Below are 72089 nucleotides of genomic sequence, written 5' to 3'. Positions count from 1 at the left end.
CACCAGCTCCATGGCATACCATATCCACCAACTTTATTTCCTCTCTGCCTCCATCTGCCGGTAACAGGGTTATAATGGAGACAATAGATTAATTCCCAAAGATGGCTAATTTCTCCGCCCTTAAAAAACTACCTACTGCAAGTGAACTCAGAAGCATCTTCATACAAGCGATATACCGCCTCCATGGCCTGCCACGGGTGATTGTATCGGATCAAGACCCTCAGTATGTATCACGGTTCTGGAAACATTTTTGTAAAGCTCTTTATAATGAGGTGGCCTTGTCCTCCGGGTTTCATCCCCAGACCAATGGCCAAACGGAACGCTTAAATCAAGGGCTAGAGCAATACCTCCGCTGTTATTGCAATACAACTCAGAGTGACGGGTCCTCCTACCTACCATTGGCAGAATACTCCTACAACAACTCAATCCATAGTGCATGCAAGGCTACCCCATTCTTTTGTTAGATGCTGTTTCCATCCTCGGACCTTTCCTTCAGTTCTGCAAGACAGCCCTTCTGTTCCAGAGGCAGCCTCCTTTATTCGCCACCTCCAAGCCATACGATCTAAAGTTCATGTCCATCTACAAGAAGCTAAGGAGAAAATGAAGGACATTGCTTACATCCATCACCCCCAATCTCCATTATACCAAGTCAACGAGAAAGTCTGGCTGTCCTCGAAGTTTCTACCTTTTCAGTTATCACGTAGTAAAAGTCCTTTCGACTTCAACGTGCTTGGAGGATACATCATATTTTTCATACCTCTCAGTTGAAACCTATGTCTCGGATCCCTATACAAGGGTTTTTTCTCGTCCACCTCCTGTTTTGGTCAATGAGGTACCTGAGTAAGAGTTCCAAGCTATCTGTGACTCTCGGTTTTTTAGGGGCAGTTTGCAGTTCCTTGTCCATTGGAAAGGCTATCCCCTCAGTGATAATACTTGGGATGATGCTGACTGTCCACGCTCCTGTTCTTGTCCAATGGTTTTTTTCTGCTTTTTCCTGGCAAGCCCAGGGCTTCGGAGGGTGACCTATTGTTACGCCACGGGCTGATTAGCGATCTGCAGCGCTACCTGTTTCCCCTTTGCCAGCCGTGGTTCAATCCGTGGCGCCCCTCCCTCCTCTCCGGGGGCTCTGCCGTGCAGCAGCACAGCCTGCTGTGGCCATTTCAATGGCAGTGCGGAAAGCACTCACGACGCATGTTGGTTTTCGGGCATGCCGCATACTTGTGTGGCATCCCATCAGCTTCCTGAGGCACCTTGAGACATTACACTCACCTGGTGTGGGCGTCTGGTGATCCCCCTTCCTTTAGGCCATATTGTTTGTCCTCCTTTTCACCTTGCTCCATAGGGCAGTATCTGAGGGTGTCTTACCTTTCCAACATGGTGATCTTTCTGTAATGCATTACACTCTTTTCCCCATCCAAGATGGTAACACCTCTCCTTCCTATTTTGTCACTTCCTGTTCCTGTATGTCACTCTCTGTTCCTGTACATCACTTCCTGTTTTTTCTGTATATAAGAGATCAGAACCTTTCTGCTCTTGCGTTGCAACACTCTTTGTTCCTGCTGATGTCCTCGCTCCTGTTGGTTCCGTGGCTCCTCTTTTGGGGATTGCTTCCTTCCGTTGGCGCTTTTTATCCCCTTGCGCCTTCTGCTCCAGCTTGTCTTCCAGTCTTTTCCTGGTTCCTTTTGGGCTCCTTGTCTTCCAGTGTTTTCTGGCTCCTTGTCTTCTCCTTCATTCCTGGAGTTTCATTATCAACATCAGAGGTTTTTTCCCTACGGGGTTTTCTTCTTGGGACTCCTTCTGGAAGGCAGTGGCTGCTTAGGCTTTCCTTGTCTGCAGCACTGCTGCTACCGGACGGGGTCGGCCCTATCTCGGCCAACCCAGAACTTACAAGAACCGAAGCTGGAAACCATCCCAAAACCTCAAGACTGGTAAGAAAGACCCTAAAACCGGCAAACGAAAAATAAAAAGAGTTCCCCCCTAAGTCAACAGTAGAAGGATACTACTCATCCAATCAGAAGCAGTACAAAACAGAAATGTTTCATGGGCTGGGATAAGCCTAAGAATAGAGGGGAAAGCCTTCGCAAAAGAGAATTCAAATAGATAAGAAGCAAAGAAATCATACGCAAAGCACTTACCGAAAGCCTACTTTATCTGTTGCGTTATTGACAATACAATTTCAACATCAAAGAGCTGAAAATAAAATCTATACGTATTTAGCAGATACTATGAATACTTTGTCAGAGGATGCTGCATTATGTCCAGAGATGCTGGCTTTGGATCAGGGGCTGAAGTACGAATCCAGGCACCAGCTAAATCAATATCTTTATTTTGGCCTAAAAGCCATAAAAGAGCTCAATGTCCTGTGACTCTGGGCATATCAATTAATCTCCTGTTGTATTAAAAAATGAATCTGACCTTGTGTAATGTAACTTGGGTTCATGTAAAGTGCTTCAATGCCCTTAAAAATACAACTGAATAAAGAAATTTTAAAAAGTGTTTGGCTAAACAGTAAAAATGTTAAAACCAGGGTCATTCCACACGGCCCTTACCCCTAGATCATAATTGAGAAACCCCTTAGTTGTGCATAATGGAAAGCGGGGAGACACTGAAGCTACCACTGGTTTGAACCACTAAATACAACACAGATGTGCAGGAATAAAACTGTATATGACCAGTATTACCAATTTTTGGCTCCCTTGGAAAGACCCTGGACTATGAGCGGAGAAGATGTGAAACACGTGTTGGCTGTCTTTTCTGTTTTGCTCTGGTATAATTGTTCTAGGCTACTAGAAAAATAAACAAACGATCTTAGATTACTTTGGAACTACTTACCCATTTCGGAAATACAACAAACAAGATGGTTTAATTATCCAGCTTTGTCCTTCACCCTATTCATGTCCTTGGATAATGTAGCATTTTCCCAGCAGGGTTTCTGCCAATGACTACACCCCACACAAAGCTTAGTAATGCACATCTTTATTCTTTTGCATGTAACGGCGAACTTAAGATTCTAAAGCAGCCTTCACTGCAATGCACTGTTCATTATGTCATAGCGCTGTGGAGTTCATCAGGAGCCAAAAGGGTTTCTTCATTGTTAATTCATAAGACACAACATCTCTCCCTCTGTTAAATGAAAACTTGCCACTTTTTCAAAAGATACACAAATATATACATTTAAATTTCTTCAATTAATCTCTTTTGCACAGTCATGGTTTGACCTGTGAAGTTGAGACCGGCCACCATTATGATCCAAGATCTGATGGGATGGTAAAAAGGCAGCAGCAGTCATTGGTGGTCCTTCACCTCAGAGATCTGGTGAACTATGAATCAAATACCAAAAGTGAGAAGAGGTTCTGGTAATAGACTCCAAAGGTGCTGGGCAGTCACCATGTGTCCTTCTTTTGACACTATGTGGAAAGGTTATGCATCAAAAGGAGACAGATTTTCTTTTCCGCATCTGCCATGCGAGCACTCCGTCTCCTCTCTGGAAGACGATATTTTTTGCATGTCATCTTCAATCAGCATATGTTTGCATCTTTTGTTTCTGAACCAAGTCCCTGATATCAATGAGATTCTCATCTCTTTCTCTCTGATTGGTCCACTGGGGTATCTTGGTTGCCATTGCTCTCCCGAACATCAATGCTGCCAGACTTACTCTGGTGATCGAGTGAGATGTTGCTTGCAAAGTAGAGTTTTACGCACCGATTCTTTAGCATACTCATAAACCTCTCAAACAGTCCATTGGCCTGTGGCCACAGAAAAGTGCTGTTTTGATGCTTTATACTCAGATGCAAGATTCTCAACCCTCTCAATATTACTCCCTCTTGAGATATGGACAGTTAATATTTGACATTTCTGTATTTTTGATATTCACTCTCACTGGTAAGAGCTTGAGTGTGCTGGTTCCACGACTTACGTGTAAATATATATTTCAACTTTAGCATGTCAATGTCATGGCTTGTGACAGTAATTGTCTGGTCTAACAAATTGGCAGCTAGGGTGTTTAATTTTACTATAAAGTTGATATAAACTTCAGGTGACATGGATGGAATGCCTTGACCTTGAATGGCCACTCTGGAAAAGTAGCTAACAGGGTTCTGACCCTTTCCTGGTTGATGCACCCTGTTATATTTGTACTGTTTTAGCCTTAATCCCCAGCGTTCAATGCGAGAAGGCATCTTAGCCTTTGGATTCACAAATATTATTTATAAGCATGTTGATCCATCACCAGTGTAGAAGGCATCCATTCAGGAATACAAGGAAGTGCTCACAAGCCCACACCACAGCTAAACTTTCTTTCTCAGGTTGTTACTAAACACATACTGGTTGGGACATACTCCTGTTTGCATATGTCACAATATGCCTTGAAGCATTTGGTTACCCACGGTTCTGTGCAAGCATAGTACCTTACCCAACTGGGCTAGCGTCAACTACAACCTCTGTGTGACGTTTTCGATTAAATAAGTCATCTCATTTGCATGCTCAATTGCTTCTTTTATTTTCTTCAAACTGTTCTCACATTCATGTGACCACAGGAATAAACCATTCTTTTTCATCAACTCTCTCAATGGAGCACTTACAGTGGCAAAGTCTTGTACATATCTAATACAGTAGATTCCCATGCCAAGAAATGAATGCATCATAGAAACATCTTGTAGGGGATTAAACATTTGACAGCACTTGTACTTTAGCATGATCTGGCTCAGGGTCAGAAAAGATATGGCCAAAGACTTTTAGGTTTGTCTTATTGAACTGACATTTGTCTGCATTCAAAGACAAACCTGCTTTGGTCGGAAGTGAATGACTTCTTGTGTAAGAGCTTCATCGTGTTCTGTTTGTGTAGCTCCAAAAACCAATATGTTATTGCTGCAACTGAACACATTCTTGACTGGCTGTATGCTATGTCAAATAACATCTTGACACAGTTCTGCAGCAGATGACACAAGGTTGTAAAGTACCTGAAATCTTCTTTGAGTTCCAACCTTTATTTAAATCAAGGCGAGAGAAGATCTTTGCACCATTTAGTTGTGATATCATGTCAGCAATGTGTGGACCTGGATGTTGTTCTTGTTCACTGTCCTTTTTGGGCACTACCACAATAGAAGAAACCCATGGCATTGGACAAGTAGAACACTCAATTATATCATGCTTAAATAACTATTTAATTACTTTTTCAACAGCATCTTGTAAATGAAAAGTAATTCACTTATGTCTCTGAGCAACTTTACTTTCATGGTCTTAAGCTTTCCCAAACTATTAACAATGAAGGGAACTGCCTTACTATTTCAAGGTGAGCATTCATGTTGTAGCTCACAGGACACAGTCCCATATCTGCAGTTGTGCTGAAACTGAGTAGAGAGGCACTTGACACCCTTCCCTTGAAGCACATGGAGGAATTATTGCACCTTGTGTTTCATCACTACAAATAAGCATTGACTTTTTAAGGGTGTTGATGCAGCCCATGTATACACTTTGGTTTTCTACTGCATAAGTTGTGGCAAGCCCTTCAATTAATTTCATTTCTCCTCAGGCATAATGTTTATCGATGCACTACTGTTGATGATGAAAGGTATGGAACACTATTTACTTTCAGTGTAATTTTCGGACAATGTTTGAATGACTTTGGTGCTTTGGAGTGTTGACTGTTCATTGACTGACAGTTTTCTTCACGTGCAGCCAGTCTGACATGTGCATGCTTTTCTGAAGTAAACATCAACGTGGTACAACCATCTTCTTTACTTGCATTTGATACTGATAGAGATTAACTGTTTGACGATGATTTAGATGACAATCAACTCTGTTCAATGTCGATTTGTCACACCTCATGCCCACACTGGGCATTGTGGGTATGTGTCGAACGTTGCTTCTGGAACATTCCTGTGGCCATATTATCTTCACGCCATGACACACTTACTTTTCTGTTTGCTTTGCACACTGTCATGAAATTATTCTCTTTCCCACACCCGTAACATCTCTGCCCAATGGCAGGACAGTTGTCTTTGTATGGAAATGAAATCCACATCTAAACATAACTACTTTTAACGTTTAGCCATCATCTTTTGTCCTTCAATATTTTGCTTCAACTTGATTTTCCCCCTACAGCTGATTTATTCTGGGCACCTCCAGGCTCCATATCAGCAGGTTGTTGATTGGCATGCTTTTAAACTCTAGCAGCCATCAACACTTGTTCCAGACTCAGGGTTTCTCTCAGCATTTGTCATCTGAGAGAATCAGACAATGACCCTGAGATGTATTGCCTCTTCAAAATTAAATTAATTGAACTTACAGTGTTTGATGAGTGTGTTAAGCTCTTCTATAAATTTGTTGATGGTTTCGTCAACTTTCTGTTGCTCTTGACTGAAAACATATTTTTCATAGTCAACATTTGGCATTGGATTGAACTTGAGATTCAAGGATTTTGTAATCTGATGGTATGTGATTTCATCGTCAGTAGGTATCATTTTCTTTACTTCCTTTACACTATCACAAGATTTTTTAGGTATTTACTAATGGTTTTTGGGTTACATCTCTCTAAGTAGTCTATCGGTTGCCAATAGTTTGCTTTTTGGCTGTATCAAATGTTGATGGTGGTTTCAAGAAGGCAGCAGCATTGTAGCCATTTGTGGGAGTGACTGACACTTATGGTGGAGTTCTCTCTGACACTGTCTGCGGTCCATTATGAACCGTGTCATCTGTACAATCTCTGATGTCCTGTGATGTGCTTGTCTCTGGGTCATCATGGACAATCTGTAGAATGGTTATCTCTCTTTTCAACTGCTCACAGTGGCACAAAATGAGCTTTGACTCCACTTGCATTCAGCATTGATTATGTACTTCGACAATGGCACGTGTGGCAAACATAAGCAGTTTGTTTGGACTATGGCACACTCTCTGAGAGAGCACCGCCAATCTTCAGGTTACTTAACCCCTATCTCGTCACCATTTGTACCCTCTTCCCAGCCCAGATAGCCACCAATGACTATGCCGCACAGGAAGCTTAGTAATACACGTCTTCATTCTTCTGCATACAAAAGCAAATACAACTTTCTAAAGCAACCTTCACTACAATACACTCTATTCATTATGTCATAGCTCAGTGGAGCATCAGTTCATTCATTGTTAATTCACCAGAAACTACAGATAAGAACAGCAATTGAGCTGCTGAGATAAAGGCGTTCATTTCCTCCTGGAGTACGTGTTTCCAGTGGTAGAAGGAAGAATAGTAAATCTGCAAGGTCTGACATTGCCAGTATTGTGATCTTGTGCAATGTCTTCTTGTGGATGCTCCTTAGATGGGCACAAGATGTCCTGTGCATCTTCCATTGTGTGTATTGCATACGACTTGGAGTCAATCTGGAACCAGCGAGCAAATGTGAAGTATCTGAGGTATCGGAGTTGTCTACGCAGATTGGTTGTCACTGGTACAAGTGCACAACTCTTGTTCAAGGTGGACTAGGAGAAGTCCTGAAAGAGATCAATGTTCTGGCCCTGGTAGGTGGGCTGGTTAAGTTTCCTGGCCTCTCATATTACGCTGTGATGTCTCTGGCGATCATCTAGGGGCCCCTACCCTGTGAGTATGGATGATCAGTATGTCAATAATGAGCCCTCTTTGAGAACAAAGCAGAAGAGTTTCTTGTAAAACTGGATCACGGCATCCACAAGGGACCGTGAATCCAACAGATCTCCTGCATATATCTGATTGGTGGCCACCACTTCAACCAGAAAGTAGTGACAGCCTTCTAAGGACTTTGGACTAAGCAGAAAACACACATAGGGGCAGGATAGGAATACCCTGACCCCCTAGGCCTGGTGGTGGTGTCCCACAGGGACACTGCCTGGGGGCCAAAAGCTTTTTAAAAAATAAATTGCCATGAAGTTGCAGAGGATCCACAAATCTGTGGCAACATTTAAAAAAAAAAACAAGCACGGTCTTCTACTTGTTTCCTGTTATATGTTAAATTTAGCCATTGTGAAACGTTAGCCTTTGTTTACATGTTGAAGGGTTGAATGGAAAAGTAAAATGTAATTTACTTGCTGCTTAGAGCCTTTGATGCCTTAAATGATAAAAGCGGAGCAAGTTTGATGTTTTATTTTAAAAAGTATTAGACTGTGCTACAGTTTGCATAATAAAATAGCTTATTTTCTCAATGAAGTCATTGTGCCACATTTTTCCTAGCAGGTAATTCTGTAGAACAAAACGCTGGACAAAAGATCAGATCTCTTCTGAAAGCACGCTCATCCTGTTCAGTAATGGGTAATTCCTTTCAACATGATCTACTACAGCAGCGATTCAGCACATGAAAAGAAAATTGCACAGCACAAAGGACTGATATGCAGGTTCTTGTAAAAAAGGCAGTGACCTTTATAGAGGATAATACAATAGCATGAACAGTATTATATTTACTGAATGTCCTGTTCATTTGGCAGTAGGGAGCTGAGGAATTTTCACTCTTCACGATTCTTGTCCCATGTTTACAATGTTCCGCCCACTGGGACCAAACAGCCTGGCTTAACAATTCTTCTTTATTTCCTAACACGCTTAAAGGTGAGTTTTATTTCGTGTAATAAAAAAATTGACTGTATGGAAATGCGATATTAGTCAGAGCAGCTTCACTTGCATGATAATAGTACTCACACTCTTCAATGATCTTGATATTGGTGGCAGTAGGCCCAAGTTTAAAGTGTATGACCTTCAAACGTTAGGGAAAGATAAGCATGCCTCATATAGTTTTCATTTTCAAGGAAAGTTAAGGGTTGGCAAGAATGGACCTGTTCTGAGCCATACTAAGCGATGCAGATAATGTCTTTATGTTCCATTCTGTCTTCGCCTGTGCGAAATTTAAGGGACACAATATTGTAATGTGGGTGATTGGTCCAAAACACACTTTACTGGCCCTGGTGATTGTGGGACATTTGGTCCATCCACTTGATACATGGCAAGCTTGTGAGGCATTATGAAATAGTGAATGCCTTTACCTTCTGTTCTTTCCGATGTGCAAAAGCATTTCACTGGAAAAACCAAAGGGACGTTACAGTTAGGGTAAGATTTTGCTCATACAAAACCAGTGAAATTCAGCAGTTATGATTAGCTGATCTTTTGTTAAGAATTCAAATGTGGAATATGATTGATTATTGGTCCAGAATGCATGATTCGAGGTATAGACTGTAGGGGCTTAAGCCGATACATGACTATATTAAGACTCAAACGGCTGCCATGATTTACCGATTATCAGCTTTATATTTAACTAAGATGGACAATATACGTTCCAACATGGCGCCGAAAATTGAATGTGAAATGATGGTCCCTCGTTGGTTTCAATGTTAAATGCATCATGTGACTAACTGTTTAGTTTTTTAAACATCTGCCGCTTTTTGGCACGCAACAAGAAAACATTAGATTAAGGCGTAAACCGAAACGTGTCATGTTGACTGATGTACGAGTTAAAGTAATCTGAAGAGGCAAAGACCCCTGTGAGTGCTTTTCTCGAAACCGCCAAGGAAAGGGAAGTGAGCGTGTATATATATATATATATATATTTTTTTTTTCAATAGTGCTCGCTTCAGCCACCAACTCCAAAAGGGTCAGAAAAGAAAACGAGGCAGACCCTTCTCGGTGCTATTTCAGTTTATTTCACACACCAGTCCTCACGACGCGTTTCGGCAGATCCCTGCCTTGATCACATGACAACACGTCAGTGAAGCACATCCCTTTTTAAAGTGCAAGTGCCCATTATTAAACATAGAAGAGGTATTGATACATATACATAACGGTAGTCTGTCTTTCTACAGTCTTTTTTTAAAACAAACATTTTTCAGTTTGTGCAATTATACGTAAAATACATTTGTGCAATATGGGTAATTCATGGTTATTTATATCCACAATAGACTTTAACATACCATAATGGCCTCCAATAATACTTGTAAAATACAGTATTCACTTTACGCTTCTGCTGCAATGATTTGTATAAATGCATATATGAGCCTGTATATTACTAAGAATAACCATGATTGCGTGATTGTATCTTTTCTCATTTATCAAAAGTATATCTAAACTTATACTCTTGTTACCTCTCTTATTTGATTCATAATGTTGTGCTTCCCTAGGAACAACCCTTAGTTTGCCTATTTAGGGGTCGATTAGGATCGCGGACGGACTTGCGTCCGTCCGCGACCCCAGAGCAGGAGGGAACCTCCGCATGGCATGCGGAGTTCCCTCCTGTGCAATTAGGATGTGACCGCCACCCTGGCGGTCACATCCTCTATTTTTAACATTGCCGCGGGTGCAGCTTCAAGCTGCACCCGCGGCAATGTTAAAAATGCACGCATTGCATTTGCATGCAGAAAGAGGCAGGCACCGCGCGGTGCCTGCCGCTTTCTCCATGTGCACCCCCCACCCCTCCTTCACCTAGGGGGCCCGCAACGGGCCCCCGCAGTGAAGTTCCGTATGCTTTTCCACGGCAGAAAACCCGCTGCGGAAAAGCATACTTTACTGGCCATCCTAATATGGTGGACGGTGTCTGGAAGACACCGTCACCATATTAGAGCTTTTCCGCCGCGGTTGTAATACGACCGTGGCGGAAAAGCTGCGGACGGAAACCAGGACCCACCAGCCATCCTAATCTGGCGGTGGGTCTTTGGTCAGTCCGCTGCGGATTTTCCGCATCCTCGGGGCCGGGGGTGGCTTCCGCCGGCCCCGAGGATGCGGAAAATCCGCAATCATAATGACCCCCATAGTGTTTTACACCAAAAAGTGCTTTGTGAGTGCTTATAAATAATAAAGTGCTAATTAGTGCAGTCATTTCATATGTGCGGTTTATATCTACATTCTTATATTTTGATGACGGTCGGCAATCTTCACACCAATTGGGACTACAGGTTAAATGGACTATCATTTTGCTGGGCTTATAAAACATGATTCCCACAATTAATTTCTATAAAATATTTCAATAAAATCTCTTAAAAATCAATTTCATGTTTAAATAGCTAAAATTTCCAATCCATTTAAGATCATAAAACTCAACATTTAATTACTCTTCGTAAAAAAATATATGGTTTCAACAGTTGACATTCCCAATGGGTTAAAATGATTATCAAATAATTGCATAAAATTACAATATTTACAGATCTACTTCATACAACGAGTTCTAGTTTTCTTTCTCATTTTGACTTGATCCTTATTATTCTCTTGTTCAGTCAACCTTCCTCAATTTGTAGACTATTGTATTGGCAGTATGGTGTATTGGTCTCTGTTTAATCCAAGTAGGTGTACAGATCTTCCCCCATATTCAACCCATTTGGTTGTTTGCTATCTAGTAGCAGTATGTAATGGGTCTCAAGGTGTCGTAGTGCCCCTTCCCTATTACCTCCCCTTCTTTGTACTGGCACATTGTCTATGAGGTAATATTTCAGATCTTTGGGTTTTCCACCATGGTATTCTTTGAAGTGGCGGGTTACTGGATAGCTAGGGTCACTGTTAGTTATTGCCCTGATATGTTGCAATACTCTCTGATATCCAGGAAGTGTTGTACTCCCTACGTACCTGAGACCACAACTACATTCTAGAACGTACACCACATATTCATTTCTGCAAGTTAGATGTTGTCTGATCATATATGGTTTGGGACTGAAGGCTGTCATATACGACGTTGTGTTTTTTCCATATGTACAGGCTTTACAGCTGATACATTTGAAAAATCCCTTTCTGGTACTGAGCCAGTCTGTGGTATTTTCACATTCAGGGCTACTCTTGACTAAGATATCTGCCATTGAAGTTGATTTTCTAAACGTTATAATGGGCTGTTCTGATAATGATTTCCCAATAATAGGGTCATCCTTGACTATGTGCCAATTGTTCTTAAGTATCTGGCGCAGGGACTTATGCTGACGATTATATGTTAATATAAGTCTTGGATTTCCCTCCATTTCTACTGTATTGGATTTGCGGGATTCCAAGTCCTTGTTACTGTTTGACAGTAAGTCCTCCCTTGGTCTAGTTCTAGATTTTTTAATTGCGCTCTTGATAGATTTGGCACTATAGCCCCTTTCAATAAATCTCAATTTGCTTGCCTGCTGATTCTTAAACAGTTTTGCATCACTACTACATATCCTACGTAGTCTAAGCATTTCCCCGTAGGGGATGCTTTGGATAAGATGAACAGGGTGAGCACTTGTTGCGTGCAAAAGTGTGTTTCCAGATGTTTCTTTCCTGTATAGTGTAGTGTTTATTGTCTGATTATCTATTTTAATCAGAACATCTAGGAACGGTATTTGTTCCTTACTTATATGAGAAGTGAAATTGAGATTAATCTCATTATCGTTCAGCTCTTCAATGAATTTCTCTGCCTCCTCCTTTGTCCTGTTCCATATGATCATCAGATCATCTATATATCGTAGCCACGATATAACTTTGTCTTTATAGGTGTTGTTATGTTGTCTCCTTAGGACCAGCTCCTCCCACCAACCCATAAACAAACAGGCATATGTGGGGGAGAAGCTGGCCCCCATTGCTACATACACCCTGCACTTGTCTGAACATTTGTTTTTTGAAGAGAAAGAAATTGTGCTCTAAGCAAAAGACTAAGAGATCCATCAGCATTTTGCTATGACCAGTATATTCAATGGGTCTCCTTGCCAAAAAGTATTCTACTGCCTTTATGCCATCAATATTTCTTATGCAAGTATATAATGACGTTACATCTAAAGTAATCAGCATGTATCCTTCTTCCCATTTGACTTTTCCTATTTTACCCAAGAAATCTCCAGTGTCTCTCACATAGGAGTCTAAACCTTGTACATGTTCTTGGAGGAAAAAATCAATATATCTTGATACATTTTCAAGGGGTCCATCACAGGCTGCAATGATGGGGCGTCCTGGTGGATGATCTTTACTCTTATGGATTTTCGGGATGAAATAGATTACCGGGGTTTTTGGAAAATCCTTCTTTAAGAATTTGAATTCCTCCAAACTTGGTAATCCTTTGCTCTTCCACGCAAGTAATTTACTCCAGAGTTCGTCTTGCATCTGCTTGTATTTGAGGGGCGTGCTGTGGTGGTAACATTGTGTATCATTTAATTGTCTCTCTGCTTCAGATAGATAGTCTTTGAGGGGCCACAGCACTATATTCCCCCCTCTCTCTGAATTCCTTATCACAATGTCTTTTTGCTTTTTTAATTTATCCATTAGAGCCCCATAGTTTCTTTCCTGAGTGGTAAGTTTCCTTTTTGTGTTTATTATTTTCATGTTTAATTTTTTTATTTGTGAAACAACCACATCACTGAAAACACCGATGGCATCTTTCGTCATTATTAGCACAAATTTAGACTTCTTCTTAAATGGGGTTTCAGGTTTTTTGTTTCCCATATTGTCTATGTCTTGGGTGTTCAAGATTGGAAATTCCCCCTGACTTACTTGACTTCCTTGAGGGGTACTACAAGTCTGAGTTCCTGGTGTGGTATTTACAATGGATTGAACATCCCTTAGCAATTCAAAGTCACCAGCTAATAAGTTAGGCATGGCCGCTGTGTCCAATGGTGGATTGTTGGACTTTGCTTTATTATTCGCTTGTTTATGGTATTTGCACAGTTTTAATTTTCTTATATATTGGTACACGTCGGCCCTAGTTTTCGTGTACTGGAAATTGGATTCCGGGCAATATGACAGGCCCAGCGATAAAAGCTGTTTTTCTGCAATTGTTAGATCAATTCCTGCCAGATTGATAATAGTATTGGCATTACAAGGGGTGGTTGTAGTTTCCATTATTTTGTCTTCTTGTTTATCCATGACCCCCTGCCTCTGCCTCCTCTCTTTGTTGCGTTGTTTGTTTGCGATCCTCCTCGCCCTTCTCCTCTTTGTGCGCCGTTTTTTGCCGATTGTACGGTGCTTGAGCGTAGAGTTTCTCGCCGGCTTTGCCTTACATATTCCAATTCCTCCGCCATGGTTAATTTGGTGATATCATCCAGGCCCTCTGAGTCTAAATTGCTTTCCACTATCCCGCTGCCATCCGACAACGATGAGATTTCAGGCTCTGATTCTTCCACATGTGCAGGTGGTTTATTGCCACTTTGTATACCCTTCTTGGCTTTCTTTGCTGCTGTCTTTCGCATTGCATCAAATTTTCTCGCAAAAGTGAAGATTTTTCCATCTTCATAATCCTGTTTATCTCGTCTAAATTTATACTGTTTTCTTGCTTTGATTTTTTCCTCTTCCTTTTCAAGTTTTTGTTCCATTTCCTCGTTGTACTTAGTTTTCTGTTCTTGTGGGTCACTCATGGCTTCTATTTCTTTCCTTAGATTCTCAATCTGAGGCACTAGTTCCTCTCTGTCGCTTTCGGCGTATTTAACTAGTAACTCCACCAGTTTTCGTGAGGAATCTAGGTTACATTGTGCCCATTCTGCCATTAATCGCGGGTTTGGGGTATCGTAACTTGGGGCAATCATTATTCGTAGCCCCCTCGGTATACGACCCACATCCAAGTATCTTCTGAGCGATTTGGACTCCCACCATTTTGCTGTCTCCCTGCGAATGAGTTTTTCCAGCTGTTTATATTTGTCCCATAATCCTGCTCCCACATTGGTGTTACTTGTGCCGGCAGTCTTATTAACATTCGCTGATTGCGGTGTCTCGTCCGAGAACACGTCAGCCGCCGCACTCTCCCTGTTCCTTAGTGTTGTCGCGGACATGGTGTTAAATGTTTTTATATTGCTGCTCGCCCACTACTGCAGTAAAACGCACAGTGCTCTGCTTTTTACACGCTTCGCGTTACCGCCAGTCTAGGCTTAGCACTCCTCCTCACCTGCCGGTTATCTTGGATTTCGTCCTTTGCCAGCGTCGTCCGGTTTTCCCGCCACCGAGGCTCCCTCGTCCCAGCTCCTCCGAACTGCACTTGGAAACCTGTGGGAGTGTCACCTTCCGTTTTGCTCAGCTGGGCGTTTTCCTTCCAATGCGGCAGAGGGCTCCGTGTTTTACTCCGTCTCCGGTTTGTTTTGCAGCTGGCACCTTCCCGAAATATATATATATATATATAAAAATTATATATATATTACCTACTGGCGGTCGCCAGTAGGTAGTTATAGTTAGGATTATTTTGAATAGGGAAATCGCAACATTCTATTGTGAATAACTTTGGCGCCGGTTGTGGAATCTGCCTGAAAATTACCTCAAATTTGCTCATCTACGCTTCGCTCCTTCCCTGAAATTCTGGGGGGGATTCATCAAGCGGGGGCTGAGATAAAAGGGGGGTCCCAAAACGTGTTTTCCCCATGTTAATTTCCATAGGGCGGTCAACCTCACTTTTAGCCCAAACGGCTGAATGGATTTCCACCAAACTTGGCCAAATTGTAGGGACTGGTAGCCCGATGTGCCTTTGCTATGTCTCAAGATATGTGCTCCAGTGAATTTTGAGTAATGTAGGTTAAAAAAAATATAAGCGCGCCCCGGTACGCGCACTGGGCGCGCTACGCGACTTGCGCGCAGAAAGCTGATTGTCTCTCGGGTGTCTGTGAACATTCCAAACAGTCCGGAGTGGCCGCCATCTTGTGTCTCGGTAGGATCGAGACACAAGAGGTGGCAAAAACAAAGGGGGAAATTACCATAAGGGGGCAGAGTAGACCCCCCCTGACCCCTTAGGTTTGATGTGGGGGCCATAAAAGGGCCCCGCGGGGCAAAAAAATATTTTTATTTTTTTCGATTTGCGCGGGGGAAGCGCCCGGTACGCGCACGGGGGAGCGTACCGGGGAGCGTACCATGGGGAAAAAAGAATGACAGATTTTATTAAAAATGTAGCATTTTTTTATAAATTGGAGGTAGTTCTAAAAAGAACTGTTTTTTTTATTCTTTTTGTTGTTTTATATTTTTTTATTGGTTTTTGGAACATTTTGTACTTTTTTTGGCTTTTTTGAACAATTTTATATTTTTTTGGGAATTTTTATGGGGACAAACAAAAAACAGGGAATTGTAAACGGCTCAACTGAAGCAAAAAAAAATCAGAAAAAAATTAGAGTTTCTTCGGGCACTTGTGGTTATCACCAGCAACGTTGATGAGGGTAATACTCTACTCACCATAAGTAATTGTTTTGCCACAATATATGCAAACGATTTTGTATCCACCAAACTTAGTTTGTATGTTGGGAACCATCTGCCTTGCTTCTGGACCCCATGGAGTGGGTTCTTGGGTTGTTTATTTGCATGTGTGAGTATGTGTGTGAGTAACTTTTGGATGACTGTCGGTGTGTAACAGGATGTATTGGTGTATCACTACATATGATGAGTGAGTATATGTATGAGTGACTATATAGAACTGTTGGTGAATGAGTGGATGTGTATATAGATGGTGGAATTACTGAATTGGTTTTTGTAACTGGTATGGGTATCTCCATTTTTTTGAAAATGTTAGTTTCTATTTTTGAATATGTGTTTCAAGGGTTACATTACACTGAAAGGAGGTCTGTCACTCTATCACAAGGAAGGTGTCATCAGTGATGTCATGAGTGATGTCACTGACCATGTCATGAGTGATGTAATATGTGACGTCATCAGCAGTGCATTGCAGGCGCGCTTGTTATAGTGAGTCCAACTAACTATAACGTTGGAATTTGAATGGTTTTATGTCAGTAAAATTTCCAGCTAACTATAACTGGTGTGAAACCTATGGTTTTTTCAGGGAATATATATATATATATATATATATATATATATATATATATATATATATATATATATATATATATATATATATATATATATATATATATATATATATATATATATATATAGTTATAGTTAGGATTGGCTACATAGGAAATTCTGAACATTCTATTGGGAATAACTTTAGCGCCGATTGAGGGATCTGCCTGTAATTTTCCCTAAAATGGTCTTGCTCCGCTCCGCTCCTTCCCTGAAAGTTTTGGGGGGATTCGTCAAGCGGGGGCCGAGAAAAAAGGGTGGTCCCAAAACGTGTTTTCTCCATGTTAATTTCCATAGGACGGTCTGACAAGTCTACAGCCTGAACCGCTGAACGGAATTACGCCAATTTTGGCAAAATAGTAGGGACTGGTACGCAGATGTGCCTTTGCTATGTTTGGTGAAAATTGCTCCAGTGGTTTTTTATGAAAATTAAGTTCAAAAACACATATATATCTGTAGGCGCGCTCCAAGCGCTCTCCGGTGCGCGTACCGGGGAGCGCACCCGGCGCGCTACGGGAGTGCGCAAGCGGAAAGCTGATTGGTTGTCGGGTGTCTCTCAACATTCTAAACAGTCCGGAGAGTCCGCCATCTTGTGTCTCGGTAGAATCGAGACACAAGAGGTGAAAAAAGAAAGGGGGATATAATTAAAAGGGGGCAGAGTAGACACCCCCTGACCCCCTAGGTTTTCTGAGGGGGGCCTAGAAGGACCATGAAGGGCTAAAAAACGTTTTTTTTTGTTGAAATTTTCGCGGGGTGAGCGCTGGCGGCGCTCCCCGGTACGCTCTCCGGTACACGGACCCTGAGTGCACCACGGGGAAAAAGAGTGTAAAAAAAATAGAGAAAAAAAAAATGTTGAGTGTTTAGAGGAAAGTGATGCATTGCTGGAGTCTGACAAAAAAATGATGCAACTCCAGCAATGCATCCTTTCAAATGGGGCCGGGCCTATGTGAAAGGGCCTGCATCAGTCTTACGCCTGCTGTGAAACAGGCGCAAGATTTGGACGCAACAGCGTCATAAAAGTGACGCAGTGATATCTCATAGATTTCACTGCGTCACCTCTACAACCCTTTCTTGCGTCAATGCGTCCCTTTTGCATACATAACACCTGACGTACGTATAATGTGGCGCAGGGGTTTACAAAGTGACGCATCTACCTAGATGCGTCACTTTGTAAATATGACTCAATAAGGTGCATTTTTAACAGCACTGGTGCGTCACAAAAAGTGACATACCGGTGCCGTAAAAGTGACGCATGGTCTCATAAATGAGGCCTTCAGTGTTCTACTTATGCGTCATATTAAATATATGAAGTATTATGTTGCAAGTACTTACAGATACGTCAGTATTTCAGACGTATCTGTAAGCGCAAAAGTGATGCATTGCTGGAGTGTGTCACAAAAATGATGCAACTCCAGCAATGCATCCTTTCACATGGGGCCAGGCCCATGTGAAAGGGCCTGCATCAGTCTTACGCCTGTTGTGAAACAGGGGCAAGATTTGGACGCAACAGCGTCATAAAAGTGACGTAGTGATATCTCATAGATTTCACTGCGTCACCTCTACGGCCCTTTCTTGTGTCAATACGTCCCTTTTGCATACATTACACCTGACTTAGGTATAATGTGGCGCAGGGGTTTACAAAGTGACGCATCTACCTAGATGTGTCACTTTGTAAATATGACTCAATAAGGTGCATTTTTTACAGCACTGGTGCATCACAAAAAGTGACGCACTGGTGGCGTAAAAGTGACGCATGGTCTCATAAATGAGGCCTTCAGTCTTCTACTCATGCGTCATATTTAATATATGACGCATTATGTCGCAAGTACTTACAGATACGTCAGTATTTCAGACGTATCTGTAAGCGCAAAAGTGATGCATTGCTAGAGTGTGTCACAAAAATGATACAACTCCAGCAATGCATCTTTTCTTACCCTTCCACACCCCCGTTCCTTTTCTACATTTTCTTTGAATATCCACATTCCCCATGTTCAATCTCTTTCTCCTTACTTTCCTTCCACACACTCACCTTCTTTCAGTCCCCCTACTTCACTTTCTTTCTCCTCTCATACCTTTCCGTTCTTTCTTACTCATTTTTCTCTCCTTTATCAATGCACTCCACTTCACTTACTCTTTTTAATTTTTTTAAGAATATAGCTCTTTGATGAGAATTGGAGGTAGTTCTGAAAATAACTATTTTTTTCTTCTTTTTTCTTTTTTAGAACAAAAACAAAAACAGGGAATGGAAACTGCTCAACAGGAGCAAAAAAAATAAAATAAATTAGGACTGGGAATGGCAGCGATGGTTCTCCAATGCTCGAACCATGAGTAGAACACTTTGCTTCCCATAGCAAAGTAGCTGATCACAGTCTCTGCATTTAAGGACGCCTTTGTTAAATGTAGGCTGTATGTTCGGAACCAGCTCTTACGATCTCCCCCTCACCGATGTTGTTGGTCCTCCGGTTGATGTAGAGGCCCCATCACTGGGAACCTCTTGTGCCAGAGCCCTAACACTTTACCGAGCAAAATTCTGGGGGTGCCTCCTCTCCACATGACGAATCATTGTGGAGTTCCCAAAAGAATATTTTTTAGTGGGGTCACCCCATGACAGGACTGTGTGACAGATCCTGCACTCCACTTTTGGAGCATTTACTTTCTTCTGGTCCTCAGGAATTGAAAAAAACTTCCAGATGAAATGTTCTTTCACCTTCGGCTGAGGAGGCTCTTAATTGATGAATTCATTGGTGTCATCTTCACTGCAGGATGGTCTGGCAGCCATGATAATCCAAGATATCCAACAAAGAACCGAGAGCAAAAAGGCAGGTCTTGCAGTCACAAAAGTGAAAGAAGAAGTGAAGGAAATGGGTGGGGATTTCATTCTTTGTAAAAAAAACTGTTAGCAACCAATGAAAAGTGTTATTTTAAGGTCACATGACTTGACGCGCTTACGCTGCGCGCACTGAAGCGCTTCCGGGGGCGCTTACGCGGCGCGAACGTAGGTGCTTCCGGGGGCGCATACGTGGCACGTCCGTAGGCGCTTCCGGGGGCGCTTCCGCGGCGCGCCTAAGTGACGTTTCGATAGTTTCACGGAAATGCAAAATTATTTTCATTTCGTAAATCAAAAATACTGCTTTTATATGTATGGTACTAAATGTTTTGCGTTATTATTTACTTTTCATTCATATTTTTTTACACGAACGCAGAAGTAGCGCTCTGGGTGCGCTCTCCGGATTCTTACCGGTACGCGCACCCAGAGCGCCCCAGGAAAAAATGATTAAAAAAAAACATTTAAAAAATATTATTTGAAAAAAAAATTAATAATTAATACTTACACAAAACAGCAAATAAAAAAAAAAAAACGTAGGTTACAAACTTGATATAGAAAAGAATTAGCTTTGAAAAAACCTTTGAAATTCACTGAAAAAACCATAGGTTTCACACCAGTTATAGTTAGCTGAACAGTTTACTCATACAAAACCATTGAAATTCCCACGTTATAGTTAGTTGGACTCACTATAACTCGCGTGCCCGCAATCCACTGCTGATGATGTCGCATATTACATCATTCATGACATGGTCAGTGACATCAATGATGACATCACTGATGACATCTCAAATGACATCACTGATGACATCACTGATGACATCATACAGTGTCTGTGTGTTTCTGTAAAGTTAAAATACAATTAAGTTATAAAGACTGATGCAAGCTCTTTCACATAAGGCTGGCCCCATGTGAAAGGATGCATTGCTGGAGTTGCGTCACTTTTGTGACACACTCCAGCAATGCATCACTTTTGCGCTTGCAGATATGTCAGAAATACTGACGTATCTGTAACTCCTTGCGACATAATGCGTCATACATTAAATATGACGCATGAGTAGAAGACTGAAGGCATCATTTATGAGGCCATCCGTCACTTTCATGCCACCGGTGAGTCCGTTTTTGTGATGCACCAGTGGTGTAAAAAATGCACCTTGTTGAGTCATATTTGCAAAGTGATGCATCTAGGTAAATGCGTCACTTTGTAAACCCCTGCGCCACATTATACCTGCGCCAGGTGTAATGTATGCAAAAGGGACGTATTGACACAAGAAAGGGTCGTAGAGGTGACGCAGTGAAATCTATGAGATTTCACTGCGTCACTTTTAGGACACTGTTGCCTCAAAATCTTGCGCCTGCCTCACAGCAGGTGTAAGACTGACGCAATCCCTTTCACATGAGGCTGGCCCCATGTGAAAGGATGCATTGCTGGAGTTGCGTATATGGACAGAGTCACACACCTCCCAGCCACCCCCACACACACTCACCCTCACATACAAATACTTGAACAACATATCAATAACCCATATAGCCACACATATAGCTACTGATCAAAACATGCAGCAGCTTACACAGCAACAGACATACTGAAGCACATATTCAGACAGTTTAGTCACTAACCAATGCATTCAGTAAGACACATTTAATCACTCACTTATACAGTCAGTAACGCACCTACTAAATCTTTCATCCAGACACTCATACATACACTCATTCTTCGATATGTAAATTATTAACTTTAACTTAATTGTATTTTAACTTTACAGAAACACACAGACCCTGGATGATGTCATCAGTGATGTCATCAGTGATGTCATTTGAGATGTCATCAGTGATGTCATCATTGATGTCACTGACCATGTCATGAATTTTGTAATATGTGACATCATCAGCAGTGGATTGCGGGCGCGCGAGTTATAGTGAGTCCAACTAACTATAACGTGGGAATTTCAATGGTTTTGTATGAGTAAACTGTTCAGCTAATTATAACTGGTGTGAAACCTATGGTTTTTTCAGTGAATATATATATATATATATATATATATATATATATATATATATATATATATATATATATATATATATATATATATATATATTCAATGAAAAAACCATAGGTTATAGACCATATATAGTTAGGGATTAGCATTTAAAAAACCTTATTTTATTTGCACAAAACCATTGAAATTCCATATATAGTTAGTTGCACTAACTATATATCGCGGACCCGCAATCCACTGCTAATGATGTCACATATTACATCATTCATGACATGGTCAGTGACATCACTGATGACATCACTGATGACATCTCAAATGACATCACTGATGACATCACTGATGACATCTCAAATGACATCACTGACTTCTCATTTGACATTACTGATTACATCACTGATGATATCATTTATGTGATAATACATCTTCAGACTCTAATATAACCTTAGATACACTCAGTGTAAACAGGCACTCACAGACTGTCACACATCCATGGAGTTACTCACACACCTAGTCAGTCATGCAAAGAATCAATCACACCTCCATTTCCTCAAATATACAGTTATACACACCTTACGTATTCAAACATATACTAACAAATATTTACTCTCTTATACAATCCTTGATACAAGTTCACAATGATTCATACAGCCACTCTCACATTCACTGGCTCTTATGTTCAGTTATTTATATATGTCAACTCTCACATGGACTGTGTTTTACATATGTACTTACTTTGACATGTAGAACTGAGATATCCATTCACTCACCAATATACTCATGCACACAGTCAACTGTCCATACAGCTGTTTCTACATGCACTTTTGAACCCATACACCTAGGGAATCAACTGCTCACACATCTATGCACAGTTATATACCTCCCAGCCACCCACACACATACTCAGTCTCCCATACAAATACTTAGGCAACCATTCAATAACCCATATAGTTACTGATATAGCTACTGATTTAAACATGCAGCAGTTTACAGAAGAACATAAATAATGATTGCCAAATTAAGACACTTTAATCACTAACCCATGCACTCAGTGAGACACATTTAATCATTCTCTCATACAGTCAGTCATGCACCTACTAAATCCTTCATCCAGACACTTATAGATCCACTCATTCTTCAATATGTAAGACATATTTTAACTTTACAGAAACATACAGTCACTGGGTGTTGTCATCAGTGATGTCATCAGTGATGTCATTTGAGATGTCATCAGTGATGTCATCAGTGATGTCACTGACCATGTCATGAATGATGTAATATGTGACATCATTAGCAGTGGATTGCGGGTCCGCGATATATAGTTAGTGCAACTAACTATATATGGAATTTCAATGGTTTTGTGCAAATAAAATAAGGTTTTTTAAATGCTAATCCCTAACTATATATGGTCTATAACCTATGGTTTTTTCATTGAATTTCAATGGTTTTTTAAATGCAAATTTCTAACTATATATGGTCTATAACCTATGGTTTTTTCTGTGAATTTCATTGGTTTTTTAAAAGCTAACATCTGTAGCTGTAAAATGTATTCTTCTTTAAATCCCAAAATATATTTAGATGTTTATTGATAATTTTTTTTTTAATTTTTTTTTTCTTCGCTTCTAGTTCGCGAACCGGGAAGCTTTCCGTTAGCTCATCTCGATGCCGCGATCTAGTCCGCGAACCGGTCAACGTTACGTTAGCGGAACTGTGACGCGTCGCGGAAGCGCGACGTATCACGTTATCGCGTAATGCGTCTAATGACGCGCCGCGTTAGCGCTCCCGGAAGTGGTCGGGACCGCGAACCGGAAGCGATCTGGGACGCGGCGCGCGCCGCGTAACGTAAGCGGAACAGGTCATGTGACTTGTTTATCAAACTTTTCATTGGTTCATTTCACTTTTGGTTTCCAAATGATGTATGACTAGGTCATGTGACCTAAAAATAACACTTTTCATTGGTTCAGAACTTTTGCTCTCCCCAATTCATGTAAACCCCTCCTTATTTCCTCACTCTGACTTTCATCTTGGTGAGAGAAAGACCATTTTGCTTGATCTGAAGAATGGCTTCTGTACTGGCTGCAGCTGGTGGAACCCCACCACCACCTCCACCTCCTCATAAGAAGAGAGGACCACCTAGCCAATTCATCACTAACAGAGAGGAGGAAGAGGAGGAAGAAGAAGAAGAGGACAGAGAAGAACAACAATTTGTCGAAGAGTTGCCCCGGGTTTCAAAACGAAAAAACAGTTTCATCTGGCAGTTTTTCTCCATCCCTCCTGGATCAAAGAAGGTTAATGCTAAGCATGCCACCTGCCTCATCTGTGATTACAGATTGTCGAGAGGCACAGATAAGAAATACAGTATGGGCAACTATACGATGCACCGACACATGAGCAGGTGGCACCCCTTAAACTACAGCAGGGCTGAGTTAAGGGATCTTCAAGACAATCCCACGTCAACTCCTGTGGCCAGATCGACCTCCACAATGTCATTGACGGGAAGAGAGGCACAAGAAACTGTGCCAAACATTCAACCCAACTTCCAGCATATGAAGTTAAGTTGTATATACTGTGGTGCTATGCTGTCATATGGCAACATGAGCGTCAACCTCATGAACATGGCGTACGAAAATCATAAATGCCCTAATGCACCCAAGAAATAATTTTTTTTTTTTGCTCCAGTTGAGCCGTTTTCAATGCCTGTTTTTTGTTGTCTCCCCTCTATAAAAAAACACAAAAAAAACATAAAACAGTTCTAAAAATACAAAAAAATCAAAAAATGTTCAAAAAAAAAAAAAAAAATAAAACAACAAAAACAAAAAAAAACAGTTCTTTTCAGAACTACCTCCCCTTTCAATCAAAATTGCTAGAATGTTTATCACTCTGGCAAGCTCTATTTCTTTTGGTTCGCTTCAAGTTCGCTGACCGGTTCGCGAACTTTAAGCGAACTAAAAAAATATTTTTTTAAAAAAAAGAAGAGTTAGTATAAGGGAAGTAAACAGAGAATAGAGAAGGAAACACAGCCATTTTGACTACTACTTCTTGTTGTACCTCCTATTTCAATAGCTTCAAAAAACTTCAACTTCTTTGTGAAGGTAAGTTATAATTTAATATATTGTGCACTATGACTTAATATAGTAGACTTTTTCTGCTAGATATACACTATCCCTCTGTAGTAGTAATGTATTTAGATAGACTTCTCTGTTATAGTTATCAATGGAGTAAGGCTTGTCTTGGTTAAATCACATACACTTTTTTATAGTCCTATTTCCACTCTCATACTATACACTGCCAAAAGATAAATTCACTGATAAAAACTGCCTATCTAAAATTAATCCCAACAGTGCCCTATCTCTACTAATATATATTTTTTTAATCCAAATTTCAGGCAAAATGGAAGGCGAGCAGCAAGTTTCTTTTGAGATGGACCTGCAAGAGAGCAGCCAGGAATTAATTGAACCAATTGACATGGAATTTATGGATGAAAGCTTGGATAATGAACTGCTGCAATGTGTCCAAGCAGTAGATGTCCTCCTTGCAAATGAGGACATTTTGCAACCTCACAGATTGCAAACAATATTTCAAGAAAATAATGACATTTCAGACACTGAAATGTTAGAAAGTTTAATAAATTATGAAAAAGAATCAAAATAAAAAAAACACTTTAAAAAAAAGAAAACAAAAAAAAACAAGAAAAACAACAAACAATTAACATACAGTATTAGAAAAGTCTTTCATTCTTTTATCCATAAAGTTCGCTGCCCAGAAAGCTATCCGGTTCGCGAACTTGGCGCTTACCACGCAAAAATATTTTTTTTTTTTTCGACCCTCCTAGGCCCTTTTAAAACCTCCACATAAAACCTAGGGGGTCAACGAGGATCTACTATGCCCCCTTATGGTAATTTCCCCCTTTGTTTTGGCCTCCTCTTGTCTCTCGATCCTACCGAGAGACAAGATGGCGGCCGCTCCGGACTGTTTAGAATGTTGACAGACACCGGAGGGCCAATCAGCTTCTCATCGCAAAGTTCCGTTACGCGAAAGGTTCGCTAACCGGATAGCTGCCCGGAGCGCTGTTACAGATATATATCTTGATTTAAACGTTAATTTCTCAAAATCCACTGAAGCACATATATTGAGACCTAGCAAAGGCACATCAGGCTAACAGTCCCTACAATTTTGCCAAGTTTCGTGAAAATCCATTCAGCCGTTCGGGCTAAAAGTGAGTCCAACCGCCCTATGGAAATTAACATGGGAAAAAGGCGTTTTGGGACCCCCCTTTTTTCTCGGCCCCCCCTCCACAAAACTCCCCCAAATTTTCAAGGGCTGCTCAGAAACAAAATGTGCCATTTTCCTGAAAATTTCAGCCAATTCCGTCCACAAACGCAAAAGTTATTAGGCATAGAATTTTCAGAAATCCCATAGGGAAAAAATCCTAACTATATATACCTACTGGCGACCGCCAGTAGGTAATATATATATATATATATATATATATATATATATATATATGGCGGGCGGAGTGAAGATTGATGCACAGACCATGCCACCTGTCTGCATGTTAGCTGTCACCATTAAAGAAATCGAGAATTCTATGTTGCTGTTGGCTGTTTCTCTATGGGGCTTACCTTTTTGTTGGATTGTTAGCAGCTGTGGCCCAACTGCGAGAAACAGCCCACCGCATGGAAGCGGGCCCGTTATGGAACTATCCAAGTTTCATCAGTACGACGGGAGTAACGTTCAAGATGCCAGCTTCTAATCACAGCAGATCAAGTAACATGCTGCTGCATTACCCCACTTGAGTTTTATTTCAATAATGAGTTTGCACAGGGAAACAGACTTACAGGAGTCCTCATAACATTACGTGCACTACCGGGACCAGAAGGCTACGTTAGTGGCCACGCCCACTGAGGCATCCAATGAAATAAAAGTGCTGTAAAGACTGTTTGGTGTTCAATCACGAACATGTGCCCTAGAAGAAGAGAACCGGTGTTCCCGAAACGCATCTGGCTGGCGGAGTGAAGATTTATGCACGGACCATGCCACCTGTCTGCATGTTAGCTGTCCCCATTAAAGAAATTGCGAATTCTACGTTGCTGTTGGCTGTTTCTCTTTGGGGCTTACCTTTTTATTGGATATATATATATATATATATATATATATATATATATATATATATATATATATATATATTACCTACTGGCGGTCGCCAGTAGGTATATATAGTTAGGATTTTTTCCCTATGGGATTTCTGAAAATTCTATGCCTAATAACTTTGGCGTTTGTGGACGGAATTGGCTGAAATTTTCAGGAAAATGGAACATTTTGTTTCTGAGCAGCCCTTGAAAATTTGGGGGGGTTTTGTGGAGGGGGGGCCGAGAAAAAAGGGGGGTCCCAAAACGCCTTTTTCCCATGTTAATTTCCATAGGGCGGTTGGACTCACTTTTAGCCCGAACGGCTGAATGGATTTTCACGAAACTTGGCAAAATTGTAGGGACTGTTAGCCCGATGTGCCTTTGCTAGGTCTCAATATATGTGCTCCAGTGGATTTTGAGAAATTAACGTTTGAATCAAGATATATATCTGTAACAGCGCTCCGGGCAGCGATCCGGTTAGCGAACCTTTCGCGTATCGGAACTTTGCGATGCGAAGCTGATTGGCCCTCCGGTGTCTGTCAACATTCTAAACAGTCCGGAGCGGCCGCCATCTTGTCTCTCGGTAGGATCGAGAGACAAGAGGAGGCCAAAACAAAGGGGGAAATTGCCATAAGGGGGCATAGTAGATCCTCGTTGACCCCCTAGGTTTTATGTGGAGGTTTTAAAAGGGCCTAGGAGGGTCCCAAAAAAAAAAATTAAAAATTTTTTTTTTGCGTGGTAAGCGCCAAGTTCGCGAACCGGAAAGCGTTCTGGGCAGCGAACTTTATGGATAAAAGAATGAAAGACTTTTCTAATACTGTATGTTAATTATTTGTTGGTTTTGTTGATTTTTTTTTAATATTTTTATTTTTTCAGCAATTTTTTATTGTTGTGATTGTGTTTCAAAATTTAGTAACATTTCTTACATTTAACTACTTTATGAATTACATATAAAAATGATTAAAGACTCAAACAATTTTTTAATATTACATATAATTTTATTTTTCGGATTGTTTTTCGAAATTTACTAGAACGTCTAGCATTTCACTGTCTGATATGTGTTCTTGTTCAGTGAACATAAGTTCAAACATTTGACCGTCATCATAATGAAGTAAATGATCCACTGATTCCACACATTGAACTAATTCATGGTCCCGTGATTGATCCATGAAATCAGAGTCATCATTGTCCTCAATTTCTTTTTCTGTGTTGGTCTCCAGAACAATTTCGAAGGAAACATTCTGCTCACCTTCCATTTTATTGCTGTAATTTGCATAAAAAATAAATATATCAGTAGAGATAGGGCACTGTTGGGTTTAAGTTCAGACAGGCATTTGTGAGTTTATACCAGAGAAGTAATCTATGGGCACTGTATGGTTTCAGGCGTGAAGTAGTACTATTAAAAAGTGCCTGTGAAGAAGCCTAAGTAAATTCATAATTATACCACAGAAACCTAAATCAGTCCATAATTATAATAAAGAAGCCTTTCTCAATGTCTAACTCTTACAGAGGGATAGTATATAACTATCTGAAAAAGTTTACCATATTTACTTATAGTGCACAATATACTTCAGTTTTAAAAATAACAACTTACCTTTAGAAACAAGTTGATGTTATTATTGATATTCTAAATGATATATACAACAACAAGTAGTAGTCAAAATGGCTGTGTTTCCTTCTCTCCCTTTATATATATACAGGTATATAACCAATCAAATGTCAGGTAATAAAAGTAGAAAATGAAAGTAACATTTTCATTGGTTGTCAATTCCAACACTTCAGATGTGTTTTGTGAAGTAATTTACCTCACGGTATTTGGAGAGGTCTACAGGCTAAATGGCTAAATGAAATTTCAATGAAATTTGTGAGAATGGAAGGGATTGTTATGTAGTATGAGCTAATGTATATTTGGTGAGAGTGTCTCTAGTCGTTTTTCTGTAAATTACTTTCCCACCTTTTTTTTGGACCGCTTTCCGGGAAGCGGCCCGGTTAGCGAACCTTAAGCGTCACGGGAATCCACCATTTTGTGTTTCGGTCGCATTAAGATACAAGATGGAGGGCAAATAATGTTTAGAATGGGTAGAAGGGGTCATGGTAGACTTATCTTGACCCCCTAGGTTTTCTGAGCATGGCTGAGGAGGCTTATATGTGCGGAAAAAAACACTTTTTTTTAAAAAATTCCGCGAGGTTAGCTTTCGGTTAGCGAACCGGGTAGCGCTCCGGGGAGCGAATTTTGTGGAAAATTAGTGAAAAAAGTTAGAGAAAAATAATAATTGTGAGTGATCAGATGTAGGGTAGCTCTGAGAAGAGCTTTTGGGTTTATGGTACATTTAGGTACTTATAAGTAGGTACCAATGCACAGTCTTAAATTCAGAATGAAAATTCTGTTGCCCTCATCTGAGAAGTGAACTCCATCTCCTCTGTAGATATCTTGCATGTAGTAACGCAAGTTATTGTTGTAAAGAGAGCCCATTCCATGGTCTCTCATGTAAGCTGAAACAGATTTGTTTACATGCTTCCTCGCTTTCTCAATTTGTGGACAAAATTGGTTGGACCACCTCCATTTCTGTCTTTGGCATATATTGGAATATACCAAGGCAGTTTTAGGAAAAAGTGCCATTAATTGCTCAAAGGTGTCCTTTAAAAGCATTTCCAGACCTACCCCTGTCAAAGTGCCCAAATCATTACCTCCACAGTGCACTATTAACAGGTCAGGTTTTGGCAAATGCATAAAGGTTTTCACCAATGGTATCAATTGGTGACATTTTAATCCTCTTTGGCCCAACCACTTAATTTCCACATCTTGTAAATTGAGGTTATGTAAATTTCTGCTCTCAGCATACCTTTGAGCCCAGTGGATGTAACTATGTCCAAGAATCCAGACCTTAAACATGGTGGGTGAAGGTTGGGCTGCAGTCAGATGAAGTGTGGTAATGAAAGGGCAGTTGAAACAGTAGGAGTTTCTAAAGAAAAAAAATTGTGGATTTACAATGCTAATGATTCATTAGCAGTGATTGGTGCATTTCCATTTCTGAAAACAGAAAGTTAGGGTGCATGGATGTGTTCCTTGAAAGATGTAATTTGAATGGTCAAGGAAGAAACATTTAATGAAAGATTGCACTGGATACGCAGGTGCACTGAGAGTTCAGAGTTCAATTGAAACATTGTTGTGTGAATTTGCAAACATGAGAGGTCTTCCAGGAGGTGGTTGCTATGGAAACAAGACAGACAGGGCAGAGGGGGGAAGGGTTTTGATTTGAAAAAAGTGAGGGAAGAGGAATGATTGGCTAATATGAGAGATATGTGAAAAGAATATCTGTATTTCTGTGCTTTCAATAGCTGCAGCCTTTGGAGTGCATCCTTTTTCTTCTGCTGAAGACAATTTGGTGTATTTCTGAGACTGTTTTCAAAACTCAAAAAATATTTGCTAAGGTGAGAAAAGATTTATTTAATTTAGATAGAGAATAGTATGATTTAAGGAGAAAATGATGAAAAAAGCTGTGTTTACAAAATGTGGTTTTGTCTCTAGTGATATACTAATAGAATTAGTTTCATAGAGGAATTGTAATTGCATATTTGGTGTAAAATTCTGGCATGCAGTAACACAAGATATTGTGATACATGGAGCCCATTTCATGGTCTGTTATGTAAGCTGAAACAGATATGTTGCATTTAAAAACGATTTAAGAAATCAATTACATTTCTGGATATGTACTGCTAGAGCTTCATAGGTTGTTTTGGGCCATATTTATAAGGTATTTGAGTGTCTAAGATGTTATGTTCGCCTTTTAAAATGTAAAGTGTTCCTCATGGGGCAAGTGTCTTGTAAATACGCTCCCACTTGTGCTTTGCAAATTTAGATTTTGATTATGGGAGTTACCTAGCCATATTAATAGTGTCCCAAAAATGGTGCTAGGGAATTGCAGAAAACACTTTCATGTGTCTCAAGGACATTTTTAGTCATTTCTTCATGAATGCAGGTATACAATTGATTTATATGCTGTGTTTAAAAACGAATTTTGAAATGAATTAAATTTCAGGATATGTACTGTTAGAGCTTCATAGGTTGTTTGGGGTCATATTTAGAAGGCATTTTAGTGTCTTTGATGTTATTTTTCCCTTTTTAAATGGAAAGCGTTCCTCATGGGGCCCTGAGCAGTTCTTAGCCATGTTATTTAATTGGAAGTGGATAACATGGCTAAGAGCATTTGCTGGAAAATGCATGAATATCGCTGACTTTTCTGTTATATTCATGCATTGCGGCAGTTTTTTTTCACATTGCTTCATGGGTTGTTTGGGTTCATATTTAGAAGGCATTTTAGTGTCTTTGATGTTATTTTTCCCTTTTTAAATGGAAAGCGTTCCTCATGGGGCCCTGAGTAGTTCTTAGCCATGTTATTTAATAGGAAGTGGATAACATGGCTAAGAGCATTTGCTGGAAAATGCATGAATATCGCTGATTTTTCTGCTATATTCATGCATTGTGGCCGTTTTTTTTCACATTGCTTCATAGGTTGTTTGGGTTCATATTTAGAAGGCATTTTAGTGTCTTTGATGTTATTTTTCCATTTTTAAATGGAAAGCGTTCCTCATGGGGCCCTGAGCAGTTCTTAGCCATGTTATTTTATTGGAAGTGGATAACATGGCTAAGAGCATTTGCTGGAAAATGCATGAATATCGCTGACTTTTCTGCTATATTCATGCATTGTGGCAGTTTTTTTTCACATTGCTTCATGGGTTGTTTGGGTTCATATTTAGAAGGCATTTTAGTGTCTTTGATGTTATTTTTCCCTTTTTAAATGGAAAGCGTTCCTCATGGGGCCCTGAGCAGTTCTTAGCCATGTTATTTAATAGGAAGTGGATAACATGGCTAAGAGCATTTGCTGGAAAATGCATGAATATCGCTGACTTTTCTGCGATATTCATGCATTGCGGCCTTTTTTTATCACATTTGCAAGCACTTCCTAGCCATGTTATCCAATGGGAGGTGGATAACATGGCTAAAAGCATTTGCTTCAAAGGTTGTTTGGGGTTATACACCATTTTTGGGAAATTATTAACATGCCTATCTAACTCCCATAATCAAAATCTAAATTTGCCAACCGCAGGTGGGAGTGTATTTACAATAAATTTGCACCATGAAGAACATAAAATAGCATACTAGATACTCAAATAACTTATAAATGTGGCCCAAAACATCTTATGAAGCACTAGTAGTGCATATTTCTAGAAATGTATTGGTTTTCATTTAATGATTTACTTCATTGGTAGGTCTTCACATGTTTTTTTACCTTGGTTTTTTTCAGTGAAAATCTTATCTGCAACCATGTGTTGGCCTCACCTCAAATAAACAAAACAGGTGATGGACTGAATGTGGATCAATGACACACATTCACCCCAGTCTAAAGATCAGGGCCTAAACAAATCTTTAGATAGGCTACATCTTATCGTCATCCTGAATTAATGATCTAAAATATTAGGGAGTGATTTATGAGTGTTGTATGCCTGTTTTGTACCATTGAGTGTCATTTTTGTGATGCAGTGCTGGTGGAAAATATTTGCTATGTTAAATAATTAGTACGGCATTAAGTTTTAGATGACTGTTATTTATTTACTGTTTGGTAATAGTGGTTAATAACATTTTATATTATATTTTTCCACAGGTTCAACTGCAGATTCTTTCATAGTTTGGTAAATGCCTTCCAGAAGTCGAATACGAAAGGCTAGAAAACGTCAAAGACAGCAGGATGATGTTTTATTGCAGCAGTCCTCTTCCCCAAATACTTGTCAAAACACCAAGAAAGGTCCGGGTAAGAGCACGAAATCATTCTTAAGAAATATTTGTAGTAAAAAAAATTTTGCTCAAAAAAATGTTTCAGTTCACAAAAAGAAAAATAATTTAAATGGAAAGGAGAGACCCATCACAAATGTTACTGGTAGAGGAAGAGATAACTCTGTGCATGATAGTAGAAGGAAACAACAGTTTAGGGACATTCGAACTCGGATGTTCCGTAATAGGATATTAGTTAATTTATTGAAAAATATTAAAAAGAAAGGCCAACAGAAAGCGGCATTTTATAGGAAGAAGAAAAATGTAGAGAAAATTATTGATCATGCTTTTGAAATTAAGCGAAAGTTGTTTATTTTGGTAATCAATAGAATTAGGAAACTAAGCAAGGTAATTTCTGATTTCAAAACAAAAAGTAGATGGAAGAGAGTAGTAAATCGTACTAACTTTTGTGAAGTTTTTTCCGGAGAATGGATGCATAGTTCAAGTTCTGAGGCATTTTTTAATGAGGAGACTTATTTTCAGGATAATGATTTGGTGCATGCAGTTGACATCAGTGGTCGAGCTTATGAAGTGAAGGATGGTTGTCCAGTTGAAAAAGAACAACTTGTGACAACAGAGACAGAAGAGGCGCTAAGTGATGAGGTTTTAGGAAGACGTCCTAAGGGTCCTGTGTACATTTGGAAGTGTAGTTCTATTTGCAGTGTGCGACAGGTTTCCATCAATTTGCTTTGTGATTTTATACGGACATTTAATAAGAAAAGTTTGAAGCAGAAAATGAAGTTGTTGCAAGATTTAGATCCTTGCAGAGTGAGACAAATGACAGGTTTCCGTGGTCATTCGCTGGCTTGTCTTTCCAGGAGAGTATGCCAGAGTGTTTTTCATCATTTCAGGATGCTAGCAGTGCATCATAATAAAGTGAGAAAATTAGTGAGAATGTTGTATTATGCTAAGAGTCCAGCAATTATGCTTAAACAGTTATGTGCTGCTCTTTTGCATGGTTCTGAAATAGATGTGAAGAATCTTTGTGAAGAAATTGAGTTTTGTTACTTTGGTAGTAAAGATGAGAATGTTCAAATTGACCCTGAAGTAGAGGGTAATGTGGAAGATAATGTACAGGTTTCCAGTACAGATAATTTTCAGAAGGAAATTGCCACGTTTCAGATGAAATCAAGTGAGAGGCCTAATTTCACTTGTGTATGTTGTCGACGCACTTATTATAAGAATCAGACTAAGGTAGTTGATTTATATGCAAAAAGTGAAAGGGAAAATAATAGTGAATGGAAGGATTTAGCCACATACTTGATGGTAGAAAATTATTTTGATTTGGGATCGGATCAACGTGTGTGTACTTATTGTTGTAATAAATTAAACCAAAACCAGATGCCTGCTAGGGCAGTTCATAATAATCTGGAATTGGTTGAGATTCCTTCTGAATTGAAGGATTTAAATACTTATGAATCTATTTTGATTCAAAGTATCCATCCCTTTCAGGCTATTGTAAGAATGGAGCCAAAGACAGGGAAGTTGCCTCCAGCAGATTTACAGAGAGGATTAAAGGGAAGAGTTGTTTATTTGCCTCTAGATTTGAAGAAAAACATTAACACAATTGGAATAGAAAAAGTGGAAGAGGAACCTCTGGTTATCTTGGTTAATGGGGTTCCGACAAAGAATAAGAAAATATGGCAAGATTTAGTGGATGTTAGGAAAGTCAAAAAGGCAACAGTGTATTTGAAGAAAAATAATAAGTACTATAAGAATGTATATGTTGCAGAAGAGGAAGTAAGTGATGAAGAGGATAGCGATTTGTGTGTAGGCCAAATTGAGAAAGTAGAGGCCTCTAAAAGTGAAGAAATATATGAACATTATAGTGTTCATCCTTTGCATTCCAAGGAAGTCATGGGGAATGCAATTGAGTTGTTTCAAATGAAACAAGCCAAAGGGAGTCCCATTAGTGTTTGGGAGGAAAGTTTGGAAGCTCGGTGTTTCCCACAGCTATTTCCCACAGGTCAAGGAGGAAGATATGATGAGCGACCTCATCAAATTCCTGCGTCTGAATACCGGACTTTACGATTGTATGCAGAAGATCCTAGGTTTCGGCAATGCATTCCCTATTTGTTTCATCTCCTGTTTGAAAGCGATCTGTCTGGACTGTCATATGCAGTGAACCACATCTTAAAAAGTGGTATACACATGCGAAACATCTCAGCAAGTGACTTTATGCATAAAGTCAATGTCCAAGACAGTATTTTGGATTCTCACTTAATTAATCTCATGGCGTGTCAGCGTGGTACTAATGAGTACTGGTACCGTCGTCATGGTGATTTAAAATGTATGCTGAGGAACTTAGGAACTCCAACATGGTTCCTCACTCTGAGCTGTGCCGAGTATGGCTGGGAAGACTTACTTGAATTTCTACGAGAGGCAAATGGAAATATTGAAAACATTGAATTCAAGACACCTGGAGAACTGTGTTCTTTGGATCCTGTGAATGTATGCAGGTACTTCAATCATAGATTTGAAGCTATGATGTCTTTCATCACAAATAAAAAGAATCCACCTCTTGGAGAGGTGTTGGATTTCTTCTGGAGAAAGGAGTACCAAGCAAGAGGTGCCCCTCATATACATATGTTGCTGTGGATCAAGGATGCACCTAAATTTGGAACAGATCCGGATGACTTAGTGATGAATTTCATCGAACAGTATTCTACGTGTGCTGTTCCAAACGCAACGGAGAAGAAAAGTCTAAGAGAACAAGTTCTACGTTTCCAAAGCCATCGTTGTGGAAAGTACTGTCGTCGTAAATTCAGAAACAAGGACAAGTTTTACACCAAATGTCGTTTCAACTTTCCACGACCGGTGATTTCTAAAGGAAGAGTGAACAGTTTGATGTCTTCGCTGCGACATAATGTGACGAGGAAATCACCCAAGAATACATACAATTTGAAAAGGAATGAAGAGTCCAAGTATATCAATGACTACAACCCAGTGATTTTGTCCATGTGGAATGCCAACATGGATATACAGTTTGTGGCTGACAACTGTATGGCTGTGGCTCGGTATGTGACATCTTACATCACCAAAAAAGAAAAGACCGAACTGAAGGATATGTGGGAGGACATTTCCCATGAAAAGAGCCTCAGCAAGAAGTTGTACAGTTTCAGTCTGAAGATGTTGTCGCATCGAGAAATCGGAGCTTACGAATGTTCTGATCGATTGTCTTCAGCAAGTCTCTATGCCAAATCCAGGAGTCTCGTTTGGGCGAGTCTTGGTCTTGCTGCAACGCGAAATCGAGTTCTAAAACCTGTTCGGGAAATTGAGTATTTGGCAGAAAAGGAACCAAACAGTACCGACATTTTGAAGACCAACATGTTGGATACATATTATCCAAATCGAAGCAGTCACCTTGAGAATGTTTGTCTATATGAGGTTCTCCAAAATTATATATTCAAGAGGAACATCAAAGAAGATATTGAGAAAGGAGTGTATGCTGTAATTGGAAGTGAGGGATGCCTGGTCAAGCAAAGAAAATGCCAATTAGTAAACCATCGAAAATTGAGTGGCGAATCTCCAGAAAAAAAGGAGTTTTTCTATTTAGCACTTTTGCAACTTTTCAAGCCTTGGCGTGCAGAAGAGGAACTGCTTGGAGATTTCCTCTGTTACGAAGACTCTTTCAATGCAGCCAAGGAGTCCATAGAATGTCCTGCTTTTTCTAGATATCAAGAAATGCTAACTTTGGAAATTGAGCAGGAAGCAACGATTGCAGCCGAGATTGCCAGAGACAGTTCTCAGGACAGTCAGAGTTCTGTTTCATTGAGTCAAGATCCACTTGGAGGACCTATTATCGAAAATGAAGCTGCCACTGCTATGAATGAAGTAGAAAGAGCCATGGCACATGCTCAGGAGGATTCAGTTAACTTACAAGACTTGGAAAAACAACTCAACGTTGAGCAGAGGAAAATATATGATGAAGTTACCAAGGAAATTGAGCACGGATTAAGTCATGAGAAGAAAGAGTGCTCATGTACATCGTTGAAGCCTGTCCGACTGTACGTGAGTGGAGAAGCGGGAACTGGAAAAAGTTTCCTCATTAAAGCAATCTCTTGTTATTTGCAGGAAAGGACTGAGTCATCGCTGTCTTGTGTTGTCACCGCTCCTACTGGACTGGCAGCACATAATATTAAAGGTATTACTTTGCATCGTCTACTGATGCTGCCGGTGGAGCATGACAACAAATTACAATACAACAAGTTATCTGGAGATGCTTGCTGTGAAGTTTCAAGAGTCTTGAGGAAAATGAAACTACTTATCATTGACGAAGTAAGCATGGTTTCCAATGTCATGCTTGCCTTTGTGCATTTGAGAATGCAAGAAGTACTTAAAACTGAATATGATGTCTTATTTGGTGGGAAACACATCATTGTTTTCGGAGATCTTCTACAGCTGACACCAGTAAAAGGTCAACCTGTGTTCAAAATACTCACGCATGAAGATACCAGGAAGTGCCTAGGGAGCATTGGCAACGTCAATATATGGTTAAACTTCAATTATGCAGAACTGCATCAAAATATGCGTCAGGCAAAGGATGAAGATTACAAGAATATTCTACAAGATATTAGAATTGGAAAAGTGACCGAGCATGGGAAAGAAGCTTTAAATGCACGATTACTGTCAAATTTATATCCCAAACAAGAGATTGTGCCTGAGAATATTTTTCAGAAAATTACTGCGAAGAAATCCGGGATATGTCTCATGCCAACTCTTGCAGAATGTGCCATCTTCAACAACAAAATGTTGAATTTAGAAAAGCAAGAGATTGTGAAACTTGAAGCTATCGACAAATTAGAGCATATGGGATCAACTATTATTTTGTCAGACAATTTGAAATCAAAATTGGATTCATTAGAGAAGACTATATCTAAGACAGCGGGTTTTGAAAAGACTCTGAATGTGTGTTTAAATTGCCGAATCATTTTGAGACGGAATTTACATGTAGAAAGAGGTCTGGTAAATGGATCAATGGGTAATGTTGTTGATTTTGAGAAATACAGAAATAGAGATGGAATAGAATTCTTAAGAATTAAATTTGATGGCATTGAGGAAGTACAGAGAATTGCTCGTTGTTCTGCTAGGTTTTTGCTTGTTAAAGACTTATATGTTCGCCGTAAACAGTTTCCTGTTTGCTTGGCATATGCGGTGACAATCCATAAATCGCAAGGTTTAAGTGTAGACTGTGCATTGGTGAATATTGGCAGTTCTGTGTTCAAGGAGGGTATGGCATATGTGGCATTGTCACGAGTTAGAACTTTATCGGGATTGTACTTAATTGACTGTGATGTCACAAATATTTGTGCGGATCTAGATTGTGTTAAGGAATACAATAGGTTAAGAAGAGAGTATGCGCCACATTTGCCTCAATATCCTTTGTTTGAGAAACGTGTGTTAGGCCGGAAACGTAGAAATAGCAGTAATAGTAGGGAGGTTGTTGCAAAAAGACTAAAAGTCAATGAACCGAAAATTGTTAGCAGAAAGAAAGTGGATTCTGTTGAAGATGTTGTCGGTTTTCAATTTGAAAACAGTTCTGGTGTCAACTGCTATGCAAATGTAGTGGTTAATGTTCTCTTTTCACTAGAGAGTTTAAAAGAACAGATTGTGTTCAATTCAGAACAAAGTTTATGCTGCTTGTTGAATTCTGTGTTAGAGAAATGTAGCACTGATCGAAGAAAAGTAGAAAGTGTGTCTGAAGTTCGTTATCTGTTAGATGAATGTTCAGGTCAAACAGACTTCTCTGAAAATAATCAGCAAGATTGTCAGGAGTTTTTAATGTATATGCTTGATATATTGCAAGATGAGGGTGTAGATGTAGATCAACTGTTTGGGCTTTCTTATCAATGGCAGCATGACTGCGAGAACTGTATGGTATCAAGTACTACTAGTGTAGACTCAGAAAGATTTATATATTTAACTTTGCCAGACAGTAAATCAGTGTCCTTTAATAAGCTAGTAAATGCAGCGGATCACAACATGGAGTGTAGCCAATGTAAATGTGATATGATGTCAACATTATTTATACGTAGATATGGCCAGTATGTCATTTTAATGATGCAACGATGTAGGCCTGATGGATCAAAATTGTCAACTTTAATAAAAAAAATTGTGGCTTCTCAACTGTCAATATCAGGGAGGACTTTTGTTACTGTAGCAATTATCTATCACGATGGTCCATCAACAACATCAGGACATTATACAGCTTACTTAAAGTCTGGAAATGGCTGGTCATTCTGTAATGATTCTGTTGTAACTTTCAAAAAAAAATTGCCGTTTGACCTTAAAAATTCTTACCTGGTGTTTTTAAAACCAAAATTTTAAGTAGAGGGAATGTAAGTCTGCAATGCTGTCTCGATTAAAAATCCAACTATATAAACCTGATGCAAGTAAGTCTGCTTCATAGTAAGCAGTATCAGTGTCATAGGAAAAGGAGAACATGAGTGACAAAGAAGAGTAAGATATTAGTAGTCCAGGATTGTGAAAATAATCTCAAATATTTTATTTTTGAAAGTTGCGAAAATAGAAAATGTCGGGATTTGATTGGAAGAATTACAAGACTTGCGAATCGCGGCAACATGATTTGGCCTAGTGGAAACATGTGATATAATGAGAGAAGTTTTTTTTCTATGTAACATATTTCACGTATCGATGGAGGTTTTCTTTCAGAAAGTGGCGGGCTGAAAATATTTAAAGCACAACAGAGTGGATGCTGTTCATAGGAGATCGTTCGACGTCATTGAAAGTAAGTTAATTTTAAGGAGTTTTGAAATCAGATTTCTTAGGTTGTATGGGTTTTTTAAACACAGTCATTTTGATTGTGTTTTTTTTTCCCCGCTGTTGCATGATGAATACCTTCAAGTCACTGATTTAAGTGAAATTTGATACATTCTGAGAACAGCAAAAATAAACCATTTAACATGTATAATTAATGTTATGCTTTTTGTACTTATGATATACATTTAGAAATGTGTGGTACATATGGGTAAGCTGAGTTCTGTAAATATCAATTTTAATGCTTAGAGTGCTGTACTTCTGAGTAGTGTTTTTTTTTTAAAAAAAAAGAGGCCTCACCTCAAAGAAAGCTCTTGAAAGCACACATCTTATTTGCATCCTAAAACAATCATTTACAATGTTAGACACAATTTCATGATGGCTTTACATCTTTTTTGCGCTGCTATTGCATCACTACTGTGAGGCATTAGCAGTGCAAGAAAAACATCATGTTCCAAAATAGGCTCCAGTTCAGCAACATCAAGATACAGTTTCTTTCGAATATATATCTTTAGGATTGTGTAGGGGACGTAGAGAAGCAGAGACTTCTGTAAATGTCAAAGTTGTTGAAAAACTGTTTGTTTTTGAACCTTTTCCCTTGTCTTTTCTAATTTTTAAAAACATGTTTTAATATTTTTTGAAATGTTTGTTCTTTGTTTTACAGATTGAAAGTATTAAAAAATATTTTAAAAAGGTAACAAGAATTATAAGGTAAATGTTTTCCACTCTTTTTACCTGCAATGCACTGCTGATGATGTCATTGACACTATCTCTCATTTACTCTCTCTAGCTGTCTTTCTTTTTACATTATTCTCTGTTTACTTCCCTTATACTAACTCTTCTTTTTTTTAAAAAAATATTTTTTTAGTTCGCTTAAGGTTCGCGAACCGGTCAGCGAACTTGAAGCGAACCAAAAGAAATAGAGCTTGCCAGAGTGATAAACATTCTAGCAATTTTGTTTGAAAGGGGAGGTAGTTCTGAAAAGAACTGTTTTTTTTTGTTTTTCTTGTTTTATATTTTTTTTTTATTTTTTGAACATTTTTTGATTTTTTTGTATTTTTAGAACTGTTTTATGTTTTTTTTGTGTTTTTTATGGAGGGGAGACAACAAAAAACAGGCTTTCAAAACGGCTCAACTGGAGCAAAAAAAAAAAATTACTTTTTGGGTGCTTTAGGGCATTTATGATTTTCAAATGCAATGTTCATCAGGTTGACACTCATGTTGCCATATGACAACATAGCACCACAGTAAATGCAAGTTAACTTCATGTGCTGGAAGTTGGGTTGGATGTTTGGCACAGTCTCTTGTGCCTCTCTTCCCGTCAAAGACAATGTGGATGTAGATCTTGCCACAGGAGTTGCCGTCGGATTGTCTTCAAGATCCCTTAATTCAGCCCGGCTGTAGTTATTGGGATGCCACCTGCTCATGTGACGATGCATTGTATAGTTCCCCATACTGTACTTCTTTTCTGTGCCTCTCGACAATCTGTAGTCACAGATGAGGCAGGTGGCATATTTTGCATTTACTTTCTTAGATCCAGGAGGGATGCTGAAAAACTGCCAGATGAAACTGGTTTTTCGTTTAGAAACCCGGGGCAACTCTTCGACAAATTGTGGTTCCTCTCTGTCCTCTTCTTCTTGCTCATCTTCCTCTTCTCTGTTAGTCAAAATTTGACTAGGTGGTCCTCTCTTCTTATGAGGAGGTGGAGGTGGTGGTGGGGGTGCACCAGCTGCAGCAAGAATGGAAGCCATTGTGGAACTTCAGATAAATGGTCTTTCTCTCACCAAGATGAAAGTCAGAGTGAGGAAATAAGGAGGGGTTTACATGATTTTTGGAAAACAAAAGTTCTGAGCCAATGAAAAGTGTTATTTTTAGGTCACATGACCTAGTCATACATCATTTGGAAACCAAAAGTGAAATGAACCAATGAGAAGTTTGATAAACAAGTCACATGACCTGTTCCGCTTACGTTACGCGGCGCGCGCCGCGTCCCAGATCGCTTCCGGTTCGCGGTCCGGAGCACTTCCGGGAGCGCTAACGCGACGCGTCATTAGACGCATTACGCGATAACGTGATACGTCGCGCTTCCGCGACGCGTCACTGTTCCGCTAACGTAACGTTGACCGGTTCGCGGACTAGATCGCGGCATCAAGATGAGCTAACGGAAAGCTTCCCGGTTCGCGAACTAGAAGCGAAGAAAAAAATATTTAAAAAAAAATTATCAATAAACATCTAAATATATTTTGGGATTTAAAGAATAATACATTTTACAGCTACAGATGTTAGCTTTTAAAAAACCAATGAAATTCACCGAAAAAACCATAGGTTATAGACCATATATAGTTAGAAATTTGCATTTAAAAAACCATTGAAATTCAATGAAAAAACCATAGGTTATAGACCATATATAGTTAGGGATTAGCATTTACAAAACCTTATTTTACTCACACAAAACCATTGAAATTCCATATATAGTTAGTTGCACTAACTATATATCGCGCACCCGCAATCCACTGCTGATGATGTCACATATTACATCATTCATGACATGGTCAGTGACATCACTGATGACATCACTGATGACATCTCAAATGACATCACTGATGACATCACTGATGACATCTCATTTGACATTACTGATCACATCACTGATGATATCATTCATGTGATAATACGATGAACCTCTTCAGACTCTAATATAACCTTAGATACAATCAGTGTAAACAGACACTCACAGACTGTCACTCATCCATGGAGTTACTCACACACCTAGTGAGTCATGCAAAGAATCAATCACACCTCCATTTCCTCAACTATACAGTTATACAAACTTTACTTATTCAAACATATACTAACACATATTTACTCTCTTATACAATCCCTGATACAAGTTCACAATGATCCATACAGCCACTCACACATTCACTGGCTCTTATGCACAGTTATTTATATATGTCAACTCTCACATGTACTGTGTTTTACATATGTACTTACTTTGACATGTAGCACTGAGATATCCATTCACTCACCAATACACTCATGCACACAGTCAACCGCCCATACAGCTGTTTCCACATGCACTTTTGAAACCATACATCTAGTGAATCAACTGCTCACACATCTATGCACAGAGTCACACACCTCCCAGCCACCCACACACACACTCAGTCTCCCATACAAATATTTGGGCAACCAATCAATAACCCATATAGTTACTCATATAGCTACTTATCAACACATGCAGCAGTTTACAGAACAACAGACATAATGATGCACAAATTAAGACAGTTTAGTCACTAACCCATGCACTCAGTGAAACACATTTAATCACTCACTCATACAGTCAGTCATGCACCTACTAAATCCTTCATCCAGACACTTATACATCCACTCATTCTTCAATATGTAAGACATATTTTAACTTTACAGAAACATACAGTCACTGGATGTTGTCATCAGTGATGTCATCAGTGATGTCACTGACCATGTCATGAATGATGTAATATGTGACATCATCAGCAGTGGATTGCGGGTGCGCGATATATAGTTAGTGCAACTAACTATATATGGAATTTCAATGGTTTTGTGTGAGTAAAATAAGGTTTTGTAAATGCTAATCCCTAACTATATATGGTCTATAACCTATGGTTTTTTCATTGAATATATATATATATACATATACTTCCCACATACATCAGAAAGCACTGACATTGTAAAACATAGACACAGTGATCAGTATTACAGATGAAAAAAGTGCAGATCTGTCTTCTTTTTTCATCAGAGGTCGAGTATTTGGAGATGTTAGAAATAAACCTGCAGGCCTTTCAGTGGCTGCACTTTAAATAAAGTTTTACTCAGCCATGTATCCTTCCTAGGAGCCATAGTGTAGTAACTATGAGTCAGGGTGTCCCCCAGTCCTCTGTCCTTCCTATAAGTGATTGAAGGTTTCTCTGGTAAACCTTAGCCAATTATAAGATCTTTTTTCACTATGTTCCAATGTTTACATATTAGTTTTCTAACTTATAGGAGGAGGAGTTGAAGGTCATAATGAATCTCGTGATATTCTTTTGCTTTTTAGTTTTTTCATTGGGATACAATAGCTGGTCTCTTTTTAAAAGTTCTGCCTTTTTGCAGCTATAATTAAAGTTCTAGACATGTATCCTCTTGCTTGGAACTTCTTTCTCGTTAGTGTCGTCTGTTTTTCCTACTCCTCTGCTTTACTGCAAATCTTTTTAAGTCTCAATGTTTCGCCATAAGGAAAACTTTTTACTAAGTTCCTAGGGTGTTGACTAGTAACGTGCAGTGTGCTATTACCTGCCTTCGTTTTACTGAGGTATGATTCTCGTCTTTTTGCACCTGTAAAAGTATATCCAAGAATGTAATTTCCTTGGAGCTCTCACTAAGGTCCCCATTAGGATGGCGGGCGGACTGCCCCCGCCGGGCTGGCGGTAGCCACCACCGGCCCGGCGGGGGCAACCCGCCTGCCATCCTCACTGAAATGAACCCCGCCACATTAGGATGGCTGGGGGGTCCGCGGCGGACAGGAAGACCGTCTGCCGCTTTTCTGCCGGTCGCAAAAGTGCGTACATATGGTGGCGGTGTCAGCAAGACACCGCCAACCATATTACAATGCCTGCGGTCCTATGCCTTTCCACGGTGGCAATGCCGGTCACGCATGGTGGGCATGTGCTAATGATGGCGGGACCCGTCATGACCACTCCCGCGATCGGAATGTCCAGCACTGCGGCGGGATTTGCGTCGCAGTGAAGAGGATAAAAATGAGTCACAGGCTTTCACTCCAAATTCATGATCAACAAATATATACAAGCTCACTACGTCATTAGTAATCATCAAATAAATGTCAATCTATGCAATATTGTCAATCTTAGTTAGGAAATCCCCGCTATACATATATATATATTCACAGAAAACACAGGGACCGTACAGTTATTTTGACGTTTTAACCACACAAAATCATAGAAATTCAGCAGTTACAGTTATACTTATAATTATACTTACGTTAAGAAACCACAACATGCGGTCTAACGTTAGTTAACGGCACAAATGATAGTTTCTTCAAATTACCATACCTTTAAGTATACCTATATCTTCTGAATTTCTTTGGTTTCTATGGTTTTGTGTGTTTTAAAACCTGAATCTAACTGTAACGTTCCTGTAACCTTTGGGTTTTTCAGTGAATGTCTATGGCTTTTTTTACACAAAGTAATATTTAATTACTATACATTTAATACAACACCTGCAGTGACGGGCCAAAGGGCACAGCTGGGGTGAGTCGCAGGGCCAAGCCTGGGGACAGGCCCTGAGGCCAACCCCACCACACACATTACACCCAGCCTGCACACAGCCTTTGGCCGAGAGTAGTGTGGGTATGGTATATGAGTGGGTGAGGTTTTTTTTAGAATGGGCTCCGGAACCCGGGGTACTTGCGGATGACCCGTGGGTGCCAGCAGTATCAACAGCTGCCCAAGGATCCTCAATTTGTGTCCCAAAAATATTTGGGGCAATATGTTGCCCAGGAGAGGTCCCTCAGGGACCCCTTCATGTGTCCTATAGAGTTGGAATACCTGTATCCTGACCCAGTATGTGTTTTGACACTTTATTTTTCCCTCCATAGGGCCAAGCGACAAACAAAATGAGTGCCTCAACTTTCCTTTCAGGTTTCGGCCAGCCAATCAGGTATATAGCTTTTCCCCAGGACCCGGGGGTACCTGCAGGTACCCACGAGTCCCCAGCAGGTGGATCCCTATAGGATCAGCATCCCTTGATAATAATACATTTCTTTCTTTAATAACTCCCAAACTACTGAACAAATGTACACCAAATTACAACAAGCATTTGCATTGCAATAGGTTTTACATTACTGAAAGTTTAAGCATTTGGTGTTGCATTATTATTTGCAATGCTAAGAGGTTAAACTTTCAGTAATGCAAGACCTATTGTATTGGAAATGCTTGTTTAAAGTTGATCTAACCTCCGGGATCCCATGACGTTCTTCAACAGCAGGCCAGTGGCCTGTTGTAAAAAGCCTACATTTTCCTTTCCAGATAACAACATGGATGGTGGTTCACTCGATGCACATGGTGAGGGTGTGGAGAAAGAAATGCTGCATTTGTGCTCGGAGGGTGGAAGGGGAGCTAAAAGGGAACTGGGACGGTGAGAGGGTGAGCGAACGGGGAGAGTGAGCGTGTGAGCGAACAGGGAGAGTGAAAGCAATAAAGCATACCATGAACACAGCTAAACCTTGACACTCCCACGTGGGCTGCCAATACAAGCAAACAAATGTGGTGGCTGTAAAGAGCTCGTGTTGTATGACAAGCCTGCCATGCTGCTTAAAACAAAATGAGAATAATGTAAAAATAGAGTTGGGTGAGCTGCACGCCTCTGTTGTATAAAATTAAGGGTGGCATGCCGCCTCCTTAAAAAAAAAATATAGAATATAAAAAAATAGAATTTGGCGAGGCGTGCGCAAGAAAGTAAAGGTCAGGCCACTGTTGTTAAATATTATGGGTTGTGTGCAGCACCACTGAGCAGTTAAACTGCAGGGTGGGTTGCAGAAGCCTACTTGAAACAGCAGTTACGAGAAAATCTTTAATAAAATAGCGCTCAGAATCTGTAAATACAACATACTGAGTAACAACACATTTAACAGGGGCAGTCCTCATGGGAGGTTACAACAGGAGAAAAGGAGATACTAAGGAGGGACTACTAAGCCTATTAACGAATAAAAAGCAACCATTTACAAAGAACAGCAATTGAAAAGATAGGCGGAAAATGGAACAAGCTTGAAGTCCATACTTGGATACTGCATGTTTCGAAGAGACAGCGAAAGCTCTGCCTAGACGAGATCTAAAAAGGTCATTTTCTGGACAAAGATCTACCATTCTGCAAACTTTGGTGTAATTCCGTTCAGCAGCTCGGTCTGTAGCCGTGTCTAGAAATTGCAAAATTCCCATAGACATTGTATGGGTAAAACGTGTTTTGTGACTCCTCTTTTTTCTTGGCCCCTGCTAGATAAATCACCCTGAATCTATCCAGGCAGCAGCTTAACTAACTTGTTTGCTGGTTTTGAAAATGTCATGAAGATTCTTCAAACAGTGTCAAAATTATTAGGAAAATAACAAATGCCTCATCCATGAGAAAAGTTGGCCCTAATTGATTTAATTTCCTCTGTTCTGCCGAAGATGTCATTCAGCCGCTGCAGGAGTGGCATGTGTTGTTGGGTGCGGCAAAGAGAACACAAGCACTCAAAATAGGTGGATAATTATTTATTCACAATTTCCAGCCCCTACTATGCCTTTCGGCTATTCAGCTTTATTCCTGCATAGGGTGGCTATGTTACCATACTCCATATATGACTGTGAACAGTGAACAACAAAGTAAAACTAGTCAGTTCAGCATTTAATAATTACACAAAACTAAGCCGCCATCTTGGACTGTTGTATAAGTTAAAAGGAAAATAATGCATATCCGACTGATGATGCAAATGTATGCATATAAGTACATCAAAGTCAAGAAAATATCCGACCAATGTTTTTTAAATTAATTTCATACTTGTAAAGTCATAAAGCATGTCAGAGTGCCACATGCATATTAAACAAGTAGTTTGCATAGTTATATGAAAGTGAAGAAAAATATTCAACAATTGTATATTTTAATTAAATTCATACAGGTAAAGTAATACTTATCAGGGAGCCACATGCATTTTGAACAAGTCGTACTCTGACTTACTGTGTACGTCATTCCTGCGAGTCTAAGCGGTATCGTGCCCAACTAATAAGTGACTCACAAGGAGTGGTTGGTCTGAGGTCTAAATTGTTGACGCTACAGATGTGGACGTTGACTCATGTTGACAGGGTGAGCCAGACAAGTGTCAACACCAGCCATAGGTTACACAGCCTCATAAGGGAATTACAGTATGTGGCTAACACAGACTTAAATATAGGGTTAGAAGTAAGCCCCAGTAGGCAGCAAGATAGTCATATGAAAGAATCAAGGAACCCTTGTCCTGTAGAGTGAAATGAGGAAAAGTGTCCTTCTTGTCAGCATTTATTTTGCATCAGGACTCCATTATTTTTGCATTGCCATTTCGTGTCAAACACCTCAGCACGACCCTCCTGGTCGTTTCTGCTGATGTCTGATGAAATTCTAACTGTCACGACCACCCTGCCCTTCCTGCTCCTTGTGGTTGAGACAATTTCGAAAAAGGGAACAAAGAATTGGCCTTACCACCCTCGGACTGAACTCCTGCACACATCCATCCTGTTTTGCAAGACTTGGTCATGCCACCGTCCCAGAACTTGTTTCTTTCACATATTCTGTTGTTCAAGATCTGTCTTTTCTCTCACGTACATATCCTATTTTGCAGGACCTGTCCGTAATCTTTTGTACTATCAGTTGCAGCCCCCGTCCTGCCTGAACAAAGCATGGTGTAACTGCATTTTGACTCGGGGCGCCAGGCCCCCACCCAAACTGGTTTCTTAAGGTGGAAAATGTGCATATAAGGTCTGTAAGCTGCGGAGTGAAGCAGCAGCCTCCTCTGTCTTGTCTCCGACGAGCTTGGGACTCTGTTCCATAGCCCGGGCTATTCGAATAAAACTTGGTTCTTCCGGCAGACGAAGGCTCCTGTGTCTCCTTTTTCTTTATAAGGAGGGTATGGAAGACTTGGGCGGCTCCCCCGCCGCCGAGACCCAGTAAGTGGGTAAAAATGGTTCTTCAAATGGCGCCTGAATAGGGACTCCACAAGCACGAAGGTCAGGCCCGGTGGACGCGAGAAGGTGCATGGAGAGACTCCAACGGAGGTATATTACCCGAAGCATTCTTGCAGTCCGGTAGCCGAACGACTCGCCCGCTGTTCCTTCCCACCCGGTCTGGGCCACATGACTGCGTCCTCGCTGGAGTCCCCTAACAAAGTGATTTCTGGAACAGGACACAGCCCTATGTCTGCAGAAGAGAACTACCCTTGTCAGGTAAGGGTGGACTTATCATCCACCGAGTCTGTATGATTCTGCTGTTATTGACTTTTGCAAAAGCGAGGCCGGCGAGGTGAGTTTTTTAAACCCGCTGTTGTCTGTTATCTGTTTACAAGCATGCCAGCCAGTAGTAAGTTTAAGAAATGATGTTGTTGTATGTGTGCGCATGACTCCCAGCTGGAGGCAGCCTGTCCGCTTCCCCTAGAGGGGACCCCTGGTTACACCATGTATACTAAACATGGTCCTTCTGCTATTATGTTTTCCCCTTTTTTGACCAAATACACTAAACGAAGTAACTCAGAATTACAATGGCCGCCTTATGGGTCTTTTGACAAGCAAGTTCTGGCAAATCTAGAGAATCAGCTATTAAAATTGAAGATTCGTCCCTCGATGTTTGATTCTGTCAGGATGTGGAGGAAGGAAATTGAGCAGAGAGCAAAGAAGGAAAAGGCACTAGAAAGGAAGAGAGAGCAGATGTTAATGGCTTACCATGCTAGGGAGCACTTACAGGATCAAATGGAAAGATCTGTAGAGATAGCTGATAGGGAACATAGGGCGCAGGTGCAGAAGTGCTACCCGGCCCAGGAAGAGAAAGGAAAAGGCTTTATTGAAGTGGGAGAAGAGGGTGACTCCCTGCTCGATACCATGTTGGAAAGTTCTCCTGCTTATGCCCCCATCTACCCTGCGCTGACACTCGCATGCAGCTGCACCAGCCGTGCTGCACACTCCTGCCCCTCCTACTGTTCCCACCATCACACCAACCCCCCCTATTTTGACGCCTATGACACCGACTGCGCACACTACCCCTGTCCTCCCCACGGGAATGACAACGAGTCCCCATCAACCCAATCCCTGCAGCTTTACCCCTGTCCGCCCCTTCCCTTCTCCCCCGTGGTCCACGGTTAAGCAGGATTTATATAGATTATTGAATTCCCCCCGACTGGCTTCCTTGCGCTTTGCAGTCAGCTTTTTGCGCCTTGGAGGAGATGACCTGCAAAAGCAACAGTGTGAATGTTGGATAAATAGCGGGAATATTTATCCATTTAAAGAAATATGGTCCACCTTTTCCCAATGGACGATTATGAAACAGACCATCTGGGCTGAATACATATGTACCTTGGTTATGCAGAGATTCGAGAATTCGTTTATGCAGATACCCGTCAGATTAGTGGACCTCAGGTCACAAATAAAAAGAGGCAATGTGCAGGGAGAGGGGATGTTTTGATAGCTTTGATTGGTTACCGTAATATGACCGCCTTCCCCAAATCCCCTCTAGAGACAGCTATGCCAAGAAGAGAGGCGGCCCCTGTCTTTATTAACGCACTCACCGATGCCCAAAATAATGGCCAAGGGCCTTTTAAAGCCCACTGGCGTAGGCTATGGGTTCATTTCCCTTGAAAAAGGTCAGAGGTAATGCAGTTGAAAGGGCAGTTACCAGATCCTCGAAAAAATCTGGCTGCCTTTTACAAAGAATTAGGCCAGATAATATCTGCAGGTACACTTATTCTTGAAGATATCGACTTGCTCTTTGGTACGGTCGTTCCTACTGAAATTTGGCATAAGGTTCGACATACTGACCATGAAGTAGAGCTGGGATGTAAATGGGTTAATCTGGAAGCTATGGAAGACGCAAGGGCAGGGGAGACTAAGCCAGAATCTGCCATCTTGACTTTTCCCGGTAAAACAATAACGCTTATAAAAACATTTTGGCCAGAAAAAGTCATTAACTGGGATAATATAAATGCCTGTAGGCAGCGATAAAGATGAAAGTGTGGCTGACTTCTTTACCTGTTTTGAAACAGAATACAAGGGACATAGTGGCTTGGACCCCCGGATCCCAGGCTCTAGCCCAGTATTTGTCAATAAGTTTGTCAGCAACTTGCTTCCTGAGATATCCGCCAGGCTCAAGAAGGTTGAGAGTACATGGTCTGCCTAGACTATGACTGGTATCTTGGCTATGGCACAGTATCAGGAGAATAGGGTGAATGAAGATAGAGAAAAGGAAAGTAAAAGGGCTAGGGATCTTAAGACTAAGGTACTTCTACAGCATGCTTACCCTCCCCGAGGTCCCGATGCCTGTGGGAATTTCAGACCACAGCCAGTCTACCCCCTCAGGCCCTCAACGCACGGGAGCCCTCCAAACAGATCAGTGTGCATATTGTAAAGGGTACAGCCATTGGATAGATGAGTGCCCCGTATTTGCTGAAAACATCCGAACAGGGAAGACTCTGCCTCGTGCTCCTAGGGAGGGGAGGCCAACTAGGGACCATGGCCCGCCCCGTCCGCAGGACAAACAGCATAGATCCAGGGATGACGCCCCTATCCGTCAACGCCCGGCCAATAGGTTTGATGGATACGAAGCAACACGCACTTATTACAATGATGATTATGATGAAGTTGATGAGACAGGGTTCTATCACGCATAGGACAGCAAGGAAAGGGGTATTACACCCGTGACCAGCCCTGTCTCTGAACACATCCCTCTCGATATTGGCCCCACGCATGTTGACGCTCCCTTGGTCCTCACTACAGGTGGAAGTGAAAACTTATTAGGCCTGGATTTACTGAAAGCTCTGTATGCGACCATATCATGTATCCCTAACAATTTCCCCCACCACATCCTCCTATATGTATCTGTCCTGTCCCCTCCCACCAGAGTTGCAGTCTTTACCTTCCTTCCTCTGGGCATCATCAGACACTGATGTCGGCTGTCTCAAAATACCCCCTCATGTGGTACGTATTCAGCCCGGCGCCATCCTTCACCTGCCTTTGACAGTATTGACTGCCCGCGGAAGGAGAAGCAGCGCTTTTAACAATAATATCTGAATTGATGGACAAGGGCGTAGTGGAGGAGGCCCGTGGTAATATCTGTAACTGTCCCATTATTCCGGTTCTTAAAAAGACCAATGGAGATGCTCCCTCCCCTCAAATATACAGATTTGTGATTGACCTGAGAGCCCTTAGCAAAATACCGATCTCCCAATACCCTGTTGTCCCCGACATTACAGCCCTGTTGACGATGGTCCCTTCTGACGCCACGCACTTTTCTGTCATAGACCTGAAGAATGCCTTTTTCAGTATTCCTATACATCCTGACAGCAGATATTTTTTTGGTTTCTCCCTTGGTGGGTGGAGCTTTAGATTTTGCCGCGCCCCTCAAGGCTTCACCGAAAGCCCCAGTATCTATAGTCAGGTACTCAAAGTCAACTAGATTCCTTTGAACTCCCTGATAATTCCACACTGCTGTAGTATGTTGATGACCTCCTCATTACTGCAAATTCCGCCTCGGCATGTAAAGAGGCTACTCTCTGTTTGTTACGCCACCTTGCCCTCCATAACCACAAGGTCTCTTTAAAAAAGCTTCAGTTTTGTCAAGAGAAGGTGACCTATTTAGGCCATCTTCTCTTGAAGGAGGGAAGGCAGCTCACCACTGATCGTGTAGCCATTATCAATGCTATGGCGACCCCACGGACACAAAAGCAGATGCGAGCCTTCATAGGTCTAACCTCATATTGCAGACAGTGGATTTCCAATTTTTCGGCCATGGTCAAACCTCTTCTTACCCTCACCACTAAAGACATATCAGACAGTTCCACATGGACTAGAACGCATACGCAGGCCTTCCAGGATTTAAAAAGAGCTCTGTGTACTGCTCCAGTCCTAGGTACTCCTGATTATAACAAAAAAAATTATTTTTGTACATGAGACAGACGGCTGTGCATGCGCTGTCTTGACCCAGATATTCGGAGGTCACCATCGGCCATGTGCCTATTTTTAAGCCACCTTAGATCCTGTTGCGAGGGTTCTCCCAGGATGCCTACGGGCGACAGCTGCGGCCACACTCATGGTCTGTCAGAGTGCGGGGATCGGCATGAACTCCCCCTTGGTTCTGATGGTTCCCCATTCTGTGGATACCCTCCTTAATAACACCAAGACACAGTACCTCACTAGCGCACGACTCACAGGATATGAATTGACACTCTTTTCCAGCCACATTAACATCAAGAGATGCACTGTACTGAATCCCGCCACCTTACTCCCACTGGACACTCAGGATGCTTGTTTAGATCCACATGATTGTATATTGAGGACAGAGGAGGAGACAAAGGGACGGGTTGACTTTCAGGATACCCCGATAGCAGACCCAGAAGGTACACTGTATGTGGACAGATCATGTCTCAGAGGGCCAGATGGTAACATATCAGCCGCCTACGCCCTCACGACATTGGAGCAAGTAGTAGAAACAGCTCACATTCGGCAGTGTTCTGCTCAGGCTGCAGAATCAGTGGCCCTCACTAGAGCCTGTGAGTTAAGCAAAGAAATAACGGTTAATATCTACACTGACAGTCAGTATGCCTTTGGGGTGGCTCAAAACTTTGGGAGACTGTGGAAAGAAAGGAGTTTCCTTACTTCACATGGGAAGAAAATTCAACATGGCCCCCTAATTCACTGATTATTAGACTCCCTAACATTTCCCAGAAAGGTAGCTATTATAAAATGTGAAGCGCATAAGAAAGTGACGGATGATGTTGGAAAAGGCAATGCCCTGGCTGACCAGACAGCCAGACAGACAGCTCTTAAGAAAAAGGAAGGAATGTATGTGGGAGGTTCCACCAGGTGGGTGGCAGAGGGGGGCATGGTTGAAGATACAGTACAGAGTGTGATCGATACTCAGTCCCATGCTACCCCTGAGGAGCTGAGGATGTGGACAGAGCATTTAGCGGTGAAGGAAATAGATGGTTGTTGGGCCCGTATCACTAAGGAGAGACAATGGATGTTGCCCGACAGTCATGTGCTACCGGTAGTAACGATGGCCCATGGCCCTGCTCACATTAGTGCGAAAGGGATATGTAAGTTGCTGGAACCCACCTGGTATAACTCAAAGATACCAGCATATGCTGAGAGGATGGTCAAAACATGCATGATTTGCCTTATGTACAACCCGGGAAAAGGTACAGTGACCCCTGGAGGAGGATTCTCCCCCCTACCTTTCCTTTCGAAGCCCTCCAGATGGACAGATGTAACAATTTAAAGTATGTCCTGGTGGTGGTCTGTACCTTCAGCCGATGGGTGGAGGCCTACCCTGTGAAAGACTGCATGGCTATCACTACCGCCAAAATACTATTGAAAGAATACTTCCCACGATTTGGTTTGCCCCGCTTGGTCTGGAGTGACAACGGGACACACTTCACGGCTCAAATAATGGAGTATGTCTGTTCAGCATTGGATGTGAAACAAACATTTCATGCAGCTAACCACCCCCAGTCAGCAGGTCTAGTGGAGGTTTACAATGACATCCTAAAAACTAAAATGGCCAAGATTGCAGCAGAGACAGGTGTTACTTGACTTGGGTTGATGCTCTGCCCCTGGCTCGGCTGTCTGTCAGGACAATAGCCCATACCAGGATAGGACTATCTCCTCATGAAATTGTGTTCGGGAGGCCTGTCAGTGTGTGGGGTGTTCCACGGCCCCAGAAACTGTGTGATGTTGAATACCCTGTGTTGACTGATTATCTGTACAGTTTGACTAACACCTTTCGTACTCTTTACCACCAGATGCATGAGGCCATACCTGACAAAAGCGAGGGCCCAGGACACGTTATCCAACCTGGCGACTGGGTTCTGATTTGCAACTTTCAACGTACTAAGAGCCTCGAGCCCCGCTGGACACAGCCACGTCAGGTGTTATTGGCCACCGGCACTGCCGTGACAGTTGAAGGTTGGAAGAACTGGACCCACGCGACGCACTGCCGACAAGTGCCTCTACCTCTCCCCTATGATCAGTGGGTGAGAGAAGGACGAGGAGACTCAGAGACATAAATAGTCCAGACGTTTGTTCCATTCAGCAACGCAAGATTACATTTCACATCTACGGAAGCAGAGAGTGACAGTATACTAAAGGGAAAGGTGGAACACTCTCCTCACTCTGCACAGCATCAGGAACAATTATTCCCTGACCATACTGATCCTACTTCTACACGATATAACTTGCATTCCAGAAGGAAGGCTTACCCTTGACTTAGCTCAGGTACCTACAGGCTGTAGGGCTGTGATCTCCTGGCTAAGAACGGTGCTGGTATGTCAGACTAAGGTACGCCCGTAGGGCTCTTGGCACCTGCATCCAGTGAAGCAACCACCAATCACAGACAACCGCTAGTGGTCCCTGGCTTAGTACAATGGCAGCCGTCCAATACACCCAAGTCCAGAAACGATATGTCAATCTCCTACATGGTAAGTGCTTCGTGGACCCCGTGGTGACGCTTTTTGTCTCAATCATCTTGTCTATCATCGGTTGGATGTTACTGATCTACTATCCTGTTACCCCACAAACTCCTACCCCGACTCCTGCAGAGCATCAGTATTTCACATTACCCGCCCACGAATTACCCCGCCATGCAGAATTTTTCAATAACACCTTTGTCCAGATGTTACATCATCATCAGCTGATCATAAATACTGCCAACTGTTGGGTATGTGGACTGATGCCGCATGCTATGACACAACCTGTTCCATTCTTTCCTAATCTTTTTTCCATTTCTGGGTCCTGTCTTGCATGGTTGGTGTTGATGCAGGAGGCCTATACTATCAATGGTACTGCCAATTCTGTCCTTGGAACATTTCGAGATGACTTCTGGCGAAACAGGTCTGGCAATACCAACACCCCTTTTTGCCCGACCGGCTCATCAACATTGCTATTACCAACGGATGAACTCGGTGAGATGGTGGTATTTAACTCAACTTCTCGACAAACATTTACCAAATTTTGCGCCAGAAGGCTACTACCTGATGTGCAAAACACTCTTAATGTTATAAATGTGCGGGGCAGTGTCTGCATCCATGGCTCGGGAACTAAGAAATTTGGTACTGGTATCTGTGACATCATTAAAATTTTAAACTCTGGGGGCATATTACCAAGCAATAGCGATAATTATCGCTATTGCTTGGTTAGAGACAAAAATTTACCGCAGCGCTGCGGCGATTTTTACCGCAAATAAACCTTGGTATTACCAAGGTTTAACGCAAATGCGGTAAAAATCGCTGCAAAGCATGAATATCGCTGAAAAGTCAGCGGTATTCATGCATTAGCGAGCTAATGCTCTTAGCCATGTTATCCACCTCCCATTGGATAACATGGCTAAGAACTGCTCAGGGCAGGTGTTAGCTTTTGGAGATATTCCCGCTTAGCGCGAATATCTCCAAAAGTTGGTAATAGGAGATAGCGATGTTAGCGACTGTTTCCAGTCGCTAACATCTTGGCACGCCCACTTTGCATCTCATTAGTGATAAATATCAGTGACATGCAAAGTGGGGCCCAAGATGGTCGCTATCTCCTACTAGCTGTCGCTAACTGGTGTTAGCGGCAGCTAGGTAATAGGGAGATAATTTTATCTCCGCTTTCTTGGCTTTTAAAGCCAAAAAAGCGGAGATAAACCCCCTTGATAATATGCCCCTACGTCTCCTCCAAAGTTGGTGGTGTCCCCCAACACTTATTTTGTTTGTGGCACAGCAGCCTACATTTGGCTCCCTGGTAACTGGTCTGGTACCTTCTATCTGGCCTTCCTCCTTCCACCAACGTATTTTACCCATGGAGATTACCACCTGTTGATGAAGGGCATTTTGCGCTGCTCAAGTAGGGGGTGTCATATCCGCTGAGGATACAGTAGGCCAGGAAGCTGGGACTTCTTTAAGGGTTTCCTCCCATTCTGGGGCCCCATGGCAAACAGTCGGGCTATACGAGGACTGACCAGAGTCCTTGAGGCACCATCATAGAAACAGCTGGGGCCCTCTCCAACATCACTGAAGAGCTCCAGGCAAACCACCTTGTAACACTTCTGCATCACCTTTCCTCTGAAATTCATCAGGATGAAGGCAACTGGTCCCTCACAGTCTGGATCTGGGGCCTCCTTTCCCAATGGGGCTGGAGGGTACTCATCTTCCATGCCTTGGGAGTGGCTGCCCTAGTCTCCTGCTGTTTGTGCATTCAGTGCCTGCCAATGCTCTGTGCAACGTGTGTTCAGGCTCTCAAGCCTCAACCCTCTAACATTCACGACACCAATATGAAGATGATGCTCCAATATGAAATAGATGATCTCATGAATATCGGCGTTTCCTATGTTATTGCCACTCAATGGCAAAAGGAGGGTCTGAGGAAAAGTGTCCTTCTTGTCGGCATTTATTTTGTGTCAGGACTCCATTATTTTTGCATTGCAATTTCGTGTCAAACACCTCTGCACGACCCTCCTGGTCATTTCTGCTGATGTCTGATGAAATTCTATCTGTCACGACCACCCTGCCCTTCCTGTTCCTTATGGTTGAGCCAATTTCGAAAAAGGGAACGAAGAATTGGCCTCACCACCCTCGGACTGAACTCCTGCACACATCCATCCTGTTTCGCAAGACTAGGTCACGCCACCGTCCCAGAACTTGTTTCTTTCACATATCCTGTTGTTCAAGATCTGTCTGTTCTCTCATGTACGTATCCTGTATTGCAAGACCTGTCCAATCTTTTGTACCATCAGTTGCAGTCCCCGTCCGGCCTGAACAAAGAATGGTGTAACTGCATTTTGACTCGGGGGCGCCAGGCCCCCACCCAAACTGGTTTCTTAAGGTGGGAAATGTGTATATAAGGCCTGTAAGCTGCGAAGTGAAGCAGCAGCCTCCTCTGTCTTGTCTCCGATGAGCTTGGGACTCTGTTCCATAGCCCAGGCTATTCAAATAAAACTTGGTTCCTCCTGCAGACGAAGGCTCCTTTGTCTCCTTTTTCTACATAAGGAGGGTATGGAAGACTTGGGCGGATCCCCCACAGCCGAGACCCAGTAAGTGGGTACAAACGGTTCTTCAGAAACTCTAAAAGGCTGTTGCAGCCTGAATGGTCTGCTGTATTGCATTTCATGGCAGAAATAAACCAGTTATACCTTGCATGGCCAACCATAGCTACAGAGGATACAGCCCAAGAGGGCAACTTCAAAAAGATCAGTTGTACCTTTCAGTGGATGACTAAACCTGTTTTACTGTATTATATTGTTAGATTTTCTTTATTGGAAATGTTTGTGATCAAATTCGTTTTTTAGCCTAAATTTTGCAGATTGTGTGTAAGCTGAAAATCGTTTTTGTGTAAACATTGATAAATGTGCTGTCTGAAAAGTGCTTTTCTGCTCCAAAAAACCTTTCCTGGCATGTACCATGTTTTCTTGCTTCTTCAAAGGTGGTCACCTCTATTGCTAAAATGTCTTTGTGAAGAAATGTTTCCAGCCTGAGCACTGCTGTTTCAGGATATAGCCACTAAACTGTCTTGTGATTGGTTAGCGTGACTCATCCGAGTATGTCTTGTGACAATGTTGTAGCTCTTTTCTTCACTTTGCAAGTGGCATCCTGTGGTTACGTGAGTTTGATGCAAAGTGCGAGTCTCTGCAGCTACTCCCCTCATTAGGCCTGTTGGAGCAGGGATAGGCCTTGGGTCAGAATCAAAGCTTCGATAATACAAAGTCACACCACTGAAAGCAAATAATGCAAATCATCTTCAATACAGAAACAATCCTTACATAGTCACCCAGAAAGTGCCTTGGTACTATTCAACATTTTAACAATAAACATATCTGTTTTACAATGGGCATTTAACTAGAGACGTATCTAGTGCAGAGCATGCACTGTGCCTCTTTCACATCTTGGCGGACCCCATTGGCATTTATCTGGCTTTCTGTAACCAGCGCATGCCACAGGACGTAGTTCAGACCCTCCTGGGGGATCCTATGGGCAATTAGCTGGCTGCCTGTAGTCAGGACACTACATGTGCTAATACTGTCTCTCCAGGTGGCAATATTTGGCTTTTAAGCAATGTATCCAATGGGAGATTCCTTTGTTGCTCCTCGGTGGGACCTGGCATGCAAATTCTGAAATCTCCCTGATGCTACTAACTCTTGATGATAAAGGAGTTGATGACATTTACAAGATGCGCCACAGCTTGTAGCCTCGACTACCCTTTCACCCTGAATGCCATCATGTCTCCTCTTACTACCTCACTTACTACTACCTCTGCTACTGCTCACTAAGGGGCTGATTATGATGGCGGTCAGATGAGCGTCTGACCACCATTGGGTTGGGAAAGGGACTGACCGACAGTGAGTCGACAGTCCCGCCAGGCAAATTATGGCTTGTGCTGCGGCCCAAAAAAGTACTGCAGCATAAGCCTCACTGCTAAAAGGCATGTTTGTAAACATCCCTGCACCTTGTGGCAGGCACCATGTGGTGCCTGACACATGGCGCAGGGATGTGATTTGATTTGCTTTATTCGAGAATGAACTCCTAAAAGCTTTACAGACAACATTAAAAAGCTGTTATAAAACATTTAAGTTGCTTAAAAAAGAGTTTTAGAAAAGTAATAAAAAATGTATCACATACATTGTCACATAAAATTTACAGATAAAATATGTACACTCTGATTAATGACCTCCTCTTAATTCATTTATCTAAAAACCTTTGTCTAATGGACCATGACCAGCCGAGAAATTTAGAAGTGGCTAGTAGTATAAATAATGAAGAACTAGTACAGATAATTCTTAGCGCCACTACACTGCTGGTTGTACCTAAGTTCTTACACATGGGAGTAAGCCAGATGCGTCTGGGCTCTACATAGGATTTGCATGCAAATAAAAAGTGACCGATTGTTTCGTCATGTGCTCCACAGGATGGGCAAGAACTGTTTGAAGGGCCACCCCACCTGCCCATTAGGGATTTAAGAGGGAGAGAACCTGCTCTAGTCTGGAAAAGCAACTTCCTATCCCTTGGGCTAGTGATAGTGTCCCAGTATGGTTCTAGGCTGGGGAGGAACTTTGCTTGCAGAAATTTTCCAGCCATAGTCTCTTGGTTGATTTCATTCCAAGTCAGTTCTGCCACCATCTCCCAATAGATCTCTTTAAGGTTAGTCTTTGTAGGAAAAGAGGCCACCTCCGGATTTTTCCATAACATGTAGAGGCCTAGTTTGCCCAGCATTTTCCTTAGTTCATTTAACCATCCTATTTTGTGGAACTCGTCTGCATTGATTATATCCTTAAATCCCTCCGCATAGTGTAAGAGTTCAGGTGTAGTCCAAAGTCTACGCCAATACATAATAGGTCTTAATCTTGCTAAGTCAATTAATGCCTTCCTGCCTAGATCATACCTTAATGGTAGCAGGGGGGTGCTCTTGGGAAGACTTGTAATAAGTCAAAAGAACTTATTTACCGAAGTTTGTAGTTTTCCCAAGGCTCCTAAGGCTACTCTAGTCTGCCTACACTCAGCATTATACCACTTCGCTGGTTTGGCGTGTCTTATATCCCCTTTCTTTGCTGGTTTCTGGAAATAGTCCTTAATAGCTATGAAGAGGTTCTCATGGATTTTGGTTGATTTATCACTCCCTGAATATTTAGAATTTGATTGTTCAAGAAGTGTTACCGCTTCATCAACCTGGGAATTAATGCTTTTTATAGTTTGCTGATTAGCCTTAACATGCAACCATTTCAGCCTGTGCATATCATTGGATGGGACAATCAAAGGAGCGTTAACTTTAATTTAATTTAATTTAAAAGAATTTGTAAAGCGCACGTATGCCATGCGGCTTCATGGCGCTGGTAAACACTAAAACCAGAAACAGGGGAGCAAGAAGATTTTTAGGCTGGGAAAGCTTTCAGGAAGAGAAAGGTTTTAAGTGATTTTCGGAACTCCATATAGGAGGCAGCTGAACGTAAGGCCAGCGGGAGGGAGTTCCAAAAGGAAGTGGCCAGGACAGAAAATTTCAGGCCCCCCATCCAGCTCTTCTTGAAGCGGGGAACTGTCAGAAGGCACATAGAGGAGGAGCGAAACTCCCTAGTTGGCTGGTAGGCTTGGATTGCCGAGGAAATATAGGCAGGCGCCGTTGCCGCTCGGGCTTGGAAGGTGGTACAACCTAGTTTAAATAAAGCCCGCTCCTTAATCGGCAGCCAGTGAAGGGACTTTAATAAGGGTGAGGCATGGTGAAATTTGGGCAGCCCGAAAATCAGTCGGGCCGCCTGGTTCTGAACTGACTGAAGGCGCTGGAGGGCATAGGCGGGAGCACCGTTATACACGATATTCCCGTAATCTAGCCGAGAAAAAACCATCGCCATCAGAATCAGTTTGAGGGTAGGGACAGAAAAGAAATGGGAAATTTTCCGAATGGTTCGGAGCATAAAAAAACAGGAAGACACAACAGAACTAATCTGGGAGTGAAGGGTAAGTTGATGGTTGATGGTGATACCAAGGGTTTTGACAGAAGGAGAGGGTAAAGGGGGGGGGCCTAGAGACGGGGGACAAAAAATGGGGGACCAGGGACTGCCACTGCCGCCGGTCAAAACTAACTCAGTTTTATCTGGGTTGAGTTTCAGATGGTTGTGATTCATCCAATCCCGGATAAATAGCATGACCGACTGAAAGGAGTGAACACCAGATTGGGAAGGGGAAAGATTAAAGATCAGCTGGAGGTCATCGGCGTAATTATACACCGTGACCTCCATCTGTTGCAAAGCAAACACAAGGGGGAGAATGTACAGATTAAATAATAAGGGAGAAAGGGAGGACCCTTGAGGAACACCACACTGGACTTCTCGCGGAGGAGCTGAAAAGTCGGCTAGATGGACAGCCTGGGTGCAGCCGTTGAGGAAGGAGCTAATCCAGGCCAGAATCGAACCCCCCATACCCGCCGCCCTGACACGGGATAATAAGATGGAGTGATCAACCGTGTTAAAGGCGGCGGATAGGTCGAGGAGGACGAGGGCCTGGGGGGTGTTAGTGTCTAGTCCTTCCCTAAGCTGGTCCATAACCGAAATGACCACCTTCTCGGTCGAGTGTCGGGGACGGAAGCCAGACTGGCAGGGAGCCAGATAGCCGCTGTCCTCCACGAAGGAGCTCAATGTCTGGGTGACATGGGTCTCGAGGACCTTACCCAAAAAAGGGAGGAGCGAGATCGGATGGTAGTTAGCAGGGGAAGCAGGGTCAGCCTCTGGTTTTTTCAAGATAGGGATAATGGCGGCTGCCTTATGGAGAGCAGGCACTGTGCCTTTACATAGGGACTCGTTCAAAAAAGTCAGAGGTGGCAGATAAGAGTCAGAGAAAAATTTTCGCAGGACATGGGCCGGACAGACGTCGGCTGGGGATCCTGACTTAACTCGGGCCAAGAGGGGAAGGAGAGACTCCTTGGTTAAAGGGGGTGTGATGTTAATTGTCGGCCTATTGAGCGGGGGCTGGGGATCAGAGACAGAGGGGGGGGAGGGATGCTGGATTTAATCAGAGCGACCTTGTTGATGAAATATTTATTGAGCGAATCGCACAACAACTGAGAAGGAAGAATTTTGGGAGATGTCCTGTCAGAGGAAGCCAGCTCGCGCACTGTGTCAAAGATTTCCCTGGGCTGGCTCTCAGCGGCAAGGATTTTCTCTGAAAAGTAGTCAGTCTTGGCCTGTAAAATTGCGTTTTTATATTCCTTACATACAGTTTTGTAGCGGGCTTTGCGGGATGGTCAGTAAGCAAGCCTCCAAACGCGTTCCCCTTGGCGCACCTCCAGCTTTTTGTCTTGAGGAGGGGGGAGAACCATTTATTTGCCTCATGAGCGCGCCTAACAGTGACACGTCTCAGAGGGGCATCTTGATCACAAGCTCTCGAAGGCCAGCCATTGAGCATGGCTACTTGGGACAATGAGGGGGCGCCCATTAGGTCAGGGCAGGAGGATGACAACGTAGCTCAAAGAGCGGGAATGTCTACCTTGCTCCAGTTCCTAGCCCAGGAATTTCTCGGGGAAAAGGGTGTCTTAGCCAAGTTAAGGTCTAAATGAAAAGAAATCAAAAAGTGGTCAGACCACAGACAGGGAATAACAGTAGGCGTAGAAATTGGGACGTTTAACGTCCAGATTTGATCCAGAATATGGCTACAGGAATGGGTAGGGGAATGGACATGGGAGACAAAATTAAGACTAAAAAGGAGTTGAGAGAAATCTCTTGATGGGGCCTTTTAACTACCTCACGTGCCTCACCCATACTATGTGGAGCCCACCATTTATGTTTAACACATAACGGATTGTGATCGCTTTCTATTCTAGTTTTGACCTCCATATCGATCACATGTCTCCAAAGCTTTAGACTACATAAAACGTAGTCTATTCGGCTACTGTATCTCCCGTTGTCAAAAGTGCAAGCCCCTGACCTGTCACTTCGGGTCCTTCCATTTAGTGCCCTCAGGCTATTTTCATAGGATATTGCATTTAAGGCAATAATATCCTCAGTCCATCGGGTGACAGGTTTCAGATTTAATTTGGGGACACCCCATTGCCTATCCTCCTCATCTCCAGCCCAGTCGTCTTGAATAGCCAGGGGTTCAAAAGTTGTATTTAAATCACCCGCTACCACGATTCTGTTGTCAAGCAAGTGAGTTTCTAGGAGGGAAACCAGAGCTGCACAAACTTCTGACCTTCCTCCCCTGTTACCCCTGGCATAGACATTATAGATGTCAAGGCAACCCTTAGGACCAGAATCGATTCTAATAAGTTGAAAGTATCTACTTTTAGTGTCAATTACTTTAACAGTAAGCGCTAATCATTGGCGTACCCAAATAGTAAGTTCACCCATTGGACGCCCCTTGACACCTTTTATTGCTGGGATGTAATAGTTCAGGAAGCCTTGTTTAAAGCATGGCTCACAGAGCCAGGTCTCCTGGAAGATACACACATCATATAAGTTTACAAAACTTCTCCATTCCTGTGAGTCATGCTTGGAGCCTTACCCCGCTATATTCCAGGAGACTAGCGTGCCATTTTCTCCCCATATGTCTTCTGAAATTCCATTAACGCAAGATACAACCGGGATTGCAGACAAACCCAGCTCTTCTACATTGACAGGTCTTACTGTTGGACTAGTCTCAGAAGTATCCCCGAAGATTACACTCAGCTCTCTATTAGGTTTTTGGGGGTAATCTGCACTCACTTCAGTGATGTTCTCTGTTTCTAAGGTCCCTATTATTTCTATTTGGTCCACGAGCTCCTCAGTGATCCCAATCCCGTCAGATGGGTGTATTTGATGTCAATCATTGCAATCCAGTCCTGAGCAACTTCTCTCGTGAACTCCACCCATGACTCGAGAGGAGAGCTCTTGGAGCTGGGGGCAAGATTTTCTTAGCTGGTTCTTAGATTGTGCAGGGGGACTAGTCCTGAATTCTAGGGCAAAGAGGTTTTCAGCAAGGGAGGCATGCTTCATTGTAAGTTCTATGGAGTCATATTTATGATTAGGGGCGCTAATCCGTTTTGCCTGCAGGATATCTTCCCTTATCACTGACCGACAACCTCTCACGTGACGCTACCAATGAATGGCTTTGTTTGTGGGAGAGTCGGGAAACTCCCTATTGTCTTTAGCAAGTTTGGGGACACTGGTCATGTAGATTTTATTTGGAGGGTGTCCTTTGTTAGTATCGCTAGTCCCTCTTTTCCCCTGGATGCTAGCACCTGGTGTTTTATTCTTTTCACAGACTCTAGCCATTATGGTTGTTCCTTCTTTCATATTTCTTAACTTCTGTTGGGTATTTTGGGCATTCGCTTTGACTCTAGGAGCATTAGATATGAGTGCTTCTTGTGGTCTTGTCTGTATGGCAGGTCTACTCTTACTCGGGTCAATCGGGTGTGGTACAATTAAGTCACTACCATTACCCTTAGCTGAGGCTTGATTGCTTTTACGTTTCAGGGGGAAGTTATCCTGCAAACTTTTTATTACGTTAGCTTGGGTTTTTCTTCCTCCCTCACCCTCACCCCTTACTAATATGCTTAAGTTCTTCACTAGTGATTTTAGTGACTCTATTTCATCTCGGAAAAGGATGACAAGATTTGTTAAGTTGGATACTTCTTCGCTCACAGCTACTCCCTTTCTGCTGCTGTGATTAAAGACAGTGTCCAAAATAGCTGTCTCGCCTTCCGCTGGGGTGGTATCTGTTACTAGTGGCATTGATTGATGGGCAGGGGGCACGTTATGAATGTCAGCCAGTACTGTAAACCTACTATGACAGGGTATTAGAGGGACAACAACCGCTGGTAAAATATCACTGGTCGCGCCTTCCTGTTGATTCTTGGCTGCATGTTCCTGGTCGTTATTTTGTATGATCACACAGTCCCTATTTTCAATGTCATTATCGGCCAATGTTTTAGGTTTTCTTTTGGCCTGGAACATTGCTGGTAATATTGGTAGAATGTTGTTGGCTTCTTGTGATTCTTGTGTGTCCCCCTTCTCGCTTGGGACCTCCCCGCTACACTCACGCTGATCGGAGTCTATGATCTCCCTACACTCATCGACAAGAACGTTGATTCGCTCCAGAACATCCTCGGATGCATGGCTGGCCGCTTTTCTAGATTTATTTCCCTTCCTTTTTTTAGGGGGTTTGCCGTCTCCTCCCCCGGCTTCCATAGACTTTCGTTTCCCCATAGCCCAGGTATACGTGCACCTATAGTCAATGTAGTCCAGCACACAAAACTTATATTTAGGTCTATCTTACCGTGGGCGTAAAGGTGGCGATGTTAAAGATGTGGCCCTGCCCTGCCTCGGTCTGCCCCGGACGGCCACGGACGGGAGGCGTTCCGCTCTTTCTTGGCGCCTCCGGGCGCTGCGTGTGACGTCCCAGGTGCGCCTCTGCCACTGGGGCACCTGGGAAATGTAGTCTTTCGCTGGCCGTTCCCCTCACGACGGACTGCTGCACAGATGGTATCCGGGTGCTGGGCTATGCCGTTGCCGTCACGGCGGTGAGTCTGACTGCAAACGCCCCTACAGAGCGCTCGGCGCTCCGCTCTTTGTTGGCGCCTCCGGGCGCTGCGTGTGACATCCCAGGTGCGCCTCTGCCACTGGGGCACCTGGGAAATGTAGTATTTCGCTGGCCGTTCCCCTCACGGCAGACTGCTGCACAGATGCTATCCGGGTGCTGGGCTATGTCGTTGCCGTCACGGCCGTGAGATGTTTAGGGGGGCACCATAGGTGACCCCAGACCCCATAGTGGAGGGCCAGTGGCAAGGGGGGCCCGCTAGGAGCCCCCAAAGTCACTTTGTGTCTGCCTTTTCATGGCATGTGGGCCGTCATGAAAGGGCAAGCAGAAAGGGACATTGTAATCCTTACAGCGGTGCCTGAGCAGGCACTGCCCCTGTTGTAGGGTTTACTGTTCCTCCGATGGTCTGACAGGCTCCTTGAGCCCGTCTGATGCTTGGCAGACGGTTCCTCCATCAGATGCCTCCACCCGCCACATCGTAATGGGGCAGGTGGACCTGTAGTGGCCAATGTCAGTGGGACTGCCTCTGACTGCCTGATGGTGATTATCCCACTGCCATCGTAATCAGGCTCTAAATTACTCCCTCACTGTCTCATTACGTAACATGGCATATTCTTCCTAACTTACTTAGGGCCTTTTTTATTTCTTGAGGGTCAGGGTCCTGCTGTCACTTTTTTGATGGATTCACCACCTTCTGACTTGTTTGAATGCCTGCCTCATTTAGATGTAGGTGGGTCCATGGGCGGAACTCTGCCACAGTCCCACTGCCCCTGCCAGGAATCATTGCCCACATCGAAGGTGCCATAGGCAAGAGCCTCGATAAGCTGATTTCGATATGCCTTTACATAGAGGCAACTGTGGTGAGAATCCCCCCTTCTTTGAATTGATGCAATCAAAGGAAATGATGTAAAAACTTACGTTTTTTCCTGCTTTCCATTTCTGTTCCCTTCTTGTACCCCATTGTCCAGGTCCCTCCTTTGCTGTTCCAACTCCACCATGACACCAAACGACCTCGTTGTTACCAAGATCTAAGATAAGCTACTTGTACAATCGTCCTATGTATTGTGTGTTGACAATTGTGTAGCCTTATGCATTTCTGCATTGCTCTTACATGCAATAATTTTGTTAGACATAATGCAGTAGAGTTCATTTTCCTCATTATCAAGGTAAATTGAACACCTGTGTTGACACTTAAAAATGTTTTATGTTGTTGAGGTATTTGGGAGTATTGCTGTGGTGGTACCTGTGGATGGGCATTCAATAGTGTGCATATGTTGTGTGAGTGGCATGTAATATGTAACACAGAGGTACATTACACATTGACTACATATGTTTTTCATGCAAATATGACACATGTGAATTAACACATTAATGAGTTGTAGTTACCACTCTGCTCTTCACCAGGAACTCACTCCGCCAGCAAACAGCTGCCAGCACATCGCCAGCACAACGGGAACATCTAAATCGGCTCGGCACAAACCCGCCGCCACAGCTGTCTACTGTCTATTGCCGAACATCTAAATATGGCAGGTGGACTGCCGGTAGCTTGACAGAGTACTTGGAACCTCTGCTACGGTGGGACGGCGGTAGTCCTGCCAAGAACTAAATCAGGCCCAAAGACTCCAAACTATTGATTGCTTCCCTCTCCTTTCTTTCTATCAAAATACTTTACCTTCCATCCTTTGCTTTCCTCTTCTATCTGAATGTAGCCTACTCTAAATTGACAACTCTCTGACTTTTTTTCTAGTTGTCTCTGCAAATTTCCCACACCTCATTTTAGCGATCACAATCTCTCCATCTTTGAAACCATATCCCTGCAACTTAACAATGCCTTATCTTCCCTAGCCTACCTCTTTATCTCACCAACCATTAGCATAAACTCACATAACCTACACTAATATTCACACTTAACTCCTCTTAATGAAATCTTCCACAAAGAAAGAGGAGTAAATAGATTAAATGGTTTCATTGAGAGAACAAGATTAATCCAAATAACCAACAAAAACACTAATCCTGGGTTCCGGTGTAACGTAACTCCTTTGAAAGAGCTTCAATGCCATGTCAGAAGTAGTAATGTAGAAATGCACATATATTTTTAAACAATATAATACTAGATATCCTCTGAGCCGACTCTCACTTCTACCTATTGATGTAATAATTTTCAGGTTAACACACATATCTACTAAAATAGTGGAATTTTCTCAAGTGACCAGACTTCATGGTATATCATGGTGGCTTGCCGTTATTCCAGGGAATAGCACTAAAAGCCATTTAATATCAGATCTCCTTATGGTGTGAAGTATCCCATATAACTCAAAACACAACTTTACCACAATATATAAGTAACTGCACAATAAATTTGAATCAGATGCATACTGCAAAATGCATGACATGGGATGAAAGCAGCATGAAAGCAGAATGACAATCTAATCCTTATGGATAGCTAGGGGCGAGAAGTACAACCATTTGCGACTGCTAAAATGGCTTTTGCAATGTACTCACCCTATTTTGCTAGTTGGTAACCTACTACCGATTCAATAATTGGGTTTGTGAGACCCTATAAGGAAGGGGATTTCAAGGGCGTGGCTTCTTAATAGCGAGTCGCAGAGGCATGTAAGAAAATGTTGCCACCGGTATGCGGTTGCAACAAAATCATATTTTGCCAACTCCATGAAGGAGGTGGTGACCCATTCACAACCTGGAAAGGGCCTCCATAGGACACCTTTCCCTTTGTGAATGTTGGCACCAAGATTTTTTAAGAGCTGGCAGTAGTTCCACAGACTACTTGCCTACTCATAAATAATGCAAAGGAAACTTTAAATGTTTCTTTTTTAAATGCATCCCATCTTCCTTGAAGAAAAACGGGCTGTATTATGGGAAAAAAATTGCTTCATTTTACAATCAATCACAGACATGGTGGTCTCCTGACCCCAACAGGTGGCCATCCCTGTGATTAAACGCCATTCCTAATGGGTTGCAAATTGTGATTACGTGATGAATATTAATGAGGTAGGTCATTTGAGACCCCATATGGATTCTCTAAATGTGTCAGACACATAAGTAAATTTCATTTTGCGACTAGGTAATTGAGAGTCGCTAAAAATCTTAATGAACGAGTCACTAAATGAAATGGTTGTAGATCTGGCCCTACATCACTAACTTTGAGCTCTCCTGAGTCCTACCCATCCACAAAGTGCTTCTGTGCCTCATCAGTAGTAACCACTATAAAAATAATCATACCATACAATAGAAATTGAATTGTTTTACAGAATGTACCATCCCAGAAGAGGTGTCACCCAACAACTGGATGATGTTCCTTCTCAAAAAAAACTTAAAGGCATTTTCCTGTTTCTAATTGTGTTGGAGAATGCAACACATTTGTAAAGAGGAACAAACTAGGAGAAATAAAGATAGTTCTCTTCATCTCACCTCTATCGGGAGGGTGTAGAAATCTGATGCATTCCCAGGCTTACTGTTTTGGCAAATCTGGAAAAGTGCCAAAATACATGAGTGGATGTGTGAGGACACCAATTCACCACAAATATAATGCCTTCCAGGTACAGAGTAACTCAAGGCTGCGACTTGCATTACTTCATAGTTACCAAGCAACTGAGGGCTGTGCAAGGTGGCCTTGCTTGGGTTGGTAAACTTGACTTAGGTTTTGTGTTGCCCTTGCCTCACCCTGTGTGACACAAGGGCAACACACTCCTGTGAGGGTACTGGGGAGCAGACAACACTTACCCGGAGGCCTGAGCTCGGCGTTCCTTCCTCCCGCCCTGGTCCGACGCGGTAGCCAGTACCGTTGCGCGGAGGGCGGGCAGGTAGAGCCAGGCACTTCCGGTTGCAGAGATTAGCGCTCTAGTTGTTGGGAGCACTTTAGGTTAAAGGAGCCATGCCCCAGCAAACTCGCAGCGGACGCGCCATCTTCACGCCGAAGACGCGCCAAAGACAAGCCCGTCTGCGCCCGTCCGCGGCCGACCGGGGCTAGGGGCCGGACACCTGGCCGATACCCCTGTCACTTTGACATACAGTGCCAATCAACTCAAGGCACTAAGGCAGGGAGTGGAGGAGGATTGTAGACATAGTATTGCATTGGTCTCTAAACAAGAGCGATGTAAAGACTGTCCCTTCACGCTGGCTCAGCAGCGATATGTGGCGAGTGCTGGGAAGAGAATGAAACTGTCCCTTATTAACTGTCGCTCCCTGGGGAAGCACAAAATAGAGGTCCATGATCTATTAATAGATGGACAGTTGGATGCCTTGTTCTTAACAGAAACGTGGCTTAATGAAGATTCTGCACCAGACATAATAGATGCATTACCACCAGGGTATGATATTAAGAGGATTGACAGACCCTTGGGGCGCGGAGGTGGACTAGCTATAATCACTAAAGTAGAAATACATTGCACCCTGGATCCAGTGGATATTAAATAAAGCGAAGCAGGTTTTTTTTCTATCGTAGGTCAAGATAGTCAGATCCTGAAAGGATTTCTGATCTATAGGCCCCCAGGTCCAGGGACCAGATTTATGGAAAGCCTGATAGAACAACTGATACAACCTGCCTTAAAATATGAGAGGCTGCTGCTTTTAGGGGATCTAAATTTTCATTTTAATGATCCCACTAATAAAGAAACCCGGGAGTTTCGCTATGAGCTTGCAGCTATGCAAATTACGCTTAAATCTGAACTCCCTACCCATGATCGTGGGCATTTATTGGATCCGATTTTTTCCAACTGGGAACTGTTGAGCATAGATACTCCAGTTCCTGTGGTATGGTCGGACCATTACCTGATCCCCTTTCAGATCGTGGTACGAAAAGGGAAAGCATACAAGACCGATGACATAACTAAACGCAGGAAGTGGGTAGGTTTTTCCAGACCTAAATTTAATGACCTTATGAAACAGGGTGGACCCCCAGCAGGTCAAGAGATAGGGGCAGCCTGCGAAATACTGGACAATCGCATCCTGCAAGCTCTTGATTACACAGCCCCTTGGACAAATAATAGACCATAGAGGCAATCTTAATCAGCACCTTGGTTTGGGCCCGAGCTTGTCAAGGAAAAGGCTGCTTGTAAACAGCTCGAGAGACGTTGGAGGAAAGGTTATTCGGTGGTAGACAGGCAGGCCTATAAAACTAAGCTTAAGGGCTATCATGCTTCAATTAGGAAGCACCGGATGGCATACTACAAAGATAGGATAGAGGGTGCGGAGAACTCAACTAAAGAACTGTTTGCGGTATTCAAGGAAGTGGGTTCCCTTTCAAGCAGCGCTGGTCCATTGGATTGCTCGGCGGAATCCTGCGACCGAGTGGCCCAATATTTCGCTGATAAAGTGGGGAAAATCCATTCCTCATTCCCAGTGGAAGCTAGAACAAAGCTTAGGACAGAAGATGCCACCAGCTACTGTGAAGGAACTGAGTTACTAGTATCCTTCAGTACTCCCCAAGAGGACATTCTAATTGACATAGCCTCCAAAATTAAATCAGGCTCCCCTAAGGATCCAGCACCTGCCAAAATACTTAGAGAAAGTATTAACATACTGGAACCTCACATACGCCACCTGCTGGATCTGTCTTTTGGCTCAGGGAGTGTTCCGTCAGTATGGAAAGAGGCAGTGGTAATTCCGCTAAAAAACAAAACAACATCAGTGCGGAGCAATTAGACAATCTACGACCAATCTCCCTCCTCCCTTATTTCTCTAAGATCACAGAGAAAGTTGTCAATAAACAACTGACAGAGCACATTGAAACCTGTAAACTTTTACATCCCACCCAATCAGGTTTTCGGGCGTCTTACTCGACTGAATCTGCCCTACTCCTGTCCACTGAAACCATACGTAAGTTGGTGGACGAAGGCCATACCACAGCGCTGATCCTGTTAGACCTGAGCGCGGCCTTCGACACTGTAGCACATCACATCTTGCTGCAGTGTCTGAAAAAAGGAGGAGTAAGGGGCAGAGCTTTGGAGTGGCTAGAATCGTTCCTACGGGATCGGAGCTTTCAAGTCGCCCAAGGCCCTCATCGGTCTAGGAGTATTATGCTTAATCAGGGAGTGCCCCAAGGGTCTAGCTTGAGCCCCACCCTCTTCAATCTCTATGTATCACCTATAGCAGAGATCACAGAGAGGTTTGGGGTTCAAGTAGTAACCTATGCAGATGACACCCAATTGGTGGTGTCTCTTGCACAGTCAGACGGGGCAGCAGCCAACAACTTCTCAATGTGCCTTCAAGCCACAGCAGTTTGGATGGCTAATAACTGCTTGAAATTAAATGGCAGTAAGACAGAGGTGCTGGCGGTGGGACAGGCACCAGCAGTGTGGACATCTGCATGGTGGCCGCAAGAGCTGGGGCCTTTACCCTCACCTAGTGAACAAGTGAAGAACTTGGGTATCTGGATAGATATCAAGATCTCCTTCGAGCAGCATACCACTCGGGTGGCCGGCCAATGCTTCGGCATTTTGAGAACTATGCGGAAAACATTGGGCCTACTCCCCACAACAGCCAGGAAGGCCATAGTCCATGCTCTGGTTATCTCGAGATTGGACTATGGGAGTGTCCTGCACTTAGGAGCCAACAACAGATGTATCACTAGGCTTCAGCGGATACAGAATATGCGGGCCCGCATGATCCTGAAATTACCCAGAAGAGCATCATCTAAGAAAGCCCTGGAATCCCTCCTTTGGCTTCCGATTAAAGAACGGGTGCTTTATAAGACCTTACTGTTCAGCCATCGTATCATGCAGGGAAAGGGGCCATCTTACCTGCTGGATCTATTGAATCCGTATATCCCGGGCCGGGACCTGAGATCTTCCGGGAAAGGGCTGGTGAAGGTCCCTAGGTTCAGAAGAGCTCGGATGGGTGGACGCTCCTTCCGAGTACAAGCTGCTCAACATTGGAATAAACTCCCATACGCAATGCGATCAGAAGTCTCGGAACGTATCTTCCGGAAACAACTTAAAACCTACCTCTTCCCTCTGGCTAGAGACTGAGGAGGTTAATAGGGGAGAACAGGGTGGGGATGATCCGTCTGTTGCCTAGGTCAGTCACTCTTAGCGCGGGGACACACTGCTCCCAGTGTAACCAAGCGCT

The sequence above is a fragment of the Lissotriton vulgaris genome, chromosome 11, assembly GCF_964263255.1.
Source record: "Lissotriton vulgaris chromosome 11, aLisVul1.2, whole genome shotgun sequence".
In the NCBI taxonomy this organism is placed as follows: Eukaryota; Metazoa; Chordata; class Amphibia; order Caudata; family Salamandridae; genus Lissotriton; species Lissotriton vulgaris.
Note: the sequence above shows the minus strand (reverse complement) of the source record.